The sequence below is a fragment of the Centroberyx affinis genome, unplaced genomic scaffold (assembly GCF_046629955.1).
Source record: "Centroberyx affinis isolate AG114_WGS23_722 - 3 ecotype Tasmania unplaced genomic scaffold, CSIRO-AGI_Caff_v1 ptg001885l_1, whole genome shotgun sequence".
NCBI lineage: Eukaryota > Metazoa > Chordata > Actinopteri > Beryciformes > Berycidae > Centroberyx > Centroberyx affinis.
The window spans coordinates 82,187-133,620 of NW_027280256.1; the positions used below are offsets into that span (position 1 = coordinate 82,187).

General features: G+C 40.9%; 5 protein-coding genes across 8 annotated transcripts; 3 read left to right on the forward strand and 2 right to left on the reverse strand.

The window, feature by feature from the left end:
- The first annotated feature begins 247 nt into the window (after positions 1-247).
- On the forward strand, positions 248-18,464 carry prlra (prolactin receptor a). The gene is made up of 9 exons (XM_071530152.1): positions 248-368; positions 9,355-9,463; positions 10,132-10,264; positions 12,873-13,042; positions 14,978-15,144; positions 15,386-15,527; positions 16,098-16,194; positions 16,401-16,470; positions 16,622-18,464. The coding sequence occupies exons 2-9, from the start codon at positions 9,391-9,393 to the stop codon at positions 17,735-17,737; spliced, it is 1,968 nt and encodes a 655-aa protein (XP_071386253.1). The 5' UTR covers positions 248-368; positions 9,355-9,390; the 3' UTR covers positions 17,738-18,464.
- Positions 18,465-21,188: 2,724 nt separating this feature from the next.
- On the forward strand, positions 21,189-30,640 carry LOC139653183 (alanine--glyoxylate aminotransferase 2, mitochondrial-like). The gene is made up of 14 exons (XM_071530158.1): positions 21,189-21,285; positions 22,466-22,554; positions 23,101-23,291; positions 24,390-24,513; positions 24,645-24,739; positions 25,125-25,218; positions 25,518-25,611; positions 26,528-26,628; positions 26,908-27,000; positions 27,419-27,551; positions 27,859-27,947; positions 28,131-28,280; positions 29,008-29,106; positions 30,503-30,640. Exons 1-14 carry the CDS (start codon positions 21,189-21,191, stop codon positions 30,602-30,604), a joined length of 1,551 nt encoding a protein of 516 aa, XP_071386259.1. The 3' UTR covers positions 30,605-30,640.
- Positions 30,641-32,018: 1,378 nt separating this feature from the next.
- LOC139653182 (dnaJ homolog subfamily C member 21-like) lies at positions 32,019-41,464 on the reverse strand. Of its 4 annotated transcripts, none has more exons than XM_071530155.1 (12): positions 41,088-41,464; positions 40,707-40,800; positions 40,096-40,219; positions 38,385-38,513; positions 37,919-38,223; positions 37,608-37,771; positions 37,086-37,179; positions 35,554-35,727; positions 35,315-35,363; positions 33,366-33,580; positions 32,803-32,884; positions 32,019-32,180 (listed from the first exon to the last, which is right to left on the reverse strand). In XM_071530155.1, the coding sequence occupies exons 1-12, from the start codon at positions 41,182-41,184 to the stop codon at positions 32,019-32,021; spliced, it is 1,689 nt and encodes a 562-aa protein (XP_071386256.1). In that variant the 5' UTR covers positions 41,185-41,464. The 4 variants fall into 4 exon arrangements, with proteins under 4 accessions (XP_071386256.1, XP_071386255.1, XP_071386254.1 ...); XM_071530154.1 differs by having other exon boundaries at positions 32,803-32,881; positions 33,366-33,583; XM_071530153.1 differs by having other exon boundaries at positions 33,366-33,583.
- A 2,718-nt stretch (positions 41,465-44,182) lies between these two features.
- Positions 44,183-48,297, forward strand: LOC139653185 (ribosome biogenesis protein BRX1 homolog). Its single transcript, XM_071530160.1, has 10 exons — positions 44,183-44,336; positions 44,731-44,842; positions 44,938-44,981; positions 45,074-45,144; positions 45,237-45,286; positions 45,389-45,462; positions 46,209-46,259; positions 46,833-46,934; positions 47,108-47,236; positions 47,571-48,297. Exons 1-10 carry the CDS (start codon positions 44,190-44,192, stop codon positions 47,814-47,816), a joined length of 1,026 nt encoding a protein of 341 aa, XP_071386261.1. The 5' UTR covers positions 44,183-44,189; the 3' UTR covers positions 47,817-48,297.
- A 781-nt stretch (positions 48,298-49,078) lies between these two features.
- LOC139653184 (cell cycle checkpoint protein RAD1-like) lies at positions 49,079-50,585 on the reverse strand (the record flags this gene model as incomplete). The annotated part of the gene is made up of 2 exons (XM_071530159.1): positions 49,079-50,180; positions 50,487-50,585. Coding segments are annotated over 2 exons (277 nt in total), but the record flags the coding sequence as incomplete, so codon positions are not given.
- Positions 50,586-51,434: the final 849 nt, after the last annotated feature.

Here is a 51,434-nt window from a genome sequence, read left to right on the forward strand (position 1 = left end):
CCCAACTCTGCCTCACACACATACACACACACGCTTCTATGAGCTGAACGATGGACAAACGTGAGGAGGGAGCGAGTTGTCTCCTCTCCTCCTTCCAAAAGTCAGAGGCAAATCGAGCCGTGGGCGGAGTTAGAGGCGTGCTTGGCTGCTCTGTGGTGTAAACACAAAGTATCCCAGCCCCGCCCTCCTCAGGACCACAGTGTGGCAGTCGGTGGCGGATGCTGCTGGGATTTCTCTCCTGACGGCTGAGCTCCTCAGGTCTGCGGGCGGGTGGGCATGCCCTCTGTCTCCTCTCAGCCCAGTTAACCCCTTACGCAAGCCGATAGCTCAGTTTACCTGGGAGGCAGTCTCCTTCAGACCGACAGCAGGTGAGTACAAGCGGACCCACACACCCGTAGATATGGACATAGAGTAAACCTCTGTCAGCTGAACTTCGGATCTGGTCACAGTAGGACTGGTCTGAAATAGTTGTGCCCACTGGCACAACTATTTCTATCTATTCTGTCCTTAAAAACTTTGTCGCCAGTGAATATGAAATGAGTCTGAAGCGGAGTTTGGATTTGTCTTGATACATTTGACCATTCAGTTTGCGCGCAGGTCCAGGTTTACACAGGCTGTAATCCTTCTGTCAGTCTCTATCTGTCTGCACCAGATTGTGTCATTGACTGTACCCAGACAGCATTGTCAGATTATTCTTCCAGCTACAGTGCAAGTTAGACACTCAGTCCCTAGTGTGTCCTGTTCGTACACGTTCACGCATGGCGTTTTTAAAAAAATCAAAATAAAATCAAAATCGGTCAGTAATACAAACAGGCGTACTACACTGAACAATTTAGAAGAAAATGCCATTGAATTTCAGCTTTGAAATGTGTCCCGTTTGCAGCTTAGTCTGAATTAGTTACAGCACTAGTGTCTTTCATAGCCAGTGACAAGAAAGAAGAGCCTCTAATCTGTGAAATTACACCCACAGCTCCATAGAGAATGATTTATAAAATCTGGAACTAGTGACTATGTGTTTTTCTCTGGTTGAGAACTGGTTTACTGGCAGGTTATTTCCTTTTACGTAGGTGGGTGCTGATGCTGGGGTGTCAACAGTGTAATGGGATTTCCTCGTCTTATACTGCACCTCCTGCCTGGTGGCTCCATGCTGGCTAGGGAGAGGTGGAAGAGGCCAGTGGCCATTTTAGCACCAAGCTGCTCAACTCAATACTGGATTACAATGTTGCCTACACTTAACTGACTTTCACTGTGCTACCCTGATACCAGGATGTTATATAGGCAGCGCTGGGTAGCAGGCTAACTGCAACTTTACTCATTAGATTACACAATCTGATTGCAAAAGTAAAGTAACTGTAAACTGTCCATGATAATTTGTGTGTCATCAGTTGCCTTTTAAAGCATTACACATTTTGGAATACTTAATGATCAACAATAATAAATTACTGTTCATGTTTAAAAGTTAAAATAATTCAACAAAAATGCGTATCACAAAATGATCGAGCAGAACACCTGAAAGCCACAGATGATTGGCACCTCTGATTTCCTAAAGGTGAAGTTGGCCTTTTGGCCTCTTTTCAGAACTTGTTGAACACCCAGAGACCAGGTTTAGATGAACAATGATTAGATTCACCCCTTTTAACTTCAGTTACCTGGCATTTCTTTTCTTCTTAAGATCAAGCTTTCTCTCTGTATGACAGAACTCCGCCACTGGCACCATTAAGACATACTGTATGTAATAGATATTATCAAGTCCTCCTGAGTGAGGAGCCAGTCATCAGTAATAAGTAGTCATCATTACACTAAACTGATTACTTCTCAGTCTGTGTCCTGCTCAGATTATATTTTTGGAGTGCCCCTAACTCCACTTATAACCTTTGCCGATTAACTAATATGTGTTAAATCTTGGAATGTACACAAGTTGCAGGACTACAGAAATCACTGTAACAACACCATCTTGCAACACAGACATCTTAAATCGCTGATGTCTCAGTAAGAGAACTTTGTCAGAGTAAAGTGAGAAAACCTTCTATTCCAAATTACAGTCTTTGACACATGGTAGCACATAATTAGAAATAATATCTGCGCAAATTGAAGTAGCCTATATCAGTCAAATCCTAACAATTTCAAGTCTTAGAAATCCTTGTTGTACATGGCAGAAAGCAAAATGTGATATGATCATTCTCTCTACTGTGTTATGATGTTCAGGACTGGTTCCCTGTCATGGGACAATATATTCTGGTTGCTATCAGCATTTGCAGGAATTTATCCCGTTGACCTTTTGCACTCTAGATATTATACTAAGACGTAGTATAATCTGGTGTAAACCACAGACGCACCTCCATGGGCACCAAAGTAAGATGGCACACATGATAAAACGCTCTCCCTACAAGTACATCCTTACAACAACTAAACCCTGATTTTTATTTTACTGTCACAGCAAATGGTGTGATTGAAATCTTGTAGGGCCATTACTTTCTTCAATTCACTGAAAGAGAGAAAGAAACATTCCTTCCTTCTTTTACTTTCTTTTACTTTCTCCCTTGTACGTAGACAGTCCAACTCTTTTTCACTCCGCCTGCCCTTCTTATAAAGACAAACTCGGTGGTATAAAGTGAGGTGGGATGTTGTTATGTCCCACGTTCAGAACTACTGAGATTGGGATTAAATCCTGGCAGAACCCCTTACTCTGCACCTCCTCTACACTGTCCTGCAAACTGTCAGTTCACCTTATCAAACAAGCTCTGGTTTTGCTGTCCCTCCTTCAACAGGGTGACACTGCCCTTTTAACCATTTGTAACCACTCTATATATTATATTATATAATATTCAGTGACGTGTCTGTATTGAGGAAATATATTGCTTCTGTCTCCTAAAAAATTAATAGCAATCGTCCTCAGCGACCTCCTATCAACGTGTTCATAGTTTCCTTATCTTAATAACTTATTTCCACCTTAATTTAAATCCGTCCCTGGATCTCCAGGCAAAACAGCCAGAGATCAATGGGTTCAGTGCTGTTGTACCTATAAATGAAGGGTGTGTTGATTTGTGTCCTTGAAGCCTGAAGGAATTGTTTTCTTTAATCACAAGTGATAGAAACATGAGGGCACAGGATGTAAGTCGGCTAAGATATTAGAGGAAACATTATTTCATCATAAAATACAGCAAGACATGCATTTACACAGGCACAGATGACAAGAAGCTGTAGCTGGAAAAGTAAAGAAATACCTGATTTAATATAACATAATTTGTGGTTCATGAAGACAGATTTTTTTTTACAGCCTTTTTATGGCTTACAGCTGAGAGTGAGAGGTGTAAAGTGAATATAGTGGTGTGAAGTAAGTCTACTCTCATCAGCCTGATACAGTTTGTGTGTGTATGCTGCATGTGTGTGTGTCCAGACATGTGCATGCGGCCATTTGTTTGTGTTTGTTTGTAGGAATATGCCTTAATACATCCAATGAAATTCATCTCTGACTGCTTTGGGATTTTGAATTTTCAGGGGAAAACTGTTTTACTAGTTATAGGAGGACTTTCTGTGTAATAGTTTGCATCAATCTACAGTGTGCATTTTAAATGATTTCCTAAATATATGGTTATTAACTGTACGGAATTGTAAATGCCCTACTTCCCCATATAATTGGCCTTGATGTTGTATTTTCTAATGTTGATGTAAAAAATGAGTCACTTTGAAGAAGCAGTCCCCAGAGAAACTAGTTTATTAATGTGAAAAAATCCCTGTAACCTTTTCTATTTTTTATTCGAGGAACTGTCCGTCGTTACACACCCACTGCCCTTGACAACCCATACAACAAAACGATAGACAGTAATGCTGGTGATCAAACCAGTTTCTTCTGTACTGAGAAGTGTTGTTTAGTTTGGGTGAGAGTAGAGGTCAAGGTTTTGACCTGGAATCAGCTTGAATGATGCCCAGTGTCTGATTTATTAATTTCTTCGTCTGAACTGTATGCACAGTAATTCACAGTCACATGTAGAGAATGTACTACACAGATTAGATGACAAATTAGTTACTGTTATATCTATACTGCTCTATCCACTTTCTCATTATCACAGTGATTTCCATTTAGTTGGAGCGGAATATGCTAAAACAGACACACACATTTTGTTGAGAAAAGTAAGCCAGTAAGCCAGTGAACTGTGTGAATGCTTTAGTTTCCATTAAAAAAAAAAAGATCATGCCTATCATGCCTGTCATGCCAAACATTTCAAGAGCATCTGATATGCATTGTGGAGCCAAATTACAGAGACTTTCATTTTTTCTCTACCAATATAGCTTTCAGGTACCATAGTGGGTATAGTGGAGCTTCTATACCCTTAAGAAAGAAGATGATTTTCTTCTTTCTCTTTTGTTATTTTATATTTTTAAAACAAGTATATTATCCATCTGGTATGTGAACAGTGTCACTAGATGAATTTACCTAAGTTTATATACATATAACTAACCTAAGTTAATATAAAACTAACTTATTTGCTTATTGTGTATCAAATCACAGAGGATATATTGTGTACGTTGTGTTCTTTTTTTGTCGGCAGAACCAGGTGCTCATTAACAGCCATGCTGTAGCTCTGCTGTTAGCACTGGGCTGCGTCTGGCCGCGCCCCGGAGGGCAGCACTCCTACATCCTCTGCATCCCATGCGAGTGAAACATTCCTTATTAATCACCTTTGCAGATGTGGGCTGTTCTTCAACCCATGCCCAAAGGGATCATCTTGCTTCATTAGTCGCGTTTTCTCCACGGCATGTTGTTTGACGTGTTCACTCCTGACCTTTTGAAACCGAGATGCCACCACCGCGCAGAAACCCTGAATAATTCACCGGCCTCCATGATGCCTCAGGTTCAGCCTGTTGGCCTCACAGAGAGCAGACTGACCGGTTTGTGCAAAATGTAGTGTATGCCACACTCTTCATTGCACTTAAAGTAGTGGCAAGCCTAACACATATCTATTAGTTTATCAAGCGTTCCATTCATTGGCTTCCATTTACTTCAAAGCAAGACAAGATGAGATTAGATGTACTTCTTCATAGGCCATGCCAGTATTCTTCGTCTAAAAAGTTCACAAGCATTTCATTCAGATAATGACTATTGTTGGTACAGTAAAGAAATTGATAAATTGTAGTAAAAATTATGACTTCTATGATGATCACTGCTATATGGTGTAGATGGGCTACATAGCGAGGTAAAAGACAAGAGGCCATGTGGTCCTGAGGGAAAATTAGGAAAAGACCCTTAAAACAGCAGGCTTAGTGTCCATATAATGTAGTTTAAATTCAGCATCCAGGCCATTTAGTTGTTAAGGAGAGTGTCGCTCTGTTTGCCAGCACTTTGCCAGCTTAGCAGCTTATTCTGTTTGGGCCACTGGTTACGTAAGAGGGCTATATGCAGCACGAGGCTAATCCAGTGCCTCAACCCTAATGCCAATTATCAGATCATGGTAATGTTACTGAAATTAAGGCACCATGGAGAAGAGTAGATAACAGTCACCAGCCTGTAGTCTTTGTGATGTTAGGGAATTGTAGTGCAACTTGAAAACCAGCTAGCTTTAAAAGTGACTCTGCATAAGTATCAAAGCTTTCTGTCTATTTTCTGTGTTATTGGTATCATCATGTGGTACAGCATGACTATTCCTCTGAGTGAATTTAAGTTGTGTGGTAACTCACTCTTCAGGTAGACATAGAAATTGCAGTTAATGAGCTACCAGCCATGTCATAAGTTAAGTCCAACCAGTTTCCCAGTATATTTCTCGAATGTAGAATTGATCATGAATACCTTGTAAAACTTGGTAATAGTATTCAACATGCTAGGGCTGGGCAATATGGACCAAAAATCATATCTCGGTATTTTTAGGCTGAATGGCGATACACAATATATACAGTATCTCGGTATTTTCTACGAAGTGGGCTAAATGTTCAGTTGTAAGTCAAAGCCACATGTGAGATGTCACAAGCACTTTTATTAAAACAAGACTGTGATCAAAATAAATATATGATATGGACAAAATCAAATATCACAATATTTTTGACCAAATACCTCAATGTCGATATTGCGACAATATTGTAGGGATGACTATTGGTGCTTTCACAAAATATTTACACAATGAGATTTTTGATAAATAATCATCAGTAATGTGGATATAATGACTAAGTGGGTAAAGGCAAATAATAGAACAGCTAGAACAGTCTGGTAAGTTCAGAAAATGACATCACTTTACTGTAATGCAGCCTTTAAAACCAGGAAAAGACAACACTTATGCCATATCACGATATTACGATATCCAAAATCTAAGACGATATCTAATCTCATATCACGATATCGATATAATATCGATATATTGCCCAGCCCTACAACATGCCAGCAATTTATTCAAAGACACTAGGTGTTGTGGAGATTGTTAACTCCTTTAAATTCTTAGGAGTACAGATCCCCGACTCTCTTACCTGGTCTGATAACAGCTGTATACTAAAGAAAGCTCAACAAAAGCTTTTCTTTCTTAGGTGACTTAAGAAATTTGGTATGTGAATTTCGGTGAATTTCGGTGACATAACTGCAAAAGATCTGAAGCGGCTTAACAGAGTTATTAGTCAGGCTTCCAGAATAAAAGGTAGCTGCCAGAGATCTATACCATCCTCTGTAGGAAGAGGGCACAGGGCATCGTTAAAGAGGCCATCATCTATTTACATTAGCACCATCAGGGCAGTGGTACTGTAGTATAAAGGCACACAGCTTCTGTCCACAGGCAGTAAGACTCATCAACAGTCAGTAGTGAGTCCTAACTGCTCCTTTAATGTGCAATGTTTTACTTGCACTTTATGTGGACAGAAGACTGCTGTGCTGTTGCTGTACTTTTTCTACTGATGCTATAGGTGCTGTATGTATATATATTTGGGGATACACACCATGTAGGGATATGGTGTGTATAGTGTATAGAAGTATAAAGTTTTTCATTGCATTGGAATTGCATTTATGTATATGACAATACACTACTTGAACTTGAACTTGACCTTAGCTTGATAATACTGCATCTTCAATGTGGTATGTGACAAGGTCTTTTTGAAAAACATCTTGTGTTAAGCCATAAGTTTCTCAAGGGCATATCAAATGGCTGAATGCTAGAGAAAATACAGCCTCTATTTATAAATTAATTTTTTCCTACATGTTGGTTATTTTGCTTATGATGGTGTGTGGGACCTCTCTTTATATTTAATTCCCTGGATGCTTGTTCCATTAGTTTCCTTCCTTCTTTTCGCTGCTACTAACAAAAATTGCACACCCAGTATGCTTATAACTATAAATTTACTGAGCTAAGGTCTCTCAGGTTTCCTTGTGAATCAATACGACACTTGATTTAATTCTTTCAGACCAAAATACAGGTCTGCTACAGGCTTTCCCATCTCAGTGAGGTGACATAATTTATGCGATAGCTCCTGGATAGCATATTCCAGTTTATTTCTGTTTCAACTTTCAGTACATCTTATCCACAAAAATTCACAGTATTTCCCCGTTTCACACAATAATGACGTTGTATTTATATATTTGATTTAAATGGCCTTTTTAATGTCATTGTTCTCTTAAATCACATAAATTGAAAGGCTCTTGCACACCTGAAGATTCCTGTTAGAAGTGTGTAGGAAAATAAATCAGATGGAGGCTACTGAGCAAGACGTCCCACACACTGTCCACACACTTGCAGTCTTTCTATTTAAGGTTACTTAAGGTACTGCTTATAATGTTGCAAGTGAGCGGACATAGTGTGGGATATCTTGCTCAGTAGTCTATTAAATTACATGAAAAGAACATGCACAACTCAATCTCATGTAAGTCACAAAGCATTCCCTCAGATAATTGCCTTGTTTTGCATTGGCTATTTTCCATTAGATTTTTGGTAAAACTTCATTTTGAGAACATAGAGGGAAATAATTTGCATCAGTAAGATTGATTGATTTCCATTCTTCCATTCAGTTTAATTCAATTCATTCCTTTCAAGCAAATTCTTGACCCTTCTGAGGAGGCAAACATGCATCTATCCACACTGTGATACCAGCTGTTGCCTGACTCTGATGGACTAGAGCGGTTGAAGAGGTCACTAGTGTTAGATGAGAAATTGCTCAATCTGTTTCGCCCTCAGCTGACAGACACTCCATCATCATCACAGTAATCAGAGGAAAGAGAGAGTAAGAGCAAGAGAGCGTGTGAGGGGAAGAGATTTCTGCTAGCCAGCTTTCAGTTTTCACTGATGCGACATCAGCTCTCCCATCCATTTGAACTCCATATCGTCTCCCTTCCTCCTCTTCTCCCTCCCTGCCTCCCTCTCCCATGGGATCAGGGATGAGAGGTCATTTAGAGTAATAACCCAAACATCTGCACATGGCTGGGGAAACGCCGATTCAAGTCAATACAGGCCCAGGCTGCAGCCGGGAGTCAGGCAAGCCAGCCCCCTGCTGCGCGTGTCTCTGTTGTTATGGCATAAGCCCTAACTCACGTTATGCAATCAGTTATGTTTTATGTGCCAGCTGGTAGAGGTAGACAGAAAGAGAGAGAAACAGAGAGAGATGTTTTTTAATCCTTGGTGGAGCAGCATGCATACTGTAGAGAGTTGTCTGTATTACAACTATAATTGTCTGTATTTAGAGTTACAGCCTTTTTAATACTTACACTGTCTGTTAAGGACTTAGGGTATACTGTGAGTAAGAGGGAATGGATTCAACAATGCTCTCACTGAACATAGAAGTTCGAACAAAGAGGGTTTTTCCTGAAATACGGAATCATCCTGATTCTTACAGTAATCATACTTTATGCAGTCTTATTACTGCCAAACAAATCAGCCTCTATTCAGCCAAGGCATCATGCAGGCAACATTTTTACCTGAAGGGAATAAGCTATCAATCCTAAAATGTGTTCTTTTGCACAAATTGTGTGCAGTGTGAAGAGATCCACACATTTACATTAATGCCCAATGCCAAGTTATGAAGCTGTCTGTGTATGAGATGTTCCTTATTTCATCTTTGCTAGATTGTCGATGATGATTACAGAATTTCTTGACATCTAGACATTTATCTAGTACAGGGTCTTTGGATTAGCTGATTTAAAAAGTATTTGACGACTGAATTGCAGTATTGTCTTTGTGACTTCACTTTCGATCAAGACATTTGATAACAAAACATCTCAATCTAAAACAGGTTGTTTACCCACACCATGCCACCTTGTTGAGAGTCAATACAAGACCGCATGGCAATTGTGCTGTTGTGGCTGACACCATCAAACCTTGTGAAGCACATGATTGGTTGACAGTACAGGTTGGACACTTCCCCCATCCTCACCTTTTTTTGTTTTCTCCCCAGTGATACTGTACCAAGCAGCCAAGGCTTTGTGGCGTCATGATGAGGAGAGCTGTGGGGGCTACGCTGTTGTTCCTGACGCTATTCTTCACGGGGCACGCTAAGGGAACACGTAAGTCTCGAGATAAGGATAAGATGACACTGACACATGGTCCTAGTAACTTGTTAAAACTCTAGCAATGTGTAAGACATCTGAGAGGTGTCTGGTAGGCTTTTGTCCCACAACTGTGCCCCTCACAAAGGAAATACAAGCCAGAACAACGCTGCTATTGATAATAGGCTAAAAAGGAATAGTGTTGTTTATTTTTTGGTATATACTTTACTATCCGACGATTTTATTTTTGCTTATTGTTGTTTATTGTTTATTGTTTATTGTGGATCCCCATTAGTCGACACACAAGCGACAGACTAGTCTTCCTGGGGTCCATTTTAAAATATCAATACAAAACAGTCAAAGTTATAATTTTATACGTATATAAAATTAGAATTACCAGACAACTGTTACTGCCACAATTACAACAAACTTATTGGGACATACAGAGTACTTCAAACTGCGAGAGACAATACACTGAAATCACATAACATAGAATACGACACAAAACCTGAAAACTAAAAGCCCAGTACACAATAATTTTAATTTTAATGACTATATATTAGCTGCGCTTGTGCAACTAAATAATGTTGTTCTCCATGTTTATTTTATAGTACATAGTCCATATTATAAGTAGTCTAATAAATGCTTCCATTTCTTCTTTTTCCATGTGCTTTCTCTGTCTTTAGGCTTCGCCCCTCCAGGGAAGCCCAAACTGACCAGCTGCCGTTCCCCAGAGAAAGAGACCTTCACTTGCTGGTGGGAGCCAGGCTCTGATGGAGGACTGCCCACTATCTATTCCCTCTACTACCGCAAAGAAAAGTCAGTGGCTCCCCGATTCATGCAATAACACATTCACTTCATTTTTCCATTTGTTTGATTTTGAATTGATTTAGTATTCATTCACTTTCATCGGATACAGGAAGTGTTTAGACAGACCGGGTGTCAACGGTGACTAGTGTTTACATGTTAAATATTTAGCTAATGCTCTTATCTAGAGCGATTTACAATGTCTACAGCAATAGAATAATTTCTAGATTGCATGTAACCAGAAGTAAGAGCCACAGCACCCAGGCAAAAGATGTTCCTCTGTCCCTGGAGTGTTGATGTATAATAGAGAGGTTGGTAAGGGCTATATAAATGTGCTGACCTCACACAATAATTGGTTATCTGGGTCACTCAGAGATTCTTGTCAGTCTGGGCAGGAATTACTGTGGTATTTTCAATGGTGAGAGATGTCTTGCAAAGGCCCAGAGCAGAGGAACAGCTCAGTCTTCTTGAGGTTGAGTTTAAGGTGGTGGGCAAATATCCAACTCTTGATGTCAGCTATAGGTTGAAGGTGTCACTTCAACCTGTATGTCAGAGGAAGGAAAAGAAAGGTGGATTAGCAGTTGTAGGAAAATCTGTGGGACGTGATTAAGAAATCAAAGAGTTTTTGAGTTTAGTGTAGAGAGAGAGAGGAGGAGGGGCCCCAGGACTGAGCCCTGGGGAACACCAGTAGGGACAGTATGCGACAAAGGCCGAGACCCTCTGCACAATCTATAGGTCAGCACAGGTGGCAAATCAGTATCTGGTGGTTCACAGCGTTGAGAGCAGTGGACAGGTATAGGAGGTTGAGGATCGCAGAGAGATATGCAGTGTCTTCAGGAATGGATTTTAGAATTCAAGGTTGATTTGGCAACTGAAATAGATGCAAAGAAGGGGGAGAGGATAGACTGAAAGAGAGGGAGGTCATTGGACAAGTCAGATTTTTGCCTCTTTGTCTCAGCCCCAAAGTCTTATTCACTCATTAAGCAAGATTTCATATAATCAAGGGGCAGATGCAGAATGTGGAGAGACAGAGTCCGTGGAAATAGAGAGGAGCAGAAGGTGTAAGCTATATGCCATTATTGCCACATGTATTGCCACGCCAGTTTATCATGGTGGGTGCTTCATATGCAATGTCATTTTGGAGAGGTTACTGAATCTCTTCGGAGCTTTATATGCAAAATCTCTGTGGAGAGTTTACTGAATTGGAGTGGAGCCCTATATGGAATGTCACTAAGTAGAGGTAGAGGTCATTAAATCACATTAAATCACACTGGTGTTTTACATGCAGTGTCTTTATAGAGAGTTATTGAATCACACTGCTTTATATTCTTTGTCTTTTGGAAAGGTTATTGCATTGGACTAGTGCTTTATATGGAATGTAAAAATGGGGTGATTACTGAATCGTACTGGAGTCTCACATAATCTCATTATGGAGTGGCTATTGAATTATATTGGGGCTTTATAATGAACTGTTATTATGGGGTGGTTATTGATTTGTTACAAGGGAATAGGAATGAGTATTCTTGAACTGAAGGTACACATTACTGTACCTAATGTGTAAGGGGGATAATAATATATTGATGTTGGCAGTTATTGGTAACATGTCTGTCTGTAACTGTTTTGAAGAAAAGGCCCACAGAATGGGCAATGAGACAGTACCAACAGTGGCACCGCTGGAAGGCTATGATATGATAAGCTATGATCAAATTCTTACCATCTTATTCTGGGTGATCAGTTTCCCTTAGTGTGTAAAATACATTGTTCTACGAAAAAATCATAGCTGTCTCAGTTATGGCCAGTGTCAGGGCCATCCTTAGTCTTTTCCCCATGTTCTCTCCTAGATAGGCTCGCTTGTTTTCATGTGAGTCTTTGTGTGATGATGAGTATGAATGAGATGAGCAAAGTCAAAGCCCAAATAATTAACACTTCTCAAAAAGGTTACTTTGCTCAGTTGTCTCTGCAATTTCTGTTTGACATGTGTGATTTGTGTGAGATTGCCCCATCCAGCAGCCTCCTAACCCAGTTACATTTGAGATTTTTTTTCAGAGGCACAAAAGTTTGCAGGCTGGATGTTAAGAAACATATCAAAAGTTGACTTTAAGAAGTCTTTAAAATTAATCACAATTGATTTTATTTTACCCCAGGTCTAAATCAATGTCAAGCAGCAGCAGAAGGTTTTCTCTCCAGTCAATCAAAGCAAAACCCTCTGCCTTTTTCCACTATCTTTTGCTTTACATCAAAGCCTCTGAGTTATAACACACTTCCAAATAAACCTTGAGGCAAAACCCTTATTATAAAGGAGATCGTTGAGCACAGCAGGCTTCCATGCACCTCTATTTTGTTGTAGCTATGAGTTCACAACCTATTCTTCCATCTCAATCCCCACTTCAGAAAAATACTGTGTTCCCCATTGATGTGGCAATCTCATTCTCTCTCTCTCTCTCTCTCTGTCTCTCTCCCACACACTTACACACATTTTATTGTATTGGAATTGTAGCATGAGGAATGGATGATGGTCTTCTGAAGCAATGATTGCAGTGTGCGTGCGTACACACACACAAACACACAATCACACAAAATAAAAACACAATTACTTACTGCTCCCCTCCGTCTCTTGCAGCTCTGACACGGTGTATGAGTGTCCAGACTACCACACAGCCGGGGAGAACTCCTGTTTCTTTAACAAGAACGACACTTCCATCTGGGTCAACTACAACATCACTGTGGTGGCCACCAACGCACTGGGCAGCAACTTCTCCGACCCTGTGGACGTAGATGTGGTCTATATAGGTGAGGGAATATCTACTACTCCTCATCTGACGTTCCCCCTGTCTTCTTGTATATTTTCTTCTTTTGGTCCCATTTCTTCACATGGTTTAACACGATGTCTGCAGCATTGTGTGTGGGATCAGAGCATGGAGAAGGTAGCAGCATGAGGTGCTAGATAGAGGGGCTTGTGACTGGAATGTTGCCGGTTTGAGTACCTTGACTGTCTGCCGAAATCTAGGTGTAGAAATTATGGTTAGACTAATATATTGGTTTGCCATTATATTGGGCCGATGTTGGTCTTCCACTGCTGATGTGATGGAGGTTCCTCCTTGACCACAGCTACATTAAAACAGGCTTTAAAATCTGCAATATTATTTTATTTTCATTTGATTGTTCAATAAGTTTTTTTTTGTAAATGAATGCTTAAAGGGACTTCCCTGCCATTAAATAGATGGGGTAGGTCACCCTGCCTTGCCATTAGTCTAGTTTTAGTGTCACATGATGGTCTAAATGCTGTTTAAGAGGCTTTTCCACCCTGACAAAAATACACTTCTGGGGGAAACACTGAATACTTGTAATGTTTTGGCATTAAAATAGAAACATTTAAAGACAGCAAAATATCGACTCACAATATTGGCAATAGGCAGCTTCAGTACAAAAATATCTGAATCGGCCCTCAAAAATCTGTTGGTCGAACCTTAGTAGAAATGGATCATGTTCCACTCTCCCCTCCAGTAGATTCTTTGGATGTTTCCCTGTGCCAAGTATTTCCAACCAGCTGCTCAGTGACCAGCAGTATAATACTGGGGTTATGTTGGGCAGCTCCTAACGCTCCCTGAGTGTATGTAACCCTTCTTCCTCCTGCAACTGCTCAGCCCAGGTTGTTACAGGAAATAAGTAACATCAAAAATGTTCTTTGTCAGCTTGCTGGGTTTAATAAAGGTTGATGATAATTGTTATAAAGTAGCCGCACACTCATAGCCACAGTGCACAAACTTATAAACGTACTAACGTTTTGACATAACGTTCATCAGGGTTTTTAATTTTTATGACTGTGACTAGCCATGGTCAGACTCTACAACACCAGTTGTGCGTCCTTTCCTCCTTTGAGTTTCAGTAATGATTATTGTTACCACATGTCAGATATGATCAAACAAGATCAGAAAGGAAATGAGATGTGACTTTAGCTGCAATTGATTAGTTGTTGTTGATGTGGCTGGACCACGTCCACAAAATCAAATCCATAAGTTTTTCCCCTTAAAACAAGACATCTGATGAAATATAAATACTGCACAGATCTGCTTCATGTTAAGCAAAATCATAAATATTGTATGAGGTATGAGTCTTGCCTTGTCATGTCATAAAAAAAACAAAAAACATGTTGTTCTGTTCATGAAATATCCAAAAGAGAATATGAACTCATACAGTTAAAAGATTTACGTACTGTATGTCATCATCATGCCCTTGTGGCTGCTGATCTGAAAACACTCCTTTTCCCTTTGTCTCTAGTTTTTGTGGCTTCCTGATCTGATTATGAGTCCCAAGGAATGTCTGGTTCCTTCTCATAGGCCACATTATCCAGCAGTGTGTCTGCAAGAGGATAACCTCCAGCCTAAACATTAACATTTATTTTGACCTTGTCGCCACTCGTTAACAGCTATTTGGAAAGTCAGTCCTGCAGTACCAATTTTTGTCCTCTGGAGGTGTGCAGTGGCTTACATAAAGGACATGGGTACACTCCAATCTAAATGGATGTAGTGTATATATAGCTTATAAATACTTGCAATAACTTTCCCCATCCTTAGAATAGCTTTTTGGCTTGCTGCCTTAAAGTCTCACGTGTGTTACTGTTACATGTGTTATGTGTTACTGTCACAAGCATTGTTATACAGATCAATTCTTTCCCTGATTCACACCCTCTCTCTCTCTCTCTCTCTCTCTCTCTGCTCTCTCCAGTCCAGCCCCACACTCCAGAGAATGTGACGGTGTCTGTGATGGAGGACAAAGACGGGCCCTTCCTCCGGGTGTCATGGGAGCCGCCCCGCAAGGCCGACACTCGCTCCGGCTGGATCACCCTCATCTACGAGCTCCGCGTCAAGTTGGAGGGGGAAGAGGACTGGGAGGTACGTAAACATTACTTTACAGTGTCGTTTACAGCAATGGGAATTGTTAGTGCAGCAGCGTGGCCTGGTGGTTTAAAAAGTCTGTCCTACAACTGGGAGGCCCGGGTTCAAGCCCCATAGCGGCAAACCAGCGTTTGAGCAAGACACCGAATCCCTACCCTATTTTTCAGCGAACCAAGACTGTGCATAAATGCTGATGTTATGTTAACTGTGCATGCTTGTGTGTGTGTTTTATCTGCAGGAGCACCGTGCGGGCCAGCAGAAGATGTTTAACATCTTCAGCCTGCGTTCGGGTGGGATGTACCTCGTTCAGGTGCGCTGTAAGCCTGACCATGGCTTCTGGAGCGAATGGAGTTCCACTACCTACATCAAAGTTCCTGACTGTAAGACATCCTAGGAACCAAGACCTGCACTATATAATACACTTAATATTTTGATATAATAAATGCATTAGCAAATAGTGAAGGGACAAAAGGGGAATAATGATGCAGACTTGATTACGCATGAAACACCTAGATCAGGTATAAAATGAATGATCATAGGCAAAAATACATAAAGAGATAATGGTAACACTTTACAATAAGGGTACACTAAGTCGAGGGTTAGTTAATACTTAATAAGTATTAACTAACCCTTAATTAACAGTTAACTAATGTGTAATTTACTAATGGTGTTCATGTTAACTAAGGTATTAATTTATACATTATTTAATAGTTTATAAAGATGACTATTAAATAATGTATAAATTAATACCTTAGTTAACATGAACACCATTAGTAAATGATTACCAGACACATTAGTTAACTGTTAATTAAGGGTTAGTTAATGCTTATTAAGCATTAACTAACCCTTATTTTAGTGTACCCTTATTGTAAAGTGTTACCGAGAAAATAGATCATAGGAAGACCACTCTAGTGTGATGTGATGAATCATGGTTATGTTGTGTCCCTCAGACTTCCCTCGGGAGAGGTCCCTGTGGGTCCTCATCGCAGTCTTTTCTGCCTTCATCTTCCTCATCCTCTCATGGATCCTAAACATGAACAGCCACAGGTAAGAGAAGGAATCCTTTATGAAGTTTGGTCAGTGCTTTTCAGACGCACTTTGATTTTTTTATTTAATAGTAATACATGTTACACATTGTATACCATGAATGAAGTACTAACAGCCTATTTCAATTAGGAATCATCACAAAAATAAAAACATTACCAGTTGCTTACAATCCCTGACATGTATCTTTTATTTTTTCATGACTGAAGTGTGAAGCATTGCCTCCTGCCACCAGTTCCTGGCCCTAAGATCAAAGGATTTGATAAGCAGCTGCTCAAGGTAAAACAGTGACATACAGAACAATGTTTTGATGTATAAAATGGCTCTCTTTAGCTACTGAATATGATAAATATGAAATAGGACTAATGACTAATCCAACCTAGTATCAAAACGTTCCCAGCAATTGATGACTATTCCTCTCTGTGTGAAGAATGGCAGGTCTGAGGAATTCTTCAGTGCGCTGGTGGTGTCTGGCTTCCCACCAACCACGTCGTCTGACTATGAGGACTTGCTGGTGGAGTACCTGGAGGTGTACGCCCCCGAGGAGCAGGAGCTGATGCTGGAGGAAGGCAAGGACCTCCAGGAGGGCTGCCTCAAATCCAAGGGTTCCCCGTCCGACAGTGACTCGGGCCGGGGCAGCTGCGACAGCCACACCCTGCTGATGGAGAAGTGCGGAGAGGGGGAGGCCAAGGACGAGGAGAGGGAAAAGGGGCAGGGGGGGAGTCGGAAGGGGAAAGGGTTGCAGAGGCACCAGACGGGCTCGGTGGAGGGAGAGGTCAGCCGCGTGCACGAAGAGGCGGTTAGCCCTGACATGTCCAATGGGAGGGTGAAGACCTGGCCCTCAGTGTTTTCTCCACTGCCTCAGTACAGCTCCAGACCGCTGGACCAACCGGGCTCGCTCGAGACGTCCAAGCAGCTCTGCCTCTCCGACAGCCTGTTCCCCCCGCCCACTGCATCCTCCCACCTAGCCCAGCTCAGCTACAACGCTAAGGACGGCCTGGGTCTCGGCCCGGGCCACTGGGAGCTCCGTTTGGGCAAGAAGCAGTCCCAGCTGCTCCAACCCCAGCCTCACTGGCACCTCCAGGCCCACAGCGACTTCAACATCTCCAGGATGGAACTCAAGCAGGCGGCCTCCAGCCTGCAGCTGCCCCTTTTCCGGTCCACGGAGTACGTCGAGGTCCAGAGGGTCAACCAGGAGGACACGGTGCTTCTCCAGCCCCTTTTGTCAGGCCACGGCCAGAGAGAAGGCCGCCCCCAGATGCCCCAGGGGGAGGACTACAGCAAGGTGAAGGGCGTGGACAGCGGCAATAGGCTGCTGCTCCAGAGAGAGGTGGAGGTGATGGAGGAAGAGGGGGACAGGTGCCCTTGTGATGACCAGGAGAGAGATGGAGTGACGGACAGCTGCTACACAGTGTCCCTTGCTGCCACTAGCCAGGTGGCAGGGAAGCCAACAGTCTGCACCCACACTGCCACGCCAGTCCAGGAAGAAATGGTCCTGGCAGCGAATGGCTATGTGGACACAGCCACCATGCTGCCCATTTACTAGGTGCACTTTAAGCCCAACTGCCAGGTCTGAGACACTGCAAGACCTGTGCTAGATCAGGATGGAGACTAAAACACATTTGAACAAAAGATGACTCCTTTGACAAAGCTGACACTTTGCTGATTTTGCTGTCAGAGAGTTACTCTATTATTATCTATTTATGATCTTCTCTTCATGTAAGAGCTTAATAAACACTGGTTTCATTCCACATCTGTCCACAGATTGCACTGTAGTGATGCATAGGGAAGGATTTTGAAAATCCAAAATAATTTGATTAAATGATTTGAAGAATCATTTATTATTAACCATAACAATGAAGCTGATTTTGTAAATTATGTGGTATTACGTGCTATTATTAATATTGATTGTCTCTGTTGTAAATCTTTTCTCTCTCTCAAAGGCGCATGTTTCATTTGATGAACTTGCAAGATATTATTTCTGTACACAGGTATAATATGGGTGTCTTTAAAGTGATTTGTATAGAATCAAAACTGCAGAAAGCTCAAACATATAATGTATTCTCTTGAACTTTTGTATGTGCGTTCTATTTTAGCCCCATTAGGGCTCTATCTTGAAGCTGCTTGCTGGGTCATAAGATTTTGTATTAAAAAAGAAGAAAATTGAGAAAGATGAATTGTTCCCAGGATAGTGGGACTGTATTTTTCATACAGAGACTATTTTGGTGTATATATACATTCATTACTGCATCGATCTGTTAAATCTCGGACTGTGCCGGTAAATAAAAAAATGTATTTAAAGAAAGATGTTTAGTTTTTTGGGTCAGCAATTTAGTGAGGGTTTTTACATGGTACTATCACATGATACTTAGTTGTGCCATGTACAGTACAACACTGACTTTTAGTGGCAAAGTCTCTACTTGATTAATGTATGTGGATAAATTGCCATGGTTTAACATGTTTGCTTTAATGGATATGTATGGGCAGGGGCGGATTTAGTGATTTGGGAGCCCTACGCAAAAGCAGGCATGGGGCCCCCTGAATCCCAACCTTCACCCTTTTCAATCCACCCTTTCTATAAGTAATAATAATAAGAAGTGTTTTCCCAGAACAAAACTGAATCACTGTCCATGGTGAGGCTCTGTATGACCGTTTCAATATAGCTGCAATTAATGTAAAAAATCTACTTATATGAAGCCACATTTACAACCACTGCTGTGCACAGATTAGTCTCGATCATGCTCCATCTATTGGTAACAGTCAGGCAAATATATAGTGTGTGGTACAAATGAAAGCTTCAATCAGTTTGATTTAGCTGGTGTTTGCCTGAAGCTATGACCGAAGAGAGTGACTCAAATTCTCCCCCAAAGCATCAGTCTATGATATTGGGCTGTCTATGACATTCTGACCCCATGCATAGACATGAGGGTATGGAGTGCCAGTTATCTTGTTTACCACCATCAGAATATTGTTGAGTCTTTTCTAACTAGGCCTCTATAGAGAAGGTTAGAATTACTTTGGGAAAAGATGTTTAACAAAGACATCATAGTTCAATTCACATTTAAAACATTAGGCTTTACATTAACATTACATTACATTAAACATTAACTGGTTAAAAACAATATTAGGCTACAGTCCAAATTTGGTTTCGATGATTTCAGAGTCAAAGTTTAGTTTAGGTCACAGTTAATCCCACCATATTATTATCCACTAGCATAGTTTTTACAATCTTGTACAGTCTTGCCCCAGCTGTAAAAGCTGCACAGATCTTTATACACTACACCACTCTAGGCTCAGAAACTACGCCCACGCGCTGCAAAACTCAGAACTCATTCAAGGTTTTTTCCTCCAACTTGGTACCGCTCAGTATATGTTGTTCTGTTGCACTTCTGGACTCTCCAGCTGCAACCTATTGCATGCAGTGCTGCATGAATGCACATCATAAAAGGAAGCGTTTTTTTTATATCTGTAGAGTATCATTTTTATTGTATATTCTGCACTGTCCCTTTACACGACATGTAGGTCCCTGCTGTCCCTGCACCAGGTGTTGCAGTATGTGATTATTCCACTATGTGAGGTGTCCTGCACCCATGTCACTAAGACTAATTCTTGTACATTTACTGTACTTAGCGAATATAGTGATTCTGATTTTGATGACAGTGCCTTAATACATAAAACTTAAAGTTAGATTGTCTTGCATTTATCATCATGAACAGTTGAAGGGTTTGTGATCCCCGAATGGCTCATCCAGTGGAGCCCAGAAGTGTTTGGGTGGGTTCAAAACAGCACTTTGGGCCATTCTGGTTCTACTTTGAATCAGCTATGTTTATAATTCTGCAGGATATTTGTTAGAGCTATCTCATTTAACACCTTAGTTTTTTGGCTACAATTTGGAGTAATTGTGCTTATCAGTGCCTAATACATTTGCCATGTCATTGCTGTCAATTCCTGATTACATTTTTTTCCTCTTTGCATAATGCTGTGACACATTTTCTTCATTCTTCACTCATTTACTGTCATAACAAGTGATGTGGGTAAAACCCTTTTTCAGCTACCCACTCACCACTGCTGCAGATAAATCACCTTTCTTTTTAACCATGCCGCCAGTCGCTTACTATACTGAGGTCACAGCAAAAAGAAGACAAATCTGCTCATCAGCAGCAGTCACTGCCCCAGATATGACTGAACCTTAAATGTGCCAATTATTATTATTATTATTATTATTATTATTATTGTTGTTGTTGTTGTTGTTGTTGTTGTTGTTGTTGTTGTTGTTGTTGTTGTTGTTGATGTTGTTGTTGTTGTTGTTGTCAGTGCCTAACTGGCCAGCGAAGTGGCTAGCTGACTCCCAGCATGTTATTCAATATGATCAATCAGCAATCAGTAGTGCTGTAGCTAAGCAATTACCAGTGGTGGAAAAAGTAGCCTACTCAAATCTTTTACTTAAGTAAAAGTAGCAACAACATAATTGCAAAATACTTAATTAAAGGTAAAAGTTCTGCATTCTAAAGTTTACTTAAGTAAAAGTATAGAGGTATTAGCAGCAAATCAAAAGTAAAAGTACACGGTCCCTTTCAGAGTGTTAAATTATTGATGCATTAACCTGTAAGAAGTATTTTAATGTTGTAGGTCTAACTACTGCGTATACTGTTGGGGAGTTTAGCATGAAAACCCTTATTCTAAAGTAGTAACTCCAGCTGTCAGATAAATGTAGTGGAGTAAAAAGTATAATATTTCCCTCTGAAATGTAGTGGAGTAAAAGTGTAAAGTGTCACAAAATGGAATTTCAAGCCCTAGGTCCGCGTCCGCACTTCGGCTGTGACGTTGCAGAGAAACCCGTCCATTGCAGTTTGGACCCGTACAGCCCCTATTGGCTGCGTGCTCTCCGCCAATGACAGTAACTTTTCAGGAGAAAAAGCTTGAAATAGCCAAAATTTGTGCTGAGTGACAGACGGCGAAGGGTTTAAGAAAGCGGTTTGCCCTCTGCACTTGCAAAAATGTATAAGATTGTGTCTCGTCTGAGTGGCCCATGTGTGGGTTTAAAAGTTGAATCTTGCAGCTTGTTTGGTTTGGCCAAATTCCACCTGCCGACTGGTAAGTTACCATGGAAATAAGAACCTGACCTATTCAGTTATGGCTTGTTTGTTTGTTTGTTTACACAGCTTGTATAATGTTTCCGAGGGGGGTTTATTTCATATACAGGATATATAGGCTATAGCCTATTATAACCCTGTTATAGCCCATGCAATGTGTGGACAGTCTAGAATAATGCGTCTTGTGTGTTTGTCATGTTTGTCGCAGAGACTCCGTTTGTGTAGCCTAATAAATTCTGTTGCAAATCACCCAGTTACCAAACTCGGGCTTTTAGCCCCGTTGACCACCAATGCAGCTCTGTGCGCTTAAAACTCTGAAACCGAAAGTAGTCTGCAAGTAACGGAATTGTGCTAAAGGCTACAGGAGAAATCAGCCCGATAGTCCTACACTTCATTCAGTTACTTGACAATAAGAAATGAAAGCAGTGATATGCAGTGAAACAAACAAGGCAAAATGGACATGTTGACACAACATCAACTTAAACGGCATCACAAGACGTTGCAAAAAATAAAGTGAGCGATAATTGCAATAAAGTGAGCGAAAACTGGAATTAACCTTTGTTTTGTTTTTTGTGTGTTTGTTTTTTTGTTGTCTTCCTAGTATTTTTTCTGTTTTTCTGTTTACTGTATTTCTGTCCTGTCTTCAGTTTCAGTCTCTACTTCTTGCATGAATTAGTAAAGTTATAGTGAAATATTCATCTCATCGATATGACAGAGGCCTGTACAGATATCTGCTACAACAATCTCACACTCAAAAGTCCAATAGTTCATGAACTTATCAGTCAGGAATGTGAAGTGTGTTTTACTGGATAGGATGTTCGAGGAAAATGACATAACAAGGAAGATTGGCAGTACATCTTTCACTATGTCTCTTTAAAAATCTATAAAACTGCTCACAACACACCTGTGAAGCAGAGGTGTAAACATTCAATATCTCACTGCCGTACAGCTAGAGACCAGAGGATGGATATTTAGTTTACACTTTAAGTTTATCCTAGTGTAGATGATCCAGCGGGCAGGCAGCAGGGAAAGGTCATAAGACCCTCTGGAGGGGTATCACTGTGTCGCAACAGGGCTTTGACCTGGCCTAACCACTGAAGATAGGCAGCTCAGGGAATTCTTCTGCAAATAACCATTTCCTTTACCTGTCTGTCTGAATTTCAATCACAACCCTTTCACAGGTGCATTATGTCAAAAGTCAGCCTTCAAATATCCTCCCCCAGACCTCCCAGACATGCCGCCCTGCGATTTCAAACCACTGGAATACAAGGTAAGATAGAGGTGGTGTCCGGGCCGATAATGTCTCCATCATGCACAGGCGCTGTATTGTTTTGAATAATGGCCTCAGTTGTGAATAGAAAAAGTTACTATGTCATACACAGGAAAGTGTTTTGTGTGACAATATAACACATAAGGTTGTGCCTAGAGATGGGTTATATGTACAAAAATAATGAGAGTAGTATTCAACAGTATTCAACAATACAGTTGGTGCAGTTGTAATACCTTGCAGTAAATTTAACTGGAGAAATTGTGAATATCAACTTTGTTTTTTGTTTAAACTTGTTGTTTATTGACTCCTGGCAGATTTCTGATTTACAGATTCTTTTAAAGTTACAGTAACAACAACAACAATACTACTACTACTAGTACCTCTACTGCTTTACTATTACTACTACTACTACTACTACTACTACTACTACTAATAATAATAATAATGAATGAATAACAAGTGCTCTAGCATGGGACCTGAGCACCAAATGCATAAATTACAATAATCCCCTTACAACTGCTGTGCTGTGTGGTTGTGTCTGTGCAGGACATGTCCAAAGAGCGGATGATGGAGATCCGCAGGCAGAACTGCCATCCCATGACCATGAAGGTTACCTACTATAAGAAACCAGTCTACATCCACCAGGGCCACATGCAGTGGCTGTGGGACGTGGATGGCAAGCGCTACCTGGACCTGTTTGCTGGTGTGGCTACTGTCAGTGTGGGCCACTGCCACCCGTAAGGTCCTTTTTTTATGCTATGTACCATTTATATGCCGACGACACTATTATTTATTGTTGTTTGTCTTCTATTTTACAGGCTTTTGATTTTTTGCAATCTGTTTCTGATGTTATACAGTCCAGCTTATGCCAACTTAAATTGGTATTAAATGTAGACAAAACCAAAGTTATGCTACTTACTAACTCGAGAAAGATAAATTTCACAAGGGGAAAAAATTTAGTTGGTGTCTAACTGCAAGAATCTAGGATTCGTAATCACTGGCTGTCTTTTAAATCTCACATTGAAAATCTTGTTTCTAAGCTTAAACTGAAGTTAGGTTTCCTTTATATGAATACCTCAGCTGAATGTTTACAGAAGCTAGATACTGTTTATCATGGTGCTTTGAGGTTTCTTACTGGGTGTAAAGCTCTTACACACCACTGTACGCTGTATGACAGAGCTGGGTGGCCTTCTCTGTACATGTGCAGGCGTATCCGCTAGTACAGTTTCATTTATAAATCCATTATTGGGATTCTCCCATCATACCTGTGGACCTACATGTCCAGAAACCTTGGACATTATGGTTTCCGCTCACAGGATGTTCTGGAGATGTCTGTTCCTCGTGTTCGAGCTGAGCTGGGTAAAAAAGCCTTTTAGTGCTCAGCTCCCTCTACATGGAACACACTGCAGAATGATTTAAAACTGACTGATGTGATTTCCTTTGGTGAATTCTCTTCTGTTATAAAGGGTCTAGAAAGTAACTCTATTGGACGATGTTTATGCACTGTTTAAATTATGTACTTGATTGATTGACTGTGTTGTGTAAGTGTTTTGTTTTTGTGTTGTTCTTGTAAGCAACTTTTATGTACATTCTGTCCTCCATTCTGCCCCTTGGCCAGGTCCCTCTTGTAAAAGAGATTTTTAATCTCAATGAGACTTACCTGGTTAAATAAAGGTTAAAAATAAAAGAATAAATAAATAAGTCTGTTTCACTCTGTCATATGTTGATTGTTTTATTCGCTGATATAAAGCTTGCAATCACTGAAATGCTTGCTAAAATAACTGTTATAAAGATGCTATTCTTACCCTTTCCTATCCTGATGTCTGTGGTTACAGAAAGGTGACAGCAGCTGCAGAGAAGCAATTGAGGAGACTGTGGCATACTACTAACATCTACGTCTATCCCGCTCTGCATGAGTATTGTGAGAAACTAGCCTCCTACTTCCCGGATCCTCTTAAGGTACAGTGGTGGATTTTCAATGAGATTACCCGAACGCAGGAGCCTGCATAGATCTGTAGGCTTAAATTTAAAATGTGGATTAATATACAATGAATGTCTGTTTGAATGTGAATGTGTCTCTCCATGTCCAGGTGGTATATCTGACCAACAGCGGCTCAGAGGCCAATGACCTGGCTATGCTGATGGCTAGACTTCACACTGGCAACTTTGACATCATCACTTTCAGGTGTGAGTCGTTCTTTATTTGAATTTTCTAAAATGTCAATAGACACATCTTTCTGTGCCTTGTCGTAATATGAAAATGTGACATCCTTTTTTCCGACCTCACAGTAGAGGTTTGTCCTACTTTCCCATTCATTTGAGGTTCTATTAGCACAACAATAGAGCCTGTCATGGGAGGCGGACAGCGGAGGCACATACATGTCACAGTGGACAAAGCTGATGGTTCCAGCCCCCGGTTATGCATATAAAAAATGTTTTCTGTAATATTTCTGTTTCTCATGACATATTCGATAATTCACACACTTACTGTCTGTCTGATATGTGTTTTTTTTTTTTTTAGATCTAAATGTCAAAGAAGTTTTTTATTGACCCACATTTGTCTCTTCCAGAGGGTCGTACCATGGTGGCAGTCCACAGACCATGGGTCTGACCTCCAACTCAGCATATAAATACCCCATTGCCAATGGTTTAGGCTGCACCAACGTATGTATATACATATTTGAACCATGCATCAAGGGAAAGCTAAATGACACAATGCATTAATGCATTACAAAATCATATAACAACCATACAATAGACCGCACATTGTAAATGATTATTTTAATGAAGGTAAATACAGTGTAGTGATACAAAGGGACATGCGTGCATGTATGTTTTAAATAAATATCTGAAATAGATGAATACTGCTGTAACAAGTTTTGCGATGCTTTCTCTATGCTGCATTACGTGTGACTGCTGATGTCAGGTTGATCCAGCTGACTAGGTTTCTGTCCAATGAATAGACCATGTGTCCTGATGTGTTCAGAGGTCCATGGGGAGGAAGCCACTGCAGGGACTCTCCCGTACAGACCATCAGAGAGTGTGGCTGTGCCCAAGGTACACAAACTGATGCACCCATGCTTCAGCACACACACTCACACACACACCCTCTCTCTCTGCTCTCATACACAGCCAAAACACTACTATTTTCTTAGGGATTGAGCATAATAATCTTAGGAATTTAGGAGGAACTCCCGTCCACCCAACTACAGACACAAGGGCCATAAAATCTGCAGGATCGTCCCAGACCATTTCAGGGTCCATAAAACCTCTGTTGATCAACTTATCCTCTGAGTTAAAGGAAGAGTCCCACTGCAGGGCCGTGTGTTCTCATTGGGCTTTGACCCCACCTTTTTATGGCAGGAGTAGGGCTTCGATTCCATTTCTGATCGCAATAGATATTTATATCTTTATTTATAGGGAACCAATTTAGAGGGCTATGTCTTTTAATTCCATTTTCTGTTGTTTTGATAGTGATTAAGTTGATTTTTGTTGTGGAGTTGCATTTTGTCTAAACCTGTTCTCTTCCATATGGTCTGGCTGAAGGTCATCAGGGGGTCAGCCTGAAAATCAGTGACAACTATAGTGTTGAAGTGCTAGTCTGGAGTTCAAAGTCTGTCACTGTTGATCAAACATTTACATTTTTCAACCTTTTACTGTTTTCAGAAATATTCTACCCATAAGTGCTGCTTCACAGCTAGAGAGTCTACCTGGAAATGATCAATATCATAACAAATCCATGTGACTTGAGTGTTTACACAAAAGAAAGATGAAATTCATGCAAGGCCACCATTATGCTGCAATACATTATATAATCCACGGCATTGCACAGTTAGTGCCCAGATATATTGTAGATATTAGGATGTTGTATAAAGATAAGCATTATTCTGGGAATATTGCATATGTACTCACTAATAATTAGTGCACTGATTGATACTTTGCAGCCAACTTTTGTAACTTTTTTACTCCACAGGTCATTGTATGGCAAACGATCAATACATCGCACAGCTCAAAGAGACGTTTGCAACCAGTGTTCCAAGTCGAATTGCTGCTTTCTTCGGAGAACCGATTCAGGTATACCAGGACTGTAGTCTTCTGGTGTCAAATGTGATTAACAAAAAATGAATGCTATTATCATCCATCTCTTATCTGTTGCTGCACCTAATTCAATATTAACATTATTATTTCCAGTGAGCTCAGAAAAGCCAATACATTAGTCAATAGCTTTTCATTTGCAGAATACAATATATGCTAACTCATCCTCTTACATAATGTGAATGCAATGCCTGCTTATGTTACTGAACACAGGACTGTGTGTTAAATGATTGGTGTGTAAATGTGTGTCACACACAGGGAGTGGGAGGAGCTGTGCAATACCCCAAAAACTACCTCAAGGAGGCTTACCAACTTGTAAGAGAGAGAGGAGGGATCTGCATTGCTGATGAGGTCAGATACACATATTTTCATTTGCTGTGCATTTTTAGATTTTTTACATCTGTACTCTATATTGATTAGTATCCAAGAGTTGTGCATTACATCTAAGTACTCTTGATTTATAGATGCACTGTTGTGCAAAATTAGGCTGATATAATGCTATAACATAGCATTTACTAAGTTATATCAGAATCAATGTGTTCAGTCTGTGGAGTGTGTATTTGTATGCACAGTATATCTCATTTCTTTGTGTACAAGACACCAATAAATAGTTTTCTATCTAATTTCCTTTGAGTTAAGATAGTTTTTTGTTCTAGGCTGTTGACTACCACTTCACATATCATGACATTTGAACAAAAGGTGTAGATAAACAGAAGTGTGAGATTCAATTATAGGATTTATTCAAAATCATCTGGTTGGCACCTGACAGGTCCAGACTGGGTTTGGACGTACCGGAAGCCATTTCTGGGGTTTCCAAGGTCATGACGTAATTCCTGATATGGTTACGATGGCAAAAGGCATCGCTAATGGATTCCCTATGGGAGCGGTTGTTACAACACCAGGTGAGACGCTGAGACTATTTCTGTCGGCGTGATTGCTGTTTTCACCTCATGTTATTGGGTAAGTTAGCTGGTCACCACAGCTCTTAGTCCTCACCTTCTCATGACACTAGCAACAGCAGGTCCTCACTATCGTTTATTTTATTTCACTCCATGGCTACACTATTTTATCTGTTTTTTTATATGATACTGAACAGCCTACTGAATGACAGTTGACCAAGGTGAAATCACTCATAATACGAAAGCAACGTTTTTTGTTTTGTTTGTTTTGGAGTTTGTGTGAGCATGTCTATTCACATCTACGTTCCAGAAATTGCCGCTTCCTTTGCCAAGGGAGTTCACTTTAACACGTTTGGAGGAAATCCTGTGGCTTGTGCCATCGCTTCATCAGTGCTGGATGTAAGAGTTCATCTTCATTTTCTACATCAATCCTGTTCATTAAAAAAAGAGAATTCAATTAATCAGTAATATTAATCTATTTCAGTGTAATATCATCATCATATCGCACAAGTACCTTAAATTATGACTGAAAATGTTTAATCATCAAGCGTATTTCTATGTATTTGTTCTGTCTGCCCATAGACTATGAAAGAGGACGGCACGCAGCAGATCAGTCATGATGTGGGCACCTATCTGCTGACAGAACTGGCCAAACTCAGAGACAAGTACGAGATTATCGGAGACGTCCGAGGAAAAGGCCTGCAGATCGGTGTGGAAATGGTCAAAGACAAGGTAGTGGAGTCTGGCAGGGTGAACAAGAAGTGATCCTTGCCTCTCCTCCTCTCCTCACATGCTTGCTAAACGTGTGTGTGTGTGTCTGTGCTGTGCCCCGGGGGCATGGTTCAGGAGCGCCCCAGTTAACCATTAGCCTGAGCTGCAGCGACTGTCCATCTGTGACTGTGGACTGAACACAACAATCACTGTTACACTGCACTGCATGCTGCTGCAGTGTAGTAATTCAAGATGTGGCATGTTGTTTGGTAAACTATTCTGTTGGTTGATATTGATACGTATTGGATTTGATAAGAGGCAGGAAAGTACTACATTGTTTGTTTGTCCGTGTGTCATATGTGATGCCACTGATCAGATTTTGATTAAACTTGAAGAAATGATGCATCTTACTGCTCCCTTCTGGCATTTTCAAAATAGCACTGATTGGTCATGAGGGGGACTGAATCATTCCTGTGACACAATGTTTACTGTTTGTGTATTGTTTGTATTTTAGCCATCATAATAGATGTTAAGAGTAGAAATTGTAGATTTGGTTGAATAACAGCCAAAGCTACAGCATCAGTCACTGTGTGGGTGTATGTGTTGGAGCTAGAGGTGACATTTGCCACTATCCAGTTGGAACTTAGGCCATTTAGCCCTAACCCTTGTTTGTCACTTGAACAACTATGATGACTATGACTTAACCTTCAGCCAACCCACCATCTCTCCCCTTCTCCATCATCTACAGGCCAGCAGAGACCCCCTGCCCCCTGAGGCCATGAGTGAGATCTTTGAGGACATCAAGGATATGGGAATCCTGATAGGGAAGGGAGGAGTGTATGGACAGGTAAGATAGTGCTCACTGTCAAGTAGCCTGTCTTACTATCCATTTCTTTTTCCTGGCCCTGTATGTGGTGCAGCCACATGTTTTGTTAACAAGGTTAACAAAGTTTTAACCATTTTGAAAGACCCATGCGTCAGCCACAGGCCCTGATGCTTGTAGGAGTTGCTTGTCTGTGATGGTATTGGTTTACTGTTTCCAACATGATTTAACAGATTTAGCGACTTTATAGACCCACTGGCAACTTTATTTCTCAAAAACAACCAGTGACAAATCTAGCAACTTTTTCAGTCTGTGTGTTAGGCCGTGTATGGCAAGTGCTGTGATCAGACCTCTTTGGATAGGACAACTTCATGTTGTTAATGTTTAGCTGCAAACAAACTAGGTGCAGTTTTAGTCTATAACTACTTTTAACAGTCAGTTTTAACCAGATTAAACTAGTGTTAGCTAGCAGACACAGTGAACATTACCTGTCAAAATGCTGAGAATTACACCTGGCTGGTTTGGAGACAGAGTAGCTGATATTATAAACATTTGCTAATATTATATATAGGTGAACCACTGGTCAGCAAGCCTTATCAACATCATGGATGTTCTGTTCAGTCATTTGACTTCCAGCTCTGCTCATCACTCAACAATGTCAAAGGACAATTTAACTAAAGATTGTTTAGATCTGCCACATAGTGTTTCCCTCTGTGCTAGAATAACATTAAACATGGGCAAGAATTCTTAAGAACATTGTCCAATCAGCACAGAGCCAGAATGACCCAAGCATGACCCGGCACACCTAGTGTTGTTAATTAAGAAAGACGAAACATGGAAACCCTGTGTACATTAAACTATTTTATTTATTAAGCAACAATGAAGAATCCATGTTCCTCTTTAGCTTTCAGTATCCTCAGCTTGAACTCACAAGTGATTTCAACTGAATGTGAACGGATCCCAACTTTCTCTTTTGTAAACATCTGAACCTGGCCTTTACAATCGCAATTAAAGCACAATTGTCCATCACTCATGACATAAATAATGAAATCAGAGCCGTTCCTAAATTGCAACACCTACAGGGACTGATCCTCGGTCTCAGAATCAAAAAAAGCCTCAAACTCCACATCTACAGGAAAGGCTGCAAAACCGGACCAACAGACAATATCCACCAATAATTATTCACTCACAACTTCCTGGTTGTGCTTTAGACTGCACACTGAGGATAGGTTTAATTAACCTATTAATTAGTGCTGCTCCTACCATTTAACATCTGTGCCAGAAATGTCTGAAGTCCCCATCTATGCCTTCAGTGTGTGAGATAAAAATCAGGCTATGCATAGAACGTTTTCATGCATTCTGTATCTTTGGCTCTTCCTAATCCTCCCTCTCTCTTCTTCTGTTTCTCTCACCACTCAAGACCTTCCGGGTCAAGCCCCCCATGTGCATCACGATGGAGGATGCCGATTTCTTCCTGGCAGTTTTCAACAAGTCCATTCACAACTACATGGGCAGAAGATAAAAAGGGCCAGCTTGGATAGTGGGACTAGTCTTGCAAACATAGACCCCCACTCAGCAGTGGATTATATTTTTTGCAAATCTCAAATTCCTGGTTTGAAGCGTTAGTCTTCAAACCAGTCTTCCAAGGGCAAAGTGATTTATATTGACATTTCTACTTCTGTTCTTGCCTTTTGCATAGCCATTTTAAAAAGGGAACTTCACTCGACTATAGGGTTTCAATTACTGACTGTGAAGACCTCCGAGCTACATGCAGTCCATCATGCCCGGCAACCACTGGTATAGAACAATTTTCATGAAGCAAGGACTCATAATTACTGATGACTTCATTCATCTCATCTATACTTCTTATACAGACCCTTTCTAATAGGCTTGAAATTCAACTTGTTCTGTTTTAGATTCACTGAATAATGTTTGGACTTAACTTTGTTGTATCAATGCGCTACAATTAATCTTGTAAATAGATATTCTGTTACTGACTGTAAATCTGAATGTATTAATTATGAATCTCTAAACTCAAGGAAGCAACCACTTGTGCCTCATTGTACAAATTTGTCACACTGCCCCCTGCAGGTAAGTCTTAAAGGTTAAGCCTACTTGTGGATTTAAGCCTTTTGCAAAAGGCAGTCAAGCCAACATTTTGCACAGACATGCCACTTTTTCTCCTTTAACAGCATCTTAACTGGCTTTTAAGGCATAGGGGCATGTTTTGGACAGACACAGCCCACGCAGTTATTCTTAAACATGGTTACTGGTGGTATAAATGTAAATCATTCAAAAGGTATTTGTATAAATACCAATAATACATACCAAGGCTTAATTGTTGGCTGCAGTTATTCAACTACACAGCTCTTAATGACAAAGAAACTAAGACAACAGATTCCCAAAACAGCAAAGGATCTGATAATGGGGGGGGGGGGGATGTTTATCCTGTGCACAGATTGTTTAACATATGTCTTTCTCCACTGATCCAACAGTACTGGAAGTCTCCGGTAATTACATGGGAAAGATGCTGAAATAGTTTTTCACTGAGTGTTATGGCGACCATGAAAAAATAATGCACTGTGCAAGTTATGAGAAACATCTGGAACAAATCTAGAAATCTAGAAAATCTAAAAGAATAACTTAACCAATGGTGGGTACACAAGTCTCTTAATCCTGACACACGCGCGCACACACACACACACAGCTGTCTCACTGAACATGCTGATTGTTGCCTCATTTGAAAATAAAAATAAAAAATCCATTGTCAGTGAGCCAATCCAGTCTGTTTAATAAAGTTCACTTCCAAAGGCTTTTTTTATGGCTCCTTCTCTTCCTCCTGAGGGAAACAGACTTCTCAAGACATCGTTGATTCCTGCGTCCCCGCAATGTCACACTCATCAAGTTGTGTTCATCCGCCCAGCAATGAGGACGGGCTATCTGTTCTTCTTCTTGTCTTTCTTGGTCTTGCCCACGGAGCTGTGGGCGGCGCTGGAGGAGACAGCGGTGGCGTGGCCGCTGGTCTTCAGGTGGTCAAACAACTTGTTTCTTGTGGAGAACTCGTTGTTACAGGTCACACAGCGCAGGTTCCCTTCCTTCTGCAGCAGGAAATGGGGATATGTGATTTGATTTGATTAATATACCTATAGATAAGTTTCAGTTCATGTGAAACTTCTTAAATGCTTTTATACAAGTAATAATATTACATGGGTGGTGCTCAGGACAACCAAAAAAAACAAATCTAGAAAATATCAGGAATTTGTATTGAAAACAGGACAATGCAAGTTAGGGTTCCCAGCATGGCCCTGATGGTGTTTGTTTATGCTGGTAAGAGGTAAACAGTTTGGTTTCCACAGAAATTGTGAAATACTTTCTGGTATACTCAAGTGACCCATGATTTGTATAATTCCCCGACTTCCCCAGAGAACTGATCAAATTCCCATAAATTGCACGACTAGTGGGAGCACTCAAATGGATTATGGGTGGGCAGCTATTTTTTTTGGTAACTCCAAGGGATGGCAAAGTACAAACCGATGCCATCAAAAGATCACCTGCAGAAATAAGTGGAAGAATCAAAAGGCTGCCACTTTTTACCTATACTTGGCAGATGGAAAGTGTAAATTCCCGACTCTTGATTGGATTACAGGTCCGAAAAGTTGGAATTTGTAATAAAAATAAAGAAAGACCATCCATAAAAACCTCATAACGCTGTGTTCTTACCTCAGAGAACTGCTCTCCTCTCCTCTCATTCTTCTTGTTGTCTTTTCCTCCTCCCTTCTTCCCTTTCGTCTTTGCAGAGCTGCTGAGACATCAAATAGATAATGGTGAATTAAACAGACATACATTTCTGAACTACATTATCCAAGTTTGTCCAAAAGGGTTGATTCCCCCGTTGTGAACATTATGCCAAATAGAAAAATTAAAATGTTTGTTGCTAGCCTCCATTTTACACTCCTCCTTTATTATTATGACATTATTATTATACAGTGTCAAGAGCCAAAGTGCAGACTTCTTGTTCAGGTTCTCTTGATGTACTTTTTCCCTCTGTTTAGTTTAGTTTAGTCTGTTTAGTTGTAGTTGTAGTTGAATCACTGGCACGAACACTTTGAGTCATTCGATTTGTTTCATAATTTTTTGCTTGTCGAGCATTCATTCCCTCTGCTGGCATCAAGATGGTGGTGGAGGTCAACACATCAAACTCCTGTGTTGTGACGTGTATGTGGCTAGACATGGAGGTGGCTTAGCAAGAAAACTGAGTTGTAAATGGTGAAGACCTGACGCACCTCTTGGCTTCTGTAGGCGGGAGATCTCCCTGCTGCTCAGGGAGATCTCCCTGCTGCTCTGGGAGATCTCCCTGCTGCTCTGGGAGATCTCCCTGCTGCTCTGGGAGATCTCCCTGCTGCTCAGGTTCTGTGGGGTCAGATGGCTTCTCAGACGCATCTTCATCACAGCTGGTTGGCGCTGGCTTCTCTTCCTGCACCTCTTCCTCTGGAGCGGTCTGCTTCAGTGGCCGAGTGCAGGAGAAGACAAAGGGCAGGGTTTTCAGAAAGGGACACGCAAGAGCTGACAGGTGTACAGTGAACAATTTAAATGGACAACATGGATGAGAAGAATCATCCGACGCTAAGCTGAGGGAGAGGATTATCCTGCTAACACCATGGCCACTTCCCATTAAAATTAACACGTGTTCATTTGTATTTTCCTGTAGTGAAATGTCATTGCGACTTTATTAGAGCTAACTTTAACCTAGTAGGGAAAGGTTTCTCACTACCTTTACAATTCACCTCTTAGTGAAGCCATTTTTGCTTGTAGATGTCATGTGTTTCAGCACAATGTTTTAGCACACTCAACTAAATGGTCAGTACCACTAGAAAAAACATATTCTGCACTCAGAAATAAACACTTAAGACAATAATGAATAAATACACACGCTTTGACAGCTTTCAGCACAACTGAACCCTTCCCCCTGGGCAATACAAAGCTTTTTTGGGCATTTATCCCTGGGGGTTTTTGCCCATAATTTGTTCCAATACCCAATATGTGGTGTGTTTACAGTAATTTATCGTCCATTCAGTTGCCACTCAGTGTAGCAATTTCTCTTCACATTGATGCAGAGTGGGACCCAACACAACGCAATTATCCTGACTTTGAGTGTCTTTTTGTCAAGTGCGCTGCTATAAGTCTGTTTCCAGATGCACTGTGCCCTGTGTAGTGAAGCCAATACCCGTCCATTTATTGTAAGAACGCTTTCTAACTGGCAGGGAAGCCGACCAGAACAGGTGGGGGAAATCGGTAATTGTGACAGATCTCTATACACAAAGATGCAGGACTCTGTTTATGACTAATCCCACCATCGTAGCTGCACAATATGTCATTTTAATGGGCCAAAAGTTGGTAGCAGTTTCTTCTACCCTTTACAGCACGACAATCGGACAAGCCTCTCAAAAGTTATTGATGTTGGAGTAAAGCCTGTGCACAAATTGGTGTGATGGGACCCAGGAGGGTTAAGAAAGCTAATCCCTGTATAATTAGCTGTTGCTGCTTAGCAATGCGCACACATCTGCTACTCTGAAAAGTGCAGTTATGCTAATGCTTTTAATTAAAGTTAAACTTAACTAAAGTCATTAATTAAGCTAATTAATTCATTAATTAGCAAATATTTCTATGTCAGCATACTTGTCTTCACATTACACATGGGTGGTATTAATATGAACTCCGTACTTAAAGCATTAAGGAGTTATAACAGTTTCAAGAAAATCAGTTTCCCTCATTAATATGCAAATTCAGGCAGCAAAATGCTCCAAAATCCAATCAGATCATCTACTCTATAGCAGGAACATGTGGTGTGAGGTTCTATCATGTATTGTTCTGGAGTTATTGTGTTCAGGAGAAAGTGTCTACACACAGACATACAGACGTTATAATTTAAATTAAAAACAACTGTTGCGTGAAAGCCGTTTGGTTATTCTGTATATTAAAGAAATCTAATCGATACCCCTCCAGCCAATTTGATCTTTATAGCTTTTAGTTATCTTCATACTTATCGTTCTAGATGTGAATGGGCCTTAAGTATCAGAAGAGAGAAGAGAAGAGCAGTGAAAAAGGAGAGGAGGCGGCTGAGGACGGGTTAAGAGAAAGGAAATGCAAGGGTGGGTGACAGGACAGGGACAGAGGTCACAGAGAGTATTTTACAAAGCTAGGCAAAGTCGCAGAAACAAAAGATAATACTCACTTGTACTACTTTCTGCTGTTTCTTTTTCCTCTTCTGCTTTTTGGACAGCCTGGGTGGGTGGAGAACATCAAATCATGTCAGTAAACTTAACAATGACAAGCGTGCGCAGGTGTTATGTTCACGTTTTCCAAGGAGCCGCTACTTTCTAACCGCTCTGACATGCAGGGTGAGAACTAAAGCCACCATCCTGTCAATTAAATAAAAAAAGTTTCACATGATCACATTCATGAGCTACATACTTCTGCTTGGGTTTGTCTTCCTCCTCCTCCTCTTCCTCCTCCTGCTTGTCTTCCTCCTCTCTTCCCTCCTTTTCTTCAGAGTTCAAGCCAAGCGCGTCCTCTTCTTCCTGCAGCTGTTGCCGTAGCAACGCCACCATCTCCCGGTGCTTTTTTGATTTTTCATGGTTTTTCATGCTGTGGAAGAAAGAAAGAAAACGGTGAAAAGACAAGTAAAAAGCCATCAAGAATAGAGGTTAAATGTAACAGTGTGGCCCAGTGTACCTGTGAACAACAAGTACTTCGCTTGGGCACAGAAAGCATGCTTCTTTTGACTGATTATAAAGAGGTTTCAACATTGTGTATGTGTATATGGGTAAAAAAAACAATCTTGTACTTTTTTTTCTTAATTGGTGTTTTGAGCTCCACATGACTGGCAAATAATTCCTTACTGTGTTAATTGCCCTTCAATTTTCACCCAGATTGTTTCTTTACATACTGTAGCTATATTTTTTGACTTTTTTTTTTTTTTTGGAATGACCAAATGCACACCTAGGGCATCAAAAGGCACAAACCACCTGTTGTGAACTTTTTTCAATGTGGAGCATCAGCAGAAGAGAAGGCCATTGAAACACAGCTGTTTTCACAACATCTACATTTATTTCTGCCATTCTGTCATCTGAATACTACAACTGCTTGGAGCAGGACAAGGTGATGCTTTCCCTCCAACATTAAGATCATATAAACAAGTCTGATATGTCTGTTTGTGTATTTGTGCAATCCCATATATGCAGGTAATCTTTTTTCTTGAAAAGGGGAGTCTGTGTGTCTATATTGACAAAACAGATGAGTCTGGATTCACTACCTCTCAGTGAACATGGTGAGTCGTCTTCATGTCTTAAGGTGATAAATCTTAATGGAGCATGTCCCATTTGTGGAAACAGGCTGTAGATTTGCTATAGCCTCTGCCTTTAGCACCAGGCAATTGCTTATCAAACATATTTGCATTGCCCTTGAATACAGGTGTGTAATTACATTATCCACTTGTCTGCAAGTAGTTAAATTACTGTGTTTGAAGATGTTACTAAGTATACAAAATAAAATGGCTGTCAGACTGAAACCCAGGGACAGTCTGGCCCCCGCTTCTTGTGCCTCTTTCCCTCACACTTATTATCACTATAACAGGCATGTCAAAAAATGCCTAATTAACCACCTACAGTATATGATTACCACGTGCTTTGACCAGAATTTAAAGTGCCTCACTAAATAGCCAACAGTCAATAAGCACAGAGCCAACACTGATTTACAACCTTGAGAAGGGAGAAATTGACAACTATTTGAGGAGGAACTTCAAATGGCAGAATTATTCCTCTTTATATTCACAGTATCTTTGATGAAGCTGGAATAGCATTTGGGCTTAATATTTCTGTGGTTCAGTTCCATTGTTTCCATAATGCCCAGGAAACTAAATCAAGTCTGTATGGGATTTGACTGTAATCCAACCAGGTCTGTGATTTACAACATCAGGTAGGTCCTACGGGTGGAAAGCTACTCACGCTTTATCTGATTTGAAGGATTTGTCACAAGCTGGGCAGTACAGGTCATCGTAATAGTCAATCATCAGCTCATCTCCATCTGGCTGCTCTGCATCTGTGGAGACCCATGAACAAATCACAAGCACCACACACACACACACACACACACACACACACATTAAATACCTCACTGGCATTGCACACATGCATGGAAACACAAAAACACACTAGGGATGTCCAAATTTTATTCAAACATAACCATTATTAACAGAGATTTATTCAAATTACTGCAAATTAAAAACATCATCGACTTCTTTGATGTTGTATGTTGAGCAGTGCCTGCGGTCATTTGAGGTAGATTCTAAATTAAAATGTACGCTAAAGTAATCTGACCGTATAAATAAATTTCATGAAAACATAGCATGTAGGAATCAAGCTACTTTGCCAGAACAATATTCCGGTTTAGAGGAATACACATCTGTTGAGTCGGTCTGACAATTTTCAGACATTGAAAAAAGTGTCACCCGTAAAACACACACTGACCTCCCTCTTCGGTGGTCTTGTCCTGTGTGTCCACATCCTGGTCCTCTTCCTCACTGTCTGTTGCGTCTCCAAACTCCTCTCCGTACTGAGCCTCCATCTGCTGCAGCTCCTTCTCCAGTTCAGACATGGCTGCCCAGCTCTGTTCCTTGTACTCCTCTGCCAGTCTGCGAGGGACAGGTGTGTTTTATTGTGGAGTTAAGTGCAGAAATAGAGACTAAAAAACATGACCCTACAGCCCAACTTCACCCGCCATCCCTCTCTCTCGCTCTCTCTCTCATATCAATCTAACTATCCATCCATCCACCACTCACTTGGCCTGGCTGAGTTTCTGCTTCCTCCTCAGCTCCTCCACCTTCCTGATCTTCTCGGCGTTCTGTTCCTCCACCAGCCGCTTGTGGGCCTGCACTCTGCGGTCGCGTTTTCGGACAAAAGCCACCAACTGCCGCACCAACTCGTTGCGCTCCTTTCGGGCCTTTTCTCTGGTCTTCTTGTTCTCCTTCTCCATGCCCCTTTTCTCCCAGCGGTTGGAGGCCTGCCGCGTGTCGTACTCTTCCTTCCAGGCAAAGTTCTTCCGGGTGCAGAAGCTCTGCCAGTAGCCATAGAACAGGTGCACTACCTGGGAAATGGGAGATACAGGTTGATTAAGTACACCAGTCTACTGCATTGATCCTCGATTCAATGAAGTCTTTGCTGGTTCACTATTAATTATTCAGTGTTGATTCTTTTCAGTTTTCTTTGAAGTTTTGTTTTTACAAAACTGTAAAAAGTGAGGCTTACCGTATCATAGTCACTCTGAGCGTCTCCAAAGGGAGGAAAGTCCTCGTCATCCTCATCTTCCACCTTGCTGTGCTCCATCTCCTCCTTGACAATGGACTCAAACAGGTTCCTGTAGACGGTGTAAAAGCCCTGAGGAGAGAGAATAGATCAAAATAAGACCAGAAAAGAGAGACAAGAAAGAGCATACAAAGTAGTGAGTGGAGGATATACCAAAAGAGATAACAAAACGAGCTATTAAGTACATTTTTTAAACTAAAATAGTAGTAGTAGTATAGTATAGTACTAACTACTAGTATAGTAGTTCTAATATAGTGCTGTAAGTGTAGTGAGTAGAAGTATAGTATGCACTGATTTCTTATATTTACTTATTAGTGTGCTTCACAAGCACACTACAATACATGTAAGGATAAATAAGAACACAACCACGAAGCCACAATTGTCCTCAGTAATAGAACATCCAACAGGATGGCTTCCCAAAATACATAATGAAGGTGTCTTCCATCTAATACTAATCATTCAGTTAAAAAACAAAAGTCTTGTCACTGGAACTAAAGAACTGAGAAACTAAACTGAAGATTGAGAAGAAGACTTTCATAACTTTTCCAAACCTTTCCTCCCCTTTATCATATTTCATAACCTCTCCAGGCCTGGAAAATACTATTTTAAAATTCCAGGAGTGTGGGAACCCTGTGCACAGGATCCATCTCAACAAAGACAGTTTAATCAAGTATGATGCTGCACCCTTCTGGTAGAAAACTAGCAGAGCACTTGCAGTCAAAGTACCACCAAATGGAAGAGCCAAATCAAGCCAGCAAGGAAAATCAGATATCAGATTTCCAGTTTAAGACTTCTGCCTTCAAAATAAAAGGTGCGATGTGTCAATTTTGAAAGAAAAAAGTAACTATTAGGGTGTAGAGCACAACAAAAATAGTGAAGTACTCAGGAATCTCTAGATTGAAAGTGAATTTAAAACAGGTAGAAGAGAAATTCAATGGTATTATGGCATGGGATTTCCGGTTAAAAACATTGGGAGGGCAACTGAAACTAGTGATGGCTGGGCCGTTCTGGCCTCCCAGCATGCACTGCATACCCAGCAAACTGACAACTAGCTATTATTGTTCCATTTAACAAGTTCAGAAACTCTTTTTTCCCAGGCACTAAAGTCTCTCAATCTGGTCAATCTGGTATGTGTTTATTGTTTGTGCATCATTAGCAATTCATTCACTATAGTCTTTAAATGTATTCATTACATTTAGTAAGATACTTTATGTAACTCTAAAAGCCTTTAAGTGCCTCCCAAAACCTTTCACGACTTCTCCTTTCCTCTCTCACTCGTCTCCGACCAGGAAGTAACTTAGATGAGACTCTGGAAGGAGGGAGGTAGAGAGAGAGGGTGGTGGAGGAGAAAGGAAACTTGGGACAGCGACGCATCACAGATGAGAAAACGCCAACCGATGTCCTCTAAAAGAGGCTTTTTTTGTCAGTAATAGCTGTCACCTCTTTTTTTCCCCATCCAAGAAATTTTATCTAAATGGTTTGAGGAGTGAGTCCACGAGTGAGATCCAACCTCTCTTTCAGGCTGTTGACATTTTCCATGTTTGAAGAATATGATTGAAAACATCTTAAAAGAACCAGCTAAAGATGTGATGTGACTGCTTGTAAATAAGGAGTATTGCGATCCTTGCCGGCACACATGAGCACAAACACTAACCTTCTCGTCATCTCCAAAGCCAGAGTAGCAGGTGACGGTGAAGTACTGGAGCAGGTCGATGCTGTCGTCTTCATACTCTCCACTCACTCCTCCTTTCAGCAGAGCCTCCCTGTGGTTGTCATACCTGTCGCACAGGAGGAGACAGAGGAGGGCAGAGGGGTCAAACAAGGACACACAATCTGTAGTCAGGGCAGTGTTTCCCCTGGGATTTTATTTAGCAGTGTTACTTCAGAATCAGATTTATTTTCGCTGGGTACATTTTCACATACTAGACATTTGACTTGGTGAGGTTGGTGCAGTGCAATAAGTGGTAATGTTTTGTTTAGGTTCCTTATCCATCTCTGTTTTGGTGCCAATCATGGCCCCAATTCAGGATGGAGTATAAAAAATGTTTTGCTCTTGATACTTACTCATAATAAACACTTTAATACAACACATTAGAGTTGTACCTTGTTACTGAGCTAAATAATATGGTTATTACAATCTCCCTTGTTCTCTAGTAGTGGTGCACTACTGCTGGATGAAGGCAGAGGAAACACTGCAGGGTTTTTTTTGTGATCCTCTACACAATGTCTCCATAAACAGCAGTGAAGAGGGGAGGCTGTACGCACCAGGCTCTCTCCTGCGGGTCACTCAGCACATCATAAGCTGCCTGAATCAGCTTGAACTGCTCTGCTGCATCCTCAGCGTTATCCAAGTTCTTATCTGTAAAAGGGAGAGCATCACTGTTGTTATAACGTAACGTTTGCTGGTAGTTTGGTGAACAGTTTAGGTTGGGAATAGGGTAAACACCATGAAAAAACATTGGTATGTCTCGTTTTGGCAAAGTACTGGCGGGTCGATAATCAATGACGTTAGCTAACGTTAAACACTAGCACAAGGCCGTCTCTAGCATGTTTTCAGCTGACAGAATAGGCCTTCAGAGTATGAGCAGTCCAATTCATCTCGCCTGATTTGATAACTCCACAGGGTCTCAAATTACCATGACTTACCGGGATGCCATTTCAATGCCAATTTGCGATAGGCTTTCTTCAGCTCGTCGTCTCCTGCGTCCCGTTTCACACCCAAGACTTCATAATGACACTTCATGGTTAGTATAGAGTTAGGAAAAGTTGAGACCGGAATGAAATATTCAGCAAAATATTGCTCACGTTGTCGGGAACGAGGCTAACGATAGCACGTAGCTAACTTAGCTATACTGACATGGTATGCTAGCTACCAGTATCTCTCCGTTACTTGTATAACCCGGGATTCACCGGCTAGATCAACAACACTGTTGTAATGCCTGGGTCCAAGACATTCAAACCGCTGAAATGTTCTGCATCACTGACAACTATAATTTCCACACGATATCATTTCACTACCGTAGGCATGCGGCTCGTTGCGGTTGCGGCAAAACAGCAACGGACCTGTGTTAAGGGTATGGGGTATCAGCATTTTGGCAAACGTGTCGCTTATTCTCGCGAGAGTTCTTCTTCTTCTTGGTTTCGGCAGATTAGTCGCAGAAATTGCATCCTGCTGCCCTCCACAGTTACAAATGCGATCAACTCCCCAACCCGTTACAACCGTTAGTTTAATACATCCATGGTTACAAATGCTCCCGGGTAAAGGCCGGTTTAGTGAAGGAAGTCAAGGACTCTCCTTGTTTCTCTCTAGTCATGCCGTACATGTCAAATAAAGTTTTTGAAATATATACAAGCAAGCTCAGCCAAGTCAATATACATGAGCCCCCTTTCCTCACAATGAAGCAGTAAAGGCCGCACGTTCCCCATCTGGGTGTTTCCCAACCAAGGCAAACCTTGACTATCACACTTCTACCTGTTTTAACTTCTACTCTTCCATATTGAATCCTTGTATACAGTCTCTTGTTTGCAAACGACCTCTGGCTTATGTGCAAATGCATCAATAAATCTATTTAACTCCTGTCTATTGGCTGCCAAGCTCCTGATTGCAGGACACAGAACATCAACGGTAAGCTGAAACAGAGATCATCATCATCATCATCATCATCATCATCATCCTCTCACTGTATCTCATCATTATCTGCACTCTTTCAGATCATGTAAATTAATGTAACTCATTAGGGGGCATATTTAACTATAGGCTCGACTGGCAGATAAGCTCTGTTCAAACCTATATCCTTTAATACAGGCATGTGGAATAAAGGTTTATTATCTTCCTGGCAATTTGACTTTGGCACATAGAACAGCCAACTCTCCAAATCCGCTCTCTCCTCTCCCTCCCATACCAAGGACACTGCAGCATCACGTGACTCACTCCATCGCCCCACACTCACACACTTCCCATCCCTGTTTCCCAGCCAACACCGATCCACTACCCAGCCCATGATGCCCCAGCCTCAGCCTGGTCAGCTCTACCTCTCCCTCCCTGCTCTTCACCCCACCACAGCCTCTCATTCAGCACACTTTTCACTAAAACCCAAGGGATGAGCTGTGCATGCGTGATAGCTTGACAAACAGGACCAACACTTGACAGGCAAGGACAGTTGAATACTTGTTGGGACTGCCATTAGTTATCCTATGGTGCTCTCTAGTGGTGGAAAGGAGACGTGCACCTTTGGCTTTGCATTTTCTTCTTTGGGTCATCATGTTGAAGACAGCACTACTATGTTCTAAAAAAAATACTTTTATTTAGTTAAGTGTGTTGTTCCTCACCATGAAGCCAAACATTTCAGAAAAATTATGCCTACAAGAAATTTGTGCAAAAAAACTGACTACAATATTGTCATTTCTCTGGGAAGGCTTGCTTAATCATCCTGTACTTGGTGAAAAAACACATTCATTACATCTCAAGTGTTTGAGGTGGACTCATTGGTGGCTCATTTCCAAGATCATTTGTCTTTACCATAGAGCGTCCAAGCAAATTCAACAAAGGCACAGTGGTAACAGTGCATTGGGATAAAATCAGTTTGACAACAATTATATTACATAATTTCTCTACTCAAATTCTGTGTAATCGATTGTTGTCTAGCATTCACAGCACCACTCGCCCTCCCTTTGTTGTATACTCCTGTCCATATTTTCTTTAAATCAGAGGAAATTGTAATGAATTGAGCTCAGATTACCATTTCACATGGTGTTAAATTTAACACTGTTCCCTCAGCAGATTACCTGGATCCAGCAGTGATTTATTTTTTAGTTTGTTATAAAATGAAATGGTGGTGTGTGGGGCCTGCTTACTGACTTCTCAGGAACTGAAACCCTCTCTGTCGGACCGTAAGGGTTTCAGGGAGCCTTGACACATGGTGCACTAAGGCAACTTGTGCTGTTGTTTTGAGAACACTGCAGGATGAGGGAGCACAAAGAAGCCTTGGACACCGTGAGGAACGCTTGGCCCAATCTTTTGGCAGGGATGCAGTGGAAAGCGACTGTCCCATGGGGGGAAATGGCCACAGCACAATACTGTTTACCCTGCAGCTTGGAGGAGGGGGCTTCCAATCTGGATGATGCAGTCAACATGGGCCTACACTTTGTCCTAGAACACCACAACACCACGGGCTCCCATGCCAGGACCCGGTGTGTTGATTTCACTACATAAAGCAGGGTTCATTTTAGATTGTTTCAGTGTTAATTTGATGTTAAATCAATTATTGAATTTGAAATTAACATCCATTTTCAATGCCGGATAAACAGTTTTTTAGGGTGTTAAACTGGTGCTGAATCAATGTTATGTCAACGTTGATTCAGTGTTAGTTTGCTATCTGGGAAGTGTGTAGTGAGTTTATTGAACTTATAGTTTATGTAGTTTCTCCAGTAATAGGCCTATTCTTAGAATATTATTATGGGGACATTGTTGTGATATTTGGGTATCGTATTGTTAAAAGATTTTATAGGATTACTATAGTTATTTTGGTAAGGGTCTATACTTTAAAATGCCTATATTTCCCGCGTCTTGGTGTTCAGTCAATTTCTTGCTTTTGTAAATCCAGACAGTCATGTGGCTGCTGAGTGTGGTGTGGTGTGGTGAGGTGAGGTGAGGTGGTGCAGTACCACTCCGCTGCAGCAGGTGGAGTCTGCGCCCTCCTCCGCTCCGCCTCACATGTGTCGGCGCTCTTCCTCTATCACAAACCAAACATGTCGACGCTCAAGAGAAAACGTGGGGGACCGGGTCCTGGTAGCAAGAAGGCAAAGAAAGTCAAATTTGCAGGGAATGCAAGTCAAGCGCCGAGCGAAACCGAACCGAATAAAAATGAAATCAATGTCCCGGCGCCAGTATCAGCGGTAAGTGATTATAAACGGCTGATCGGGCCAGCTGGTTAGCTGCTAGCCGGTTAACTAGCCAGCAAAACTCCTCCAAAACACATGGACAGTGTCTAACGTTATATTACCAACCGAAACGGCACTCGCAACTTAGCTAGTGTTACAGTGGATTAACAAGTTTATTATCTGGCACAGAGAGCTGTTAAACCTCAGCTTGACTACACAATATGAAGCGGTGACTGGAGTACTGCCAATGTACCGAGTTTTCCTTGTAGCTGTCCTGTACCAAACCAGGGTCTTGTCCTTTTCCTGAGCTTCCTTGTTGATGTGTCGTTCGTTTGTCTTGACTGTGAAGCACAGACGCGTTATACAAATGTAAGTTACTATCCTGAAATCTAGTGTCTTTCCTAAACAGGGCAAATGGACGAACAAGGAAAGAGTTCTCATTTTCTCCTCCAGAGGCATCAACTTCAGGACAAGGCACTTGATGCAGGACCTGAGGACTATGATGCCTCATTCAAAAGCAGGTTTGTATCGTGTAACACTGTTCATGCATTGACACTTTGCCCCATCTCTATTCATGTTTGTGTCCATAATAACAAGAATGTTTTCTGTCTGTTAGATACAAAGATGGACAGAAAGGACAAGCTGTTTGTTGTAAATGAGGTGGGTCTGTTTGCCGATGTGGCTAATTAATGAAAATCCTGACTCAATCATACTTGTATTACAACATGGCTAAAGTTTTCACTGTCCCCCAGGTGTGTGAAATCAAAAACTGCAACAAATGCCTCTTTTTTGAGGCAAAGAAAAAGCAGGATCTCTACATGTGGTGAGTATTTGGTCCTTGTTACGCTCTTCAACTGTCCTTTTAGATGTGTGCTGGACACATTTGAGGTGAATTCAATCTTTCTCGCCCTACAGGGTTTCAAACAGCCCTCATGGACCTTCTGCAAAGTTTCTGGTTCAGAACAGTGAGTTAAATGTCCGTCTCTTAGTATCATGAAGAGCAGGGGGGCAACATTTCTCATGTGGCAGAAAATCTGATTCATATTCTTTTATTTCCTGTTCCACAGTCCACACACTGGCTGAACTTAAAATGACAGGGAACTGCCTGAAAGGATCCAGGCCGCTGCTGTCGTTTGATCCTGTGAGTAGCATTGGGCTGAAAAATGGGGCATGCTCAGGGTAGGGCTGAATGATTTTGAAAAAATATCTTATTGTGATTATTTTGACTGATATTGCAATTCCGATATGATTTGCGATATTAGAGGGAATGATAATTTGGACATCATTATTCTCATTTTAATTGAAAAACATATTAAAATGATTGTGGTGTGATTTTTGTGGGGATCTGTACCAAACAAAGATGTTTTCTTAAGTCTGTAGAATATGATGTGTAGGCCAGGACATCTCTGCAGCACGACAATATTTAATTTAAAATGGTATTTTGACACACATTTCGCCTTTAACAAATATTGCGCCTCCTGTGATTTGAAAATTGCACTAGGCAAAATTGCCATTTCAATAAAATTGATTAATTGTTCAGCCCTAGTTCAGGGGGAGATGGGCTGTGAATCACTCTATCAAACACATTAGTATAATTTTGCTATATATATATATATGTTTAATGTAATTCAGGGATGGGCAAACAGCCGATTAGTTCCTCCTCTCTGGTTGTGCTAATCAGTGAAAGCCTGTTCCTGGTCCAAGTGATATGAGCAATCCTAGCTTCCCCAGCTGCTTTGGCATATTGTTTTGTCTGGAACATGTATTTATATGCTGACAACTGATAGATTGATCAAGGGCAGAGTATTTGTATGCAGGACTTGAATGTTATTTATCATAAAACACCCACAGGAGCTTGACTTTTTGTATCTTTGTTTCCTCCAACAGAAATTTGACAAGGATCCCCACCATGCTTTACTGAAGGAGCTGTTCATCCAGGTCTGTTTTCACTTTATGAGATGTTTGTCAGGAGACATATACATTCATGTTTACGACACTTTTAGCTCCCAAACGTTGGCACAAACATCCACTTGGACTCAAGGATGAACTGATTAGAATTTGGTGGTCAAAGGTCAAGGTCACTATGACCTCACAAAAGACGTTTTTGGCCATAACTCAAAAATTCATACGCTAATTATGACAAAATTTCACACAAATGTCTAATAGGATAAAATGATGAAGTGATGACATTTTATATCCAAAAGTTCAAAGGTCAACTTCACTGTGACATCATAATGTTTTGCTTACCACTGAAGCTGAGAAAACGATCTTGGGTCATTCTACAAAAACGGTGGAAGTGCTGTCACTTACTTTTGCAGACACCAAAATCCTTTAAGTTGACCTAATAATCACATTAATTATATATGTCCAATAAATAAAGATTGTCCTTGCAATGATAAAACAAAGTTTATTGGCAGAGGCATACAACCGTGAGGCAGTTATTTCTAGTTCTGTCTATAATAAACTTGCTGTATTATTTAAGGAGGTACTTATTGAGTTTTCCTGTTGTAGACGTTTTCCACTCCACATTACCACCCTAAGAGTCAGCCGTTTGTGGACCATGTCTTCACATTTACCATTGCAGACAACAGGATATGGTTTAGAAACTACCAGGTGAGTTTTCACTGCTCTACTTTAAGGGTTCTCTGCATAAATTAGCTTTTATAGTAAATATTACAAGAATTTGTAAAATGTTAACTCCATTGTGGGGCTTCTGAAATTTGAAGTTCAACTATAACATTTTTCTCCCTTCTTTCTGCAATGTATTTCCCCTGTGTCACCTTAAGATTATTGAGGAGGACGCCTCTCTAGTGGAGATCGGGCCTCGCTTCGTTCTCAACCTCATCAAGATCTTTCAAGGGAGTTTTGGAGGGCCAACACTCTATGAAAACCCACACTTCCAGTCTCCCAACATGGTAAAGGCCAATTCATGCCAGTCAACTCTGACGAAGCATTATCAGCATCTGATTTTATTTAATCAAACAATGAAATGCCTCATTTTCATGATCAAAACTTCAGTTGACTGATTAATCTCAGTATTAGATGTGTTCTTTAACTGAGATTTGCCTGAGAATTGCCTGGCACGTTACCATGTTAAATAGATTAGATTTCACAGCCTGGTTGAATATCCTTCCACCTGTAAATTGGACACAGTTGTCACAGAATGGGCAACCATACATCATAATGTATTTCCTGATTGTCTAAAATTGAAATTCATATTGATCCCCGTTGTCCTCCCAAACCCTGCAGCACCGGCGACAGATCCGATTGGCCACGGCTGCCAGACTGCGTGAGAAGCAGATGGTGAAGGAGCTGCAGAAGATGAAGAGGACTGAAGCGAAGGAGGACTTGGGCAAAGACGTTACGGCCGACGTCTTCCTCACACCAGCTGAGGAGAAGTCCGTCCACATCGAGACTGAGCCGCCCGAGCCAAAGGTGATGAAGAAGAACAAACACAAAGCCTTCAAAAGACAAAGGATGCAGATGGCTCGCTAGAAACTGGATGGACCGAAGGAAAGCTGAGTGAATGACTTCCTGATGATGTCATGATACAATGGTATCTTAAGAAAATACAGATACTGTTTGCTACAACGATGGCATCGAGTCCACAAATTAAAAATTATTTGAAGATTAGATTACCTGCAGATTAGACATTGCCTGCAACATGTATCATTTGACTCTAGCATAGCCATCAGGTGGTATAAAAGAGATTTAAAATGTGTACATTTTGTGCTCAGTGTCTGTTGCTGTAGTTACGCACACAATATATATTTTGCTCCCAAACTCTGAGTAGGAGGATTGTGTAGGTTTGAGTTGGCCACCAAAATTCCAGCTTTCAAAAGACCACAAGCAACATTTATGTATATCCTTTTTGATAAAAAAAAAAAAAATCCATCTGTGTAAAGCTTTTGTTTATAGAGCTTGGATGTGACTACAGTTCTTTTCTATGTTATGGAAATAAAACAATTCAAACCTAGTGTTCATCTCACATTGTAAAGCATACTCCTAACTGGAATAGTTGTTGAATGTGTACAGACCAACATACTCATTGAAATGTAAAGGATCGATTCTAGGCAAATGGTGTGTCCATCGCTTGCATTATGCAAAAAGAAAAATGCTTTACTGCTTTATAGTCTTATGCTTGTGTGTTCTGTGTGCCATTTTGTATGCAAATGTTTGATGGAAGTGTGCAAGTGCCACAAAAGTGGGCTTGCACAGTCTCCACTAAAGTTGATCAGTCTTCATTTCGGTGGTCTATCATATGAGGTACTATAATTAGAAATCCCACCTCACTGTCTGCAGTGAGATGTTGCACTGCTAATATTCTCAATCTCTGCCCACGTTTCCTGCAATTCCCGCCCATTTTGCCCCAGCATAATTGAATCTTCTCGGCTTATCACCTACAGAAGGAAGCTCAACAGAAGCAAATTAATTAAAGTTGGTCAGAATTCTGAGTTATTTTATTTTGTAAGATCCTTAGTTTCTATCCATGGCCTAATGTATAATATTTCTCCATGGAGATACTACTGTCCTCAACCTGACATTTCTCTATCCAACGAAATACTGACTACAACCTAATGGGAATACCCAGACCATGTAACAGACACCATCCAAGGTCTAATTCGCATAGTTTCTTTAACCCCCAAAAATATTGGCGATAAAATGTTTAATATTAATTTTGGCCTCAGGTATATTCATCACCAACCAGTAATACAGTCCGATCACAAAACGCATGCACTTTCTCCAGTACGGGAAGAAAATATAGTTTACATGTGGAGTTACCAGGTGGAGATCATGTGTGTTTTCTCTAAATCTCTACCACAGATCAGGTATGCAGGATATGGCACCAAATTATTTCACCCAAAGGGAGTTGAACAAAGAGTCAGATGTCCTTATCCTGTCATTTTAATTTGACTGTATTTTCTATATGAATAATTGCAATTGCAAGGAAAGTAATTCAGTTTCCAAAAGAGCTACAGCAGTCTCAGAGTATAATTAGTTTTGGCTTCGGTACGTAGAGGCACTTTTTTCTCGCAACACGTGGACAAACAGTGACATCACTTGTCTTTCTGAGGTCAGAGAACTCCTTGCAAAACAATGCATCAATAAAAAAAGGGCCTCAGGCAGAAGCACTAGAAAGAATGAAAGGAAGATTTACAACATTCAAGGAAAAAAGGAAGATGTGTTTAGACAAATCACAATATGGTTGTCATAATAAATAATAATGAAAGATAACACTATGTACAATGCTGGATGTTTTCGTCTATCACCATTCTTACTACAGGGTGAGGGGCTTTCAGACGGAAGAGCAGATATTTACTAAATGCTCTAACTAGGAGGGCCGTTTTATTCCAATGTGGGACACAGACCAAAGAGCATACAATTGTAGATATTGCTTTGACTATACAAATGACCATAACAATATTAGGTAGCTAACATTATCTTGCACTGGTCCAGTGGAAAAGCCCTACTCAAATGTGGCTGGTTGTGAAACGATGCACCAGTGGATTTTGTTGAACAACCTTTTCAATTATCCCCACTACAGTGGAGCGAATTTTTCCTGTCCCACTGGCTGCTCTGCCTCCTCTGGAAGATTTGCCCTATGACTCTTGCTCTCCTTGCAGTAACCGGCCTTCAGTGAAGCCACTGTGCCATCGAAAAGCCAGTTTGATGGGCTGTCATCACTCCTCCTCCACCTCCTCATCAGGACAGCAGTAATATTCTACAAAGCAGATCTGTCCGTCATCGTTCCGGACCAGGTACTGCAGAGACAGGAAGCCTCTGCTGTCCGTCCTCACAGACACTTTACAGGACAAAGCCAGGGCCTTGGTGGACGGCTTCAGCAGGGACATCTTGTACCTGTCACAGTTAACAGAGAGGACGACACAGAATATGGAATTATTTTAGGTAATTAAACTCAATATCACGGACAGATAGAATGAAACCATAATATTCATCCATTTATGGGATAAAAAGTAAAGGGGTCAAAGGGGGACAAAACAATCCACAACTCCACATGAAAAAGGACTTTAAACGACTTTTACGATGGTCGCAAGTCGAAGCTCATCAACAGGGATAGACATTACCAGAGAAATGAATCAAATCCTCAGTCTCAACAAACACTCTTAAAAATGCACTGAACAGTATTCATGACTCCATGCCAACCTGTTGGTCTGTGTCTTGGTGCACTGGAACAGCTCCATCATGTCCGAGTCTTTGGGATAGTCGTAATGGGCGTTTCCCGAGTTCCCAAAGGTGGACAACCTGGAGAGCAGAACACAGCAAAAAACAATGTAGCCTGAAGGTAAATAAGAAGTTGAAGTAATAAATAATTTCAAAGATTCCTCTATTGCAAACACAAGATTTCAGAATTAGTATAATGAAATGATTTCTGAAAAGTCACATGGTCACATCTAGGGAAAAAAAGGATCCAACTTATTTCTTTCTGTTCTTCTTCCTAGCATACTTCTTGAACTACTAAAGCAACAAACTGTAGCTGGTTACGTCTGTGTACTATATTCATACCTTTTGTACTTTTAAAGGTAGATATAGCACAGGAATTTGTATTGTGGTCATTTGGTCAGAAACATAACACGCTTCACTCTAAAGAGAACAATAACAACTTAGTTCATAAGTTCCCATTGTATTTATATTATAATCAATTCTTACACTAGAAATCTTAATTCATATCCAAACTACTTGTTATGGGGAAGCTAATCAAATGTTGGTTATTCTCATCACGTGGTCATTTTCTCTCTTTGAGCACTAACTAGCAATGTTGTTTATGAGGCTTCCAAAATGGTTTATATTCCAAAAACACTTAATACTTTGGGCATCACCCTTGTTTGAAGTACACTGGTACTGACACAGTATCCCCTGCTTTCACTTGGCCCACACATCACCCACATTAGCCCAACCAATAGGAAGCAAATGTTGTTCCAAAAGGAAACAGCAGAGGGTGTGCATCTTACATGCAACTACTGTATTGCTTCATTAATTGAGCAACTTCTGTGGTTTATTAGCACCAGACCATTAGGAGCTGGGTGCAAGATGTTTTTGGAAATAGCCTAAAAATGATAGCAGTGTCTTTCTAAAGAAAGAGATAAAAACAAA

Excerpts from the sequence above, each read along its gene's own strand:
- prlra (XM_071530152.1), top strand. The coding sequence starts at position 9,391 with ATGATGAGGAGAGCTGTGGGGGCTACGCTGTTGTTCCTGACGCTATTC. Across the intron at positions 15,528-16,097 it reads CTACATCAAAGTTCCTGACT|ACTTCCCTCGGGAGAGGTCC; the intron begins GTAAGACATCCT and ends TGTGTCCCTCAG. Across the intron at positions 16,471-16,621 it reads TTGATAAGCAGCTGCTCAAG|AATGGCAGGTCTGAGGAATT; the intron begins GTAAAACAGTGA and ends CTCTGTGTGAAG.
- LOC139653183 (XM_071530158.1), top strand. The coding sequence starts at position 21,189 with ATGTATAAGATTGTGTCTCGTCTGAGTGGCCCATGTGTGGGTTTAAAA. Across the intron at positions 24,514-24,644 it reads ACTTCCCGGATCCTCTTAAG|GTGGTATATCTGACCAACAG; the intron begins GTACAGTGGTGG and ends CTCCATGTCCAG. Across the intron at positions 24,740-25,124 it reads TTTGACATCATCACTTTCAG|AGGGTCGTACCATGGTGGCA; the intron begins GTGTGAGTCGTT and ends TGTCTCTTCCAG.
- LOC139653182 (XM_071530153.1), bottom strand. The coding sequence starts at position 41,184 with ATGAAGTGTCATTATGAAGTCTTGGGTGTGAAACGGGACGCAGGAGAC. Across the intron at positions 37,180-37,607 it reads CAAGACCACCGAAGAGGGAG|ATGCAGAGCAGCCAGATGGA; the intron begins GTCAGTGTGTGT and ends GGGTCTCCACAG. Across the intron at positions 33,584-35,314 it reads AACAGCAGAAAGTAGTACAA|CAGACCGCTCCAGAGGAAGA; the intron begins GTGAGTATTATC and ends CGGCCACTGAAG.
- LOC139653185 (XM_071530160.1), top strand. The coding sequence starts at position 44,190 with ATGTCGACGCTCAAGAGAAAACGTGGGGGACCGGGTCCTGGTAGCAAG. Across the intron at positions 44,337-44,730 it reads TCCCGGCGCCAGTATCAGCG|GGCAAATGGACGAACAAGGA; the intron begins GTAAGTGATTAT and ends TTTCCTAAACAG. Across the intron at positions 45,463-46,208 it reads CGCTGCTGTCGTTTGATCCT|AAATTTGACAAGGATCCCCA; the intron begins GTGAGTAGCATT and ends TTCCTCCAACAG.